This window comes from Mauremys reevesii, linkage group 24, assembly GCF_016161935.1.
Source record: "Mauremys reevesii isolate NIE-2019 linkage group 24, ASM1616193v1, whole genome shotgun sequence".
In the NCBI taxonomy this organism is placed as follows: domain Eukaryota; kingdom Metazoa; phylum Chordata; order Testudines; family Geoemydidae; genus Mauremys; species Mauremys reevesii.
This window is the reverse complement of record NC_052646.1, coordinates 19807497-19872086: the sequence shown is the minus strand read 5'-3', so window position 1 is coordinate 19872086 and position 64590 is coordinate 19807497. Positions and strand designations below refer to the sequence as shown.

Below are 64590 nucleotides of genomic sequence, written 5' to 3'. Positions count from 1 at the left end.
CCAACTCTAAGCCAAACAAGGAAGAAATGGGAAGGGTCAAAAGAAGAAGTAACACGACCCTCTGGGCACAGGGACACCATGACCCGCTGTCTCTGGCACATCAGATAAATTCACCCTCTGTTCTTCACTTGTCCCTGTTGTGCTCCTGTCAGAGCTCGCCAGGTAAGCAGGGGCAGGCCGAGTCCGTATGTGTACGGAACCTCCCCCCCAAATCAACACCAAACCGTGCACAGCAACAAACCAGATTCTCAGCTTGTGCAAAACTCCACAGCTCCTTTGACTCCGGTGGCACTACATGGATTTACACCAGCTGAGAACTTGGCCAGAGTCCGTAATACCCCCGGGATGATCTGTTAGCTCAGTGTTAATTTTACTGGCACCAGTTTCTGCAGCTGTCGTTGGCGTGAGTTCGGGGGACCAGACAGCAAGTGTGAAAAATCGGGACGGGGGTGGAGGAGTAATAGGCGCCTATATAAGAAAAAGCCCCAAATCTCGGGACTGTCCCTATAAAATAGGGACATCTGGTCACCCTAGCATGAGTGCACCAAACTGCCTGTCCAGTTGTTGTTTATGTAAAACTATATGTGACACGCTCCATTCTCTTCCAACATTAATCGATGTAACAAGGAGAGAGAGAGGAGAGTTTCCTACTCAAGCAGCTGGAGACTGGCCTGTTTCATCAAGAGAGCTCAGAAGAACTGAAGCATTTGAGGCTCAAGGTGAGAGATTCGGTGTTTCACAGCTTGTTGAGCCATAGGTGCAACCACAAGGGGATGGAAGGGTGCAGGGGCAACATGTCCCCCCACATTTCAGGAAAGGCTTTTGTCTCACCCCAACCTTTTTCAGGGTCTGTTTCTCCCCTAGGCCCCGCTCCAAAGCCCACTGAAGTCTACGGGATGCTTTCTGTAAAGTGCCAACTCTTAGGTGCTTGCGGACTGGAGAGGGTTCTGACGCCCTCTGGCTGCCGAGGGTTCTCGTGAATGGAGGCTTTTTTGCTGTAAATTTAAATCGCTCCTGCTAAGGAAAAGCTTTGAGGAGAGCTCTGCTGGGCGAAGAGCTTCGATTGCATCCAGGATTTCCCATTGCTTTCTCTCAGTTCTGGGTATTTCATTGATTTGTTTAGCTCATTTTTGGCAGCTAGTGCCGATAAGTTTTGATAGGTGTGAATGTTATTAAACAGTCTCTCAGTGCTAGGGGCCACACCATGGCAGGTGGGACGTGCAATGTGCTCCTTCACCTGCATTTACCATTGGAAAATGTGAAAATGCAAATTTACAGGTGGAGTCAGGCACACGCTGGGGAGATACACTGGAGCACACACACTCTGTTAGCACCGGAAGCTGCCCCTCACTACCGTTGTGCACCGTGCAATGCACGCTGGGAGCCCTGTAACTCAGAGGCAATGGAGCCTCTGTCTGCAATTCGTGATGCGGGAACATGCTGTGGTTGTTAACAAAGTTACCTATATCCCTGGCCATGCAGGTGAAATCGCCTCCCCGGGGGACTAGGAACAGGAGTGCCAGGCTCACCTGACTCTTGTGAAAGGCTGTAAGGACAGACTGGGCCTTACTGACAATCTCTCGGTAGAAAGGCAGTTTGTCCAAACCCTCTGATTCAGCGTCTCAGGGCAATGCTACCTCCCTGTTCACTGCACGCAGTTTGCTTTGCTCTGGTGTATCACTGGGGGCTGGGATATTCAAAGGCTCGTAGGGGACGATTATATTGTAATTTGTATTTGTTTTACTATTAATCAGCCCTACATAAGTCATCCTCATAGGCTTAGGTATAAATTTGGTCATTCTTCCTCCAGATAAGCACATTTCCTGATGCCTTCCCCTTCACATAACACAAGAACCAGGGGTCACTCCATGAAATTAATAGACGGCAGGTTTGAAACAAACCTAAGGAAGTACTTCTTCACACAACACACTGTCAGCCTGTGCATCATGTTACCAGGGGATGTTGCAAAGGAAAACACTATAACTGGGTTCAAAAAAGAATGAGATAAGTTCCTATGGGTTAGGCCCCTCAATGGCTATTAGCCAAGATGGTCAGGGACACAATCCTAAGCTCTTGGTGTGGCTAAGACGCTGACTTCCAGAAGCTGAGAGTGGACACTGGGATGGATCACGCCAATTGCCTTGGTCTGGTCATTTCCTTTAAAGCATCTGGCCCTGGCCACTGTCGGAAGACAGGGCTGGATGGACCTTTGATCTGACCCAGTCTGGCTACTGTTATGTACCTATGTGGGCCTGTCCGACCCAGGGTGGTGTATCACTACAGCAAATAGTCCCCCCCGCAGTTGCTCTCCCTCTTTGAGACTGCGCAGCACAAGGTAGATCTCATACACGTCACAGGCACAAGCCCACAATGCCGGCCTGTGGAGCCACACCCAGGACCTATCTAGGACTTTGTAACTCACTGCTCCTTCTACCTCATGACTGTGAAACTGAGGTGTGGGCATTTCTATACTCCCTGTCCCTGCTCCAGCCCCTTTAAAGTGGGGGAAAGGACCCCAGAGTGGCATAAAGGGTTGCTAAAGGCCCCAGATCGGCTGGGGGAAGATTTGCCTGGCACAGGACCTCCAGAAGACAGCTGCTGTCCGTTGCAGGACCCATCACAAGCTCTGGTGTAGGGCCGTGGTGGATGTGGGCTTAGGGGAGGAAGAGACGTGGCTACAGCGTAAAACACTGTCGAGATGCCAGGCAGCTCTGGGGCCAACAGGCAGCAAGGCACCAAATGCCATAACTCTGACAAGCCCCCAGGACTTTTCTATGTGACCACTGGGGCCACAGCGTGTCCTAGAACGGGGGAGGTGCAACGGTGGGTTAACACTACCGGTGCTCCGGGGCTGGGAGCTCTGTGCTGCACCAAGCAGGGGGCACTTGGTCGAGCGTGAGGCCTGTTAAAGGAACTGGGCAGTTTTAGAAATGTGGAATTGGTGAATCCTGAATGGAATAAAAAGGCAAAAAAACCCAAACAATCCGTTTGCCAATTCCAGCGTTCTTGCTGGCACTCTCACCCTCCAATTATTGACCTGAACTCTCAGCCTCAGCTTCATCTCAGCGAATTTATGGTCTAGGATTGTCTCGAGTTTTTAATAGCCCTCTCTAGCCTGTGACTCAGGGCAGGGTGGGGACATCCCTTTCATGCTGACTGGCTGAGGTTCACATGAGAGGAGCCCCACGTGAAATTAGAGCTTTATCGGCTTGATATTGGCCTTGGGCAACTGTGCCTCATGCTGAGGGTCTGTGTTGTATTTCCATCCTTTCATCTTCCTTGTCACTCACCTCTGGGTCTTTTCCTGTTTCTCTACATCCTTTCTATACATTGGTGACCAAAACTGGACACCGAAGCAGTGCCAAGTAGAGTGGAGCACTGCTATCAGCTCCTGTGACTTGCATGCAACGCCTGTTAATGCAACCTACAACTGAATTTCCTTCTTTTGCAACAGCCCCCAGCAAGCACAGCCTTGGAGCGGGAAGGACTGGCTGCCTGGTAGTTAGAAAGGGATACCTTGGACACAGCAGTGCTGGGAAGGGCAGGAGAAGCTGGGGAGCTCCAGCCTGGTGAACTCCCAGGCCAAGGGCCTGAGACAGGAGGTACTAGTGCTGCAGAGGTACAGCCAGGGCAGGAATAGGCAGCAGGTCCAGCCCCCTTGCCGATGATGAGTGGCCACTTCAGACCGCAGTTTGCCCCTGAGGGACGGGGCTAGATGCAGACTGGCAGCGGGTCACTGAGGTGAGGTGGGATTAGGGGATTGGGGTTCCCCAGGTAGGGGAGGACCCCTGAGTGTGGGGGCACTGCATGGGGCAGGACCCAAGAGGAGGGGCACCGTGAGCCGGGAGGGACACAGGGCCTGCAGTGGTGTGGTGGAGCCCCAATCCTGCTCATTGTGTATTTAAACCCAAATGCGTGTATTGGAGAAGCAGAGATATCTGGCCACAGGCTGGGTCTGTGTTTAAGTCTCTAACTCCCAGCTTTCCTGTAAAGGAGGCACTTCCAACACGGAGACATTAAGTTCAAATTCAATGCGAGTTTATTCAGTTATAAAACTACGTCTGTAAGATTAATAATTCTGAAGCCCGAAGCAATTAACACAAGGATTACTGAGCCAGGCGAGATGTGAACATGCTCGGTACTGAATGTGGCACACAGAGAGACACATAGCACTTTAGGACCCATGTGTTATAGAGTCTGGTCGCTCATGTGAGTCAGTCAAGCAGGAGATCATCTGATACAAACAGCAATAGAGTTTGTGATATAGTAAAGCCAAAGGGTCAGATTCAGAGACACGTGCAGCCCCCATTGGAAAAAGGTGTAAAATCAGCACCAAGAACTCAAATCGCAGCTCTGCAGAGAAATGGTCTTTTCTGCTGAGATATTTTCACCATAAAGTCTCTGAAATGAGGTTTGGGTGCTGCTAAACCATCTCAGTTTACAATGAAGTGATGATTAGAGGGTTAACTCTGTGCCCAGGCTGCAGAAATGTAGGGATATTTAGACCCAGTTATTCCAATCATCCAGGAGTTTCTTATAAAGTCCATTCCTGGTGGTCTCAGAGTGCAAAGATGACATGCTGGATACAAGGGTTGGCAGGAGGGCAGAGCCATGTTTGTAATTCAAAAATATATATTGTGTGTTTTTGTTTTGACCTTCACTCAACCAGATTCCATTTTAATTCGTTTTGCCTTAGTCCCTAAATGCCACAACGTGGAGCCCGCTGAGCCTGGCATTTAATGGCAAGAGAAACATGCCAATGAAGAGAAGCAGCAAGCATCTATTGCTAGCGGTGCTGGTCTCACGTAACAGGTTTGCGCCATGGAATCTGCTGCACTAGACGCTTTGCACTGGTGAGAGATAAATGCAAAAGGTAAATACTTCCTTCACTATCCCTGGGAGGGGTCAACCATTGGTTAGGGAACTTGCTCTCCGTTTCAGGTGGTTCTATCACTTTACTAATATAACTTTGACCCAATGAAAAAAGAATTCCAGCCAGAACCCCAGAAGCTGGGATTGGGCGACAGGGCTGGATCACTTGGGGATGGATTTACCTGTTCTGTTCATTCCCTCTGGGGCACCTGGCACTGGCCACTGTTGGAAGACAGGATACAGGGTAGATGGACCTTTGGTCTGAGCCAGTATGGCCATTCTTATGTTCAATCCCCAGGGGATCTGATCTGGCCTCTCTTTCTGTCTCCCTCTCTTGTTCACTGTTTTTTGTTTTGTTTTTGTTTATATTGCGGGTTTTTTTATCCACTCTCAGAGATTTTTGATACAGTTGAAAAGGATTTTAAGCCTTTACTCTGTGAGGTAGAGGTGGATCTTTTGTTGCTGTACTCTTGTACTCTTTACCTTTTGCTTAAGACAGAACTTTGGCCAGAACATTTTGGGCATCTTTGGTAGCATCATTCAGAAAGCGTTTCAGCATGTAGTACGTGGTCCCAAAGGAAACTCCTCCAGATAACAAAGGACCAATAATTGGTACAAAATCTAAAACCTCTTCAACTATCATCACTGCAGCACATGCAGACCTGGCCAGTAGACTCACCACCCACTCTTTTGTTATTGAGTCGGCCATTGGGACTGCTTTAATTACAGACTTCAGTTCTGCAACGGGCTTGCCAAACCGCTTAGCGAGTCTAGCAAGGGAATTATCATCCAAGCCAAAGGCAATGAGGTAAAGTTTCATGTTTGCCGCCAAGATGGCTACATCACAAACAAATGAGAGACCTGGAACAGGAATGGCGGCAATAGCACCTGACACAAGGGCCAGTTTCCAGATATGTTTCTTCAGTTCAGCCTTTTTCTTTTCCAGGATTTTTGCTGAGATGTTGGGCAGGGACAGGATGAAAGCGTGTCTCTTGTGAGCATCCAGCTCATTCTCCAGTGTCTCCTGCAAGAGCGGGAAATCATATTCGTCAAATTTCCAGTTGGAGATGAGGAAAACCCTTGGGGAGGCCTCCCCTGCTTCCTTCAGGTTCTTGATGCAGTTCTCCCGGATCTCCTGCAGGATCCGATTCTCATCATAGGTGCTGGGCCGGCGGGTCTGAGCCTCATGCAAGTCTGCATCCACTTTGGAGCGCACGTAGTAAAACCTCTTTCTCATCTTGTGAATCTCCCGAGCAAGGCTGGTGTGGAGGAAAGTGAAGCGCTTTGAGGCGATGATAATGAAGAAGTCATAGCGGCTGAAGTTTACCTGTTTGAGGTATGTGTTTGGTTGAAAACTTGTTGTCCCGATTCCTGGCAGATCCCATAGTGTTACATTGGGGAGTACAGGGTGTGAATAAGCCTCTGGATCCTTTGTTGTTTCAACCACCCCAGTTTTAGCAGCACCTTTATCTTCATCTCCCAGTCCCCGAATGGCATTGACGAAGGATGATTTTCCAGAGCCTGACTCCCCTGTGATGGCGATGTCAAGTGGGGTTTTTTCTAATGACTCCAGCTCCCCCTACAGTTTTGCTGCTGCTCCCAGGAGGTTTCCTGATTGAAAAGCAGCCTTCATCTCTTCCAATTCCTCTTGGGAGAGTTTTTCAGCCATGGCAGCTCCTGGCAATGGTGCAGTTCGTCTTACTGGAAAATCTTAGAAAAGGAATAGAAAGACTCTAACAATTTATTATAATCTGGCAAATTCAAAAGAACCCCTTCACATGGGAGCCCGTGGATGAAAAACATTCACATTAAACTGAGATTGGCAAAATTATAAATTTTAATTAAAGGCAGATCCATTTTGCTATATATTCACTGCCTTAAAAAAGTATCTTAATGTAGAGTTAAGATTGCCCAGTTCTGCTTCATCGTGGAGACTGGCCAAATGTGTCTCTCTGAACCCTGGGAAATCCAGAGTTATGGTAATGCTCCCATCCCGCACACCTCCAGCCAACCCTAGGTCTCTGCTAAAAAAGATTTTTGGAAACTGTGATGGATCTCTAAGAAGGGACGTAGCGGGGTGGTTACTGGCTTCAGCCCGGGGAAAAGGCTGCCCTGGGAAGCCAATTGCTAGGCTGATAGGGGAAGCAGCCTCAGCTGGGGCCATGCCCCAATCAGGCCACAGCTGGCCCTATAAAGGGACTGCTAGGCAGGCACTAGATTAGAGAGTCTCATTCTAGCTATAGAGGGAGGAGGGCCTGACTTCTGGGGAACTGAGCGAGGTTCCTGAGTGGAGCAGGGATGCGGAATAGGGCAAGGGAGCTGGGGAGCTCCCACCTGGAAAAGCCCCAGGCTGTGGCTTTGCCAAAGGCGAAGCAGTTGCTAGGGTTGCAAAGGAGCAGCTCAAGGGTAGGCAAAGGCAGCAGGTTTAAGCCCCCCTTGCCAATGATGAATGGCTTGTACACTGCAGTGAGTGGGGGCTAGCTGGAGACTGGGCAGGAGCCGTCGACGGAGGCGAGGCGGAGATAGAGGGTTGGGAGTCCCCTGGGTGGGGAGACCCAGATCTGTGGAGGTACTGCCAGGGGGAAGCACCCAAGGGAAAGGAGAACCAGTGTCTGGGAGGGACATGGACACCGACAGCTCCAAAGGGCCGAGTGGATTGGGCCCAATCTCTTTTTGCCTAGACCCAAAACCAGATGCTCAACATAATGCTGAATCAGAGGAGGATGCTTAGTCTATAGCCCTGTACTATCTCAAGTTGAGGGAGAAATTCAGTATTAAGCCTGTGTGAGTTCATAACCATAAAACCGTGATGCATGCAATTGTGCGAGTGGCTGTGCACAGAATCATGAAGAATTGCCTGAGAGAGAAACAAAATGAGGATTGTCCTGGGTGCACCATAGATGCTCCCGGTCAGAGTCATCACAACTGCATGTACTGGTCTTTAGATGATGTGAACTGTAAAATTAAAGAAATTAGCGGTAGTTTGTATCTGGAGAGTGTGTTAAATATCATCATCATGCTGGGATACACGCTGCAGTGGGTCTGTTTAACCCAGGAACATTTATCTCTAGGGGCAGAATTGGTGGCCGCGTTGTAAAATAAAATGTCAGTTGAAAATAACTGTGTGAAGCATGTTTTTACGAAGTTCAAGGGCTGTGTGGTTTGTCAAAGGGAAGTAGGTTGCCCCCGTAGTAGACGCACAATTAGGTTACAGTTTGTCAACAACAAGAAGAGGTACATGAGCGGCCTGTTCCTCTAACAAAGGCCCCCTCACCCCACCCAGCCCTGGCGCTTGTGCACGAGGGATATAGGCTGTTGGGGCATCTGGACCATTGCAAAGCAGCCCCAGAACCCCTCTTAAATCAAACCGTCTTCTGCTTCAGCTGGACCTTTTCATTTCCCCACCCACCAGGCTCTCTGCATTCGGACTTAATCATGACCCCTCTGATTTCAACAGTGTCTCAGGTCTCTCGTCTGCCGGTTCATGTGATCTAATGCTGTAGAGCATCTAGGGTTATACTTTGCATGAAAGTGTTTTATAAAAACAAAACAAAAAAAAATTCTCTAGGGGCTTAGACAAGATCAACACAATTGTAGTTGTCGCTTTGCAGGCCCTGCTTCAAAGTATCTTTAAGTTTGTTTTTGTTCATATTTCATAATACCTCATAACATGGGAAAGTGCTTCTGAGTGACAAACGCTTGCCCGTGCTAAAGCATAACAACTAATGGCTGCCTACAAAACTGTTTCACTAAAAGAGTGATCAACATTCCCCCTAAAACTCAGGGCAGCTTTCTTACCCCCAGGCCTTGAGCTCTGTGGCTTTTAAAAAAAATAGTTTGTCCTCGGTTTAGATTTTAAAAAAAACATTTAAAAAGAAGAAAGTGGGGGGAGGGGGGAGTAGGAAGATGTGAGGTGGGGGGGCAGACTCCTTATCTCTGGCAATAAACAGCTAACTTCTTCTAAATAAACTATTTTTCTTGTGCTTTTTGCATAAATCCAAACTGTTAAAAGCAATCTTGTTTGGGGTTTGTTTTTTGTTTTTTTTGCTAATTTTGGTTTTTTTATTAAAACACGTCTGTAAACTCCCCTCAATTGCCAGTTTTCATATTCTTACCCAGTTGGTGTTTTGGCACTTTAAAAACACTTTTTTTAAAAGGACAAGCTAGTATCTTTAGTGAACTAAAAAGGCTTAACTTCTACAGAATATCCCTAAGAGGGGCCTGGTTTTGTTACAGCTCAGGCAATACTGATTTTTCATGTTAAACTTTAAAAAAAAGCAACAAACATAATGCTTCAAATAGGCCTCACTGCATACAGAATAGCCTTTAAAAAGGTCATGTTATATTACAGCTCAGTCAAAGCTGTATTTTCATGTTAAATATTACAAAACCTTTATTTTCATGTTAAATGTTTAAAAAAAACCCTTTATATAATGAAACACTGCATGTTTAGCAAGTGTTAAAAGTCTGGGGGAAAAGTCAAGGGGTGGGGTGCTCTTTAGCTAGGCTGTCTCTGAGCTTCACGCAGTCACAAAGCCGTGGGTCTTTTCTTTTACAATCAGTAAAGGGAATAAAATACTTGTTAGAACTTTTACAAAGTTGCTTTTGTTAAAAAAGTAGGGGAAGAAGTAGCCTTCTTATCTCTGATCCACTGACTCACGTCGTGTTTTTGCTAACAGTGGCTTTGCTGCAGCTTCAAATTGTCCTCACTCCAAAATGACCAATGTTAGTCTAAAACATAGGGGGATAACTTTTAAAAACGGTTTGTTAATAAGGGCTTATGATTTTAACCTTTATTAAAGCACCTATGCAGAAGTGTTACATGGTGGGGGCAAATGCTTGGGGTGTCTGTTGTTTTTAAATAAGAATAAGGCAGTTAAAGGGGGGGGTCATGAGGGGAGGGGAGGGAGACGGCTCTTGTTTAAAAATCTTGGGCCTATAGGATTGGTTCAGGAAAATTTATTCTATGATGCAGCTGTGGAACAGCATCTGATTGGTCTGATCCAAAGGTGGAGATAAATAACCTGAGGGGTTGTGAGTGTTGGAAGCTTCCTCGTTCCCCAGGAACAGCCACAGGGGTAAGATCTCTCTCTCTCTCTGATTCAGCCATGGCCTTTTCTTGCCTTGTTCTCACTTCTAACCTACCTTTATATGTTTCTCTTTTATTTCACTCTTTAAATGTTCTTTTCTTAACCTACCCTTATATTTAATATTCTAAATGCTTCTTTATTAACCAACCTCTATATTTTTACAATGTGCTCACTAAACAGTCTCTGCTTTCCAAAATTCTCTTTTTTGGCATTTGTTCTTTTTTAACCTCCCCTTATATTTAATGCACCTTTTAAATTTATCTCAGTTTTTTTATTCTTTAATAACATGCCAAACGAGGCCTTTAAAATTATCTCCTCTTACTAAATGTAACCAAAAATCCTTCTTTTCATCAGTAGCTTCCCTCTATTCTTCCAAACTAACCCTTTAAAAACAAAACTCTTTATTTTTCCTTAGGTTCTCTCAATCAGTTTTCAACCTTTTTCTCTAACCAATTGACCAAATGTATCAGAGCACCAGCAGGCGACATTCCCTCTATTCAAACATAAAAAATAGTCAATTTTTTTTTTCAAAATGGCCAATGGTGGCAAACCTCGACATCGGCTGAAATGGGAATGGAGAGCGGGACATAAGTCCTAAAGGGAGCATGGAAACTTGTCCAAAAAGACATGGTGACGAATACTATCTAGGTATATACTACTCCCCTGCTTTGTGTTGGTGTTGGACTAGATACCTCCTGAGGTCCCTTCCAACCCTGAGATTCTATGATTCTATGAATGAGTTTGCAAGGTACAGGCAATGGAGAATATTTCATCACTCAAACAGCCCTGACTGATTTGCAGGGAGCATCATGAACGTCTCAGGAAACAATCTGCATCCTGTGCTCCTGGAAACTGAAAGCAACAGGCTGAGCTGCTCCTTTCTCAGAAATGGGAGGAAGCCGGGAAGCGGGGCTGGCTCTGAGCCACCAACCTGCAAACAACATTCCTACAGCCCTTAACTCTTGTGTAAGGGGACTGTTATCCCCTTACTAACACTCAGTGGGGTGTTTTGGTTGCTAGCTCCCAGTACCAAAAGGGGAGGGGTCGAGGGGAAATCAGGAGCCTGAGACTGACAGTCCCCAGGGGGAACGGGGAAAGGCCAAAGCTCCAGGTCAGCCTGACGGACAGGGCAGGCAGGCTAATGAGGGAGTCAGGAGGCCAGGGGGATCCCATCCCCCATGTGAGCTGGAATTGCCTGGGTCAGACAGAGTGGGGCAGAGCTAAGGAGAGAGCAGAGGCCCAAGCTGAGCTGGGGAGCAGAGCCGAGCCAGATCCAGAGGGGGCAGAAAAACAGCCCAGGAAGCAGGTCAGAGTTGGAAGCAGAGCCAGAGACACGGCCCAGGGGGAGCAGATCCTGTGCTGGGAGCAGAGCTGCAGCCACAGAGCCAGAGACACGGCCCAGGGAGAGCAGCTCCTGTGCTGGGAGCAGAGCTGCAGCCACAGAGCCAGAGACACGGCCCAGGGAGAGCAGCTCCTGTGCTGGGAGCAGAGCTGCAGCCACAGAGCCAGAGACATGGCCCAGGGAGAGCAAATCCTGTGCTAGGAGCAGAGCTGCAGCCACAGAGCCAGAGACACGGCCCAGGGAGAGCAGCTCCTGTGCTGGGAGCAGAGCTGCAGCCACAGAGCCAAAGACACGGCCCAGAGGAGCAGATCCTGTGCTGGGAGCAGAGCTGCAGCCAGGGAGCCAGGTGCGGTGAGCAACCGAGGCCAGCCAAGGGGGGACCCTGGGCAAAGGGCCCAGCGTAGAAAGACACCCACAGCCAAGGGCCACTGCAGGCCAGGCTGGGAGCGGGATCTTAACCCGACGGGGGGCTGATGCTGGGAAGAAGGGTCCCACCACCCAAAGCCCAGAGGTGTGTGGTCACCACCATTGCAAGTGTCCCACCCGCAGCCCAGCCAGGGCCTGAGACGGAGGCCTGGGACCTACAAGGAAGAGACTGTGAACTGCCCTGACGTTCCAGAGACACTGTTTGTGATGGTCCCTGCCCCAGAGCGGGGTGATGTGTTTCCTTTAACCTTCCCCATGTTTCCTTATTCCTTCTTTAAATTAATTGTTGATTAAATAACATTCACCAGCCTGTCACACACGGGGAAAATAACAGAAACTGGACAGGGTTCATCTAGGATCCGTTCCCAGAATGGGAGGGGTGCATCCTGTTCCAGTCCAGGAGTCAAGAAACCTCTCGCTGCTCAGCCCTGACCCCGCGCCTCACCAGAACAGGAAACTACTTAATCAGTAGAGAACAGTCCCTTCTCCTTGTTTCGCCCCCTGAAGCAAATTCCAATGTTAGTCTAAAACATAGGGGGATAACTTTTAAAAACCGTTTGTTAATAAGGGCTTATGATTTTAACCTTTATTAAAGTACCTATGCAGAAGTGTTACATGGTGGGGGCAAATGCTTGGGCGGGGGGTCTGTTGTTTTTAGATAAGAATAAGGCAGTTAAAGGGGGGGTCATGAGGGGAGGGGAGGGAGATGGCTCTTGTTTAAAAATCTTGGGCCTATAGGAAAATGTATTCTATGATGCAGCTGTGGAACAGCATCTGATTGGTCCGATCCAAAAGCGGAGATAAATAACCTGAGGGGTTGTGAGTGTTGGAAGCTTCCTCCTTCCCCAGGAACAGCCACAGGGGTAAGATCTCTCTCTCTCTCTGATTCAGCCGTGACCTTTTCTTGCCTTGTTTTCACTTCTAACCTACCTTTATATGTTTCTCTTTTATTTCAATCTTTTAAAATGTTCATTTCTTAACCTACCCTTATATTTAATATTCTAAATGCTTCTTTACTAACCAACCTCTATATTTTTACAATGTGCTCACTAAACAGTCTCTGCTTTACAAAATTCTCTTTTTTGGCATTTGTTCTTTTTTAACCTCCCCTTATATTTAATGCATCTTTTAAATTTATCTCAGTTTTTTTATTCTTTAATAACATGCCAAATGAGGCCTTTAAAATCATCTCCTCTTACTAAATGTAACCAAAAATCCTTCTTTTCTTCAGTAGTTTCCCTCTATTCTTCCAAACTAACCGTTTAAAAACAAAGCTCTTTATTTTTCCTAAAGTTCTCTCAATCTGTTTTCAACCTTTTTCTCTAAACAATTGACCAAATGTATCAGAGCACCAGCAGGCGACATTCCCTCTATTCAAACATAAAAAATAGTCAATTTTTTTTTCAAAATGGCCAATGGTGCCAAACCTCGACACCGGCTGAAATGGGAATGGAGAGCAGGACATAAGTCCTAAAGGGAGCATGGAAACTTGTCCAAAAAGACAGGGTGACGAATACTATCTAGGTATATACTACTCCCCTGCTGTGCGAATGAGTTTGCAAGGTACAGGCAATGGAGAATATTACATCACTCAAACAGCCCTGGCTGATTTGCAGGGAGCTTCATGAACGTCTCAGGAACCGATCTGCATCCTGTGCTCCTGGAAACCGAAAGCAACAGGGTGAGCTGCTCCTTTCTCAGAAATGGGAGGAAGCCGGGAAGTGGGGCTGGCTCTGAGCCACCAACCTGCAAACAACATTCCTACAGCCCTTAACTCTTGTGTAAGGGGACTGTTATCCCCTTACTAACACTCAGTGGGGAGTTTTGGTTGCTAGCTCCCAGTACCACAAGGGGAGGGGTCGAGGGGAAATCAGGAGCCTGAGACTGACAGTCCCCACGGGCGACAGGGAGAGACCAACGCTCCAGGTCAGCTTGAATGACAGGACGGGCAGGCTAATGAGGGAGGCCAGGGGGGTCCCATCCCCCATGTGAGCTGGAATTGCCTGGGTCAGACAGAGTTGGGTCGAGCTAAGGAGAGAGCAGGGGCCCAAGCTGAGCTGGGGAGCAGAGCCGGGCCAGATCCAGAGGGGGCAGAAAAACAGCCCAGGAAGCAGGTCAGAGTTGGGAGCAGAGCCAGAGCCAGCCCAGGGAGAGCAGCTCCTGTGCTGGGAGCAGAGCTACAGCCAGGGAGCCAGGTGCGGTGAGCAACCGGGGCCAGCCCAGGGGGGACCCTGGGCAAAGGGCCCAGCGCAGAAAGACACCCCCCGCCAAGGGCCCTTGCAGGCCAGGCTGGGAGGGGGATCTTAACCCGATGGGGGGCTGACGCTGGGAAGAAGGGTCCCACCACCCAAAGCCCAGAGGTGTGTGCCCATCCCCATTGCAAGTGTCCCACCTGCAGCGTCTCTGCAGCCCAGCCAGGGCCTGAGACGGAGGCCTGAACCTACAAGGAAGAGACTGTGAACTGCCCTGATGTTCCAGAGACACTGTTTGTGATGGTCCCTGCCACAGAGCGGGTGATGTGTTTCCTTTAACCTTCCCCATGTTTCCTTATTCCTTTTTTAAATTAATTGTTGATTAAATAACATTCACCAGCCGGTCACACATGGGGAAAATAACAGAAACTGGACAGGGTTCATCTAGGCTCTGTTCCCAGAATGGGAGGGGTGCATCCTGTTCCAGTCCAGGAGTCAAGAATCTTCTTGCTGCTTAGCCCTGACCCGCGCCTCACCAGAACAAGAAACTACTTAATCAGTAGAGAACAGTCCCTTCTCCTTGTTTCGCCCCCTGAAGCAAATTCCTGGGGATTTTCCCCCTAACGGCTGATTTTGTTCCAGCAGCAAAGAGCGGTTCCCTGACCCCACCCACCAGGGGCTCCAGGACCAGGAAGGACAGTGGATCAGCACAGGCTGCGTAAGGTACGTCCCCAGATCGGCTGCCCCACGATGCTGCCACAGGACAGGGGAACTTGCTGTTGGGGGTTGGACACATTTGACCCACTAACCCCTTCCTTTAGCTTTAGGCACAGGCAGCTTCGGGGGCCCCCTGGGGACCAGCCACCCCCACACATGGGGGCTTCTGTTGGTGCTTCCCCTGCCTGGAGGAGCAAGGGGGCAGTGGGGGAGGGGAGACGGCCCATTGTCTGATTATATGGGGAGGCTTTTCTGGGAAACCCTTGTGTTGAATTGTCTGAGCGACCCAACGCACGGGCGTGGCCAGCAGAGGGATATAACTGAGGGAGATGGGGGGGGGGGTTCCCTACTCTCGCTGACTTCATTTTACATTTTTTCACCTGGGACAAGGTGACAAAGGAAGAAAATGATGCTAAATGCCAGGGGGCCGATGGTGGGAAGAGGGGTCCTGTCCCCTAGCTCCTGAGGGCGCGTGAAGCCGCCAGAGGAGGGTCAAACCACAGTGACACTGCAGCTCGCGCAGGGCATGGGAGACAGGCCTGGGATATGTGAGGAGCAGATGGTGAACTGATCTCATGTGCCAGAGACAGCGGGTTGTGGTGTCCCCGTGCCCAAAGGGGGGGTGTTACTTGTTCCTTTAACCCTTTCCATTTCGTCCATATTTTGCTTACAGCTGGTGTTCAATAAGTTGTATTTGAGTTGAACGTAACACAGGGATCAAGGGGTCAGGGAGGTGTCCAGTGTGCAGGGAGCACCCCAAGGTGGGGACACCCTAGCTCCTGGCCTATTTAACCATGGCAAGACTGGGGGTTCAGCCCCCCCTCCACCCAGGGATCCCAGGCCCAGCCTTGTTGGGGTTTTGAGGACTCTACTGCACAGGAGGGAGGAAGGGGAGCCCTTGAGGGCAGGTGAAGGGAGCGAGCACTCAGATCCTGTCACTGTCCTATTCCACCAGGGCAGTGCAGAAGCCAGGAGAGTTCCCCGCAGTAGCAGGGCCACCCCCACTTATGAGAGACACAGTGGGTGAGCTAATATCTTGTATTGGATCAACTTGCATGGGGGAGGGAGACCAGCTTTCGAGCTGCTGTCAGATGGCTGCCGGCCAAACAGCTCCACGTGCCAGGCCCTCACCTGTGTTTCCGTGCAAAAGTTAAGGGCTGGAGGAATTTTGTTTGTAGTTCATAGATTCAAGGACTGGAAGGGACCTCGAGAGGTCATCGAGTCCAGTCCCCTGCCCTCATGGCAGGACCAAATACTGTCTAGACCATCCCAGATAGACATTTATCTAACCTGCTCTTAAATAGCTCCAGAGATGGAGATTCCACAACCTCCCTAGGCAATTTATTCCAGTGTTTAACCACCCTGACAGTTAGGAACTTTTTCCTAATGTCCAACCTAAACCTCCCTTGCTGCAGTTTAAGCCCATTGCTTCTTGTTCTATCCTTAGAGGTTAAGGTGAACAAGTTTTCTCCCTCCTCCTTATGACACCCTTTTAGATACCTGAAAACTGCTCTCATGTCCCCTCTCAGTCTTCTCTTTTCCAAACTAAACAAACCCAATTCTTTCAGCCTCCTTCATAGGTCATGTTCTCAAGACCTGCAATCATTCTTGTTGCTCTTCTCTGGACCCTCTCCAATTTCTCCACATCTTTCTTGAAATGCAGTGCCCAGAACTGGACACAATACTCCAGTTGAGGCCTAACCAGTGCAGAGTAGAGCGGAAAAATGACTTCTCGTGTCTTGCTCACAACACACCTGTTAATGCATCCCAGAATCACATTTGCTTTTTCTGCAACGGCATCACACTGTTGACTCATATTTAGCTTGTGGTCCACTATAACCCCTAGATCCCTTTCTGCCATACTCCTTCCTAGACAGTCTCTTCCCATTCTGTATGTGTGAAACTGATTGTTCCTTCCTAAGTGGAGCACTTTGCATTTGTCTTTGTTAAACTTCATCCTGTTTACCTCAGACCATTTCTCCAATTTGGCCAGATCATTTTGAATTATGACCCTGTCCTCCAAAGCAGTTGCAGTCCCTCCCAGTTTGGTATCATCTGCAAACTTAATAAGCGTCCTTTCTATGCCAATATCCAAGTCGTTGATGAAGATATTGAACAGAGCCGGCCCCACTTCCCAGATTCCTCCCATTTCTGGGAGAGGGGCCGCTCAGCCTGTTGCTTTCAGTCCCCAGGAGGACAGGATCCAGATCAGCTCCTGAGACTGTCACAAAGCTCCTTGTAAATTAGATGAGGCTGTTTGAGCGATGAAAGATTCTCCATTGCCTGCATGTGGCAAACTCATCACACCAGTGCAAAGCGGGTGTGCAGCTCGATTGATCCAGAATAGCAGCTCTAGACCCATTTTGCAGTGGTGTAAATGATGACCCTACATGGTGGAGAATCAGCCCAGTGCCTGATCTCAGCATATCTCCCAAGGTGGGAGACAGATGGAAGGGGAACAATTTCACAAGTTTCTATTTGTGCACCAGGCAGGGGCATGGGTGGCAAGTTTGTAAAAATTTTGGTGGTGCCCAGAACTCCGCCCCCACCTGTCTAAGGCTCTCGGAGGGGGCTCGGCGGGGGAGGTCTGGGGTGCAGATCCTGGGCTGGGGATTAGGGTGCTGGGTACAGGCTCTGAGCTGGGGCAGGGGGTGGGTGTGCAGGAGGGGGTGAAGGGTGCAGGCTTTGGGACGGAGTTTGGGGTTAGGAAGGGGTGTGTGGGACGGGGGAGGGAGTTTGGGGATAGGAGGGAGTGCAGGGTGAGGGCTGTGGGGCTGAGGATGAGGGGTTCATGATGCTGGCGGGGGCTCAGGGCTAGGGAAGTGGGTTGGGCTGTGGGGGGAGGGCTGTGGGGCTGGTGATGAGGGGTTCATGATGTGGGGGGGCTCAGGGCTGGGGTTGAGGATTAGGATGTGGGGATGAGGGCTCTGGGGCTAGTGATGAAGGGTTCATGTTGCAGGAGGGGGCTCTGGCTGGGGCGGAGGCTTAGGGTGCGGGGGGATGAGGGCTCTGGCTGAGGCTGAGGATCAGGGTGCGGGGATGAGGGCTCTGGGCTGGGGCTGCGGATTAGGGGGCGGGGGGAGGAGGGCTCCGGCTGGGGCTGAGGATCAGGGTGCGGGGATGAGGGCTCTGGCTGAGGCTGAGGATCAGGGTGCAGGGGGATGAGGGCTCAGGGCTGGGGATGAGGATCAGGGTGCGGGGGGATGAGGATCTGTCTGGGGATGAGGATTAGGGTGCGGGGGGGTGAGGGCTCTGGCTGGGGCTGAGGATTAGGGTGCGGGGGGCTGAGGGCTCAGGCCTGGGGCAGAGGATCAGGGTGCGGGGGGATGAGGGCTCAGGCCTGGGGCAGAGGATCAGGGTGCGGGGGGATGAGGGCTCTGGCTGAGGCTGAGGATTAGGGTGCGGGGGGATGAGCGCTCTGGCTGCGGCATAGGATTAGGGTGCAGGGGATGAGGGCTCCGGCTGGGGCTGAGGATCAGGGTGCGGGGGGATGAGGGCTCTGGCTGGGGCTGAGGATTAGGGTGCGGGGGGATGAGGGCTCTGGCTGGGGCTGAGGGTTTGGGGCGTTGGGGAGGCTCAGGGTAAGGGCAGCCTGCCTGGACATTAGTGGGGGGCAGGCACTAGGACCCTGCGGCAGCAGACAGCAGTTCTGCCGGGAGCCCTCCGGCAGCACAGAGCAGGCAGGGGAGAGGCGCGGCTGCTTTCTGCCAGGCAGGGACGGGGCGCGGTGGGGCGGGGGACACGCGGGGGCTGAGACCTGCTCCAGGCAGGGTCGCGGAGGCGGGGGGAGGTCCGCGGGGGGCGGGGCCCGATCCAGGCAGGGCCGGAGGAGACACCCAGCTCCAGATATTGCTGGAGTTGGTAAAAAGTGGAACGGACATAGCCCCATGGTGCCCCCCTTCCGGTGCACGGGCTGTGACCCAGAGACAGGAACAGAACCCAGGGGACCGAACTCCCCGCCCTCCCTGCTGTAACCCACCAGACCCTACACCATTCCCAGGCCTCAGAAACGAATGTAGAGCCCTGATTGAACCCAGAATACCACCCCCGAAAGGAGAGTCTCATTTCTATTTGCATTGTTTCCCAGCAGCAGGAGTGAGAATGAGAGGGGGGTTTTGTCAGCCGGGGCTGCTGGTGTTATTAATCCGACCGGACCGGAGAGCTCTCTCCCGTCAGCTTAGAGCATCTGCATCAGCACAACTGCACCTCCATCAGCGCTGTAGTGTAGCCAGAGCCGGAGAGTGCTGATTGCCAGAAGCTGGGAATGGGCGCCAGGGGATGGGTCGCATGCTGATTCCCTGTTCTGTTCATTCCCTCTTGGGCACCTGGCGCCGGCCACTGTGGAAGACAGGAGACTGGGGTAGAAGGACATTTGTTCTGACCCAGTCTGGCCGTTCTTATGTTAATTGAGAATTCATTCCAGGCGCCCCCACTTGAGAGCTGACCTCGACACAGGATTCAGCTTATGGGGAAAAGAGAGGGGCCAGAAGCCTCTCCCATGCTATTCCCCAAGTCCAGACCCACAGAACCAAGGAATTTAAGTTGAGACTCGAAATCACAGGGTCAGACCAGGTTCAGTTTCCTGGGCAGTGGAGAGATCGCCTGTTATTTCAGAAACTTAAAAGTGCCACATTTCCCCCCCGCCAGGGATTGTCCCTGCAGACGAGCTCTCCCTGACAACGTGCTGGTGCCCTCAGGTCAGCTCTGACTCCGAGGGGACTCTGTCCCACCCTTGTTCTGTGCAGCACAGCGCCCCCCAGGATCAGCACTGACTCGGTGGGGCGATAACACCCGATTGAGCCCCTCCCCCTGCTCCCTGCTGCACAGCACTGGGCTGGGCACTGGGGTCAGCACTGAGGGGCACACGGCCTCTCCTGCCACCCAGAACACGCCCTGCGGCAGAGCCCCTCTAATGTCACACTGGGGCGCTGCAAGTCAGGGTATGTGGAAACGAACCCTTCCCTGCTGGCCACTCTCAGACGTTATCCGTAGATTATTTGACTTCTTGCAATATGTAACCAAAGATCCTTTTCTTACAACTCGGTGGGTTTACGTGCCCACTAATAGGAGATATCTCTATCTGTTTACTGTGTGCAGGTTAATAAATTGTCTCTGGGCACAAAATACTGATCATGGCTGGAATTGGTGTTTCTTTCCCCAGGAAAATGGCAGGTACAAGAAGTTTCTGGGCAGATTTATTTTTAGACTGGGGCAGTAACCTTAGTGGTCTGTCCCATGAGGAATGTGAAGAATTCCAGGCTGCTGTCTGTGCAGGAAACCTCGCTGAAGCCATCACAGTGGTGAAGAAATCTGACGCGTTGTTAAAAAATACCAAGCTCGATGTTGCCATCACCGGAGAACAGGGCTCTGGCAAGTCATCTTTCATCAACGCCATCCGAAGCCTAGCTGACGATGATGAAGGTGCAGCTGAGACCGAGGTGACAGAATCAGCAAAGGAGCCAACTCCTTATCCGCATCCCAAGCACCCAAATGTCATGATGTGGGACCTGCCTGGGATCGGGACGCCAAATTATCCAGCAAACGCATATGTGGAGAAGGTGGATTTTGCTCGCTATGATTTCTTCATCATTATCACAGCAGGGCGGTTCCGAGAGTCGGATGCCAACCTGGCCCAGGAGATACAGAGGATGGGGAAGAAGTTTTACTTTGTCCGCTCCAAGGTGGACGTGGACTTGGGCAGTGAAAGAAAAGGAAAAACGAAGGTCAAGGAGGAGACGGTCCTGCAGACAATCAGAAACGATTGCATCAGTAACCTGCAAAAAGCAGGCATCCTTTCCCCACAGGTTTTTCTGGTGTCGAGATGGGACTTTGAGGAGTACGATGCTCCCCGACTTCAGGAGACCTTTTCAAATGAACTCGACACTCACAGGAGACATGCCATCTTTCATGGCCTGCTCAGCACCTCTGAACAACCCTTAAACTGGAAGAAAGAGGCCGTGGAGCAGCAGATCTGGAAGCAAGCCTTTAACTCGGGCGCTATCGCTACCATTCCTCTCCCGTTTCTCTCTGTTTGGTGGGATGTTGGCATCTTGGTGGATAACGTGACCAAGTTCTGTGAGAGCTTTGGCCTAGACGACTATTCCCTCAGAGCCCTTGAAAAGCCCATGGGCAAGTCTGGTGAGCTGAAGACTGTGATACAATTCCCGCTGGCCAAAGATAGATCAAGAGATGAGGCTTTCAAGCTTCTGAAAGAGGCTACAGGGCAGGTTATGATGATAGCGAAGTATTTCATCAGCATGATCCCAGGGATTGGTACTGTGATAGCAGCAGTGACGTCTTACAGAGTCACGGGCAGATTGCTGCGTACGTTTGTGGCTCAAGTTGCAGAAGATGCTCAAAGAGTCCTGAAAAGGGCTTTGGAGGGAGCTGAGAAAAGAGATTAACAACAGCCACAAAAGAGGAAGGTACCTGATATCTCATGGCAGCTGGAGATCAGAGCCAGCCGAGAGGGAATGCAAATACAGTGCAAAAAAGAAACTGTCAGAAAAGATCTCCAGACTTTGGTGTATTTTAAAAACAAATATTCTTTTCTAAAGTAGGGAAATGGGTAAAATTGAGGTAAAGGTCTCTGATCCCACAATTTCTGTTAAACGCCCCGAAGGGAAAATTGAGGGAGACTCTCAGAACAAATACCGTGTAACAAAACTTTGCTCTATGTTATTTGGTAATAATACCTGACACAGGTTTTAAGACATACTCCAGTTTTCATTATTTAAGCTGCTGGGGCCATACCCTCATATGGCGGGAAGTTAGTGTAACTTTCATAGGGTCATAGATTCCAAGCGCAAAAGGGACCATTGTGATGACCAAGTCTGATCTCCTGCACAACACAGGCCAGAGAACTCCTCTATGATCATTCCTAGAGCAGATCTCTTAGAGAAACCGCCAGTCTTGATTTAAAAATTTCCAGGGCTGAAGAATCCACCACAACCCTTGATTACTTATTCCAATGGTTAATCACCCTCACTGTTAGGATATAGATATTCAGGCCTGTCTGCAAAGGCCTATACTTTAAGAATTTAGGTGTATTCTTATCACTTAGCTAGTTATAGAGGTATAAAAGAAAGAATTAAAAATTACTGTCTGTGTAATGGCCTTCTCTTACTGTGACAGTCTGAGGCCTGCTTCTTTAGCAGCCATAAACTGGGAAATGTATGGTCACGTCCTCACATTCCAAACTAGTCATATTAAAATAAGGCCATTTGGGGCTGTAAGGAAGGTGATTCGATCTATCACCTCCAGAGAAAGGGAAGAGCCTAGAAATTTAGTTTGATAGTTTTCTGTCTGGTAAGAACTCACTTATCAATAGACACAGCTGGAGAACCCTTATGTCTGTATGGATGTAGTTGTGAAATCCTCACTTCTGCAGTGTTTTATATGTTTATTTGCATGGTCTCTGTCTGGTTCTGTAATGGTTTCTCTCTGCTGTATAATTAATTTTTCTGGGTGTAAACTAATTAAGGTGGTGGGATATAATTGGTTAGCTAATCATGTTACAATACATTAGAATTGGTTAGGTAAATTTTAGTAAAATGATTGGTTAAGGTCTAGCTGAGAATATTACTATATAAATTAGGGGCAAACAGAAAGTTAAGATGGGATTCAAAAATAAGGAAAAAAAACTTGGATTTAAGCTTGCTGGACAGGGGCGGCTCTAGGAATTTCGCCGCCCCAAGCACGGCGGCACGCCGCGGGGGGTGCTCTGGCGGTCGTTGGTCCCGCGGCTCCGGTGGACCTCCTGCAGACGGGCCTGCAGAGGGTCCTCTGGTTCCGCGGCTCCGGTGGAGCATCCGCAGGCGTGCCTGCGGGAGGTCCACCGGAGCCGCGGGACCAGCGGACCCTCCGCAGGCACGCCTGTGGGAGGTCCACCGGAGCCGCCTACCGCCCTCCTGGCAACAGGCAGAGCGCCCCCCGCAGCATGCTGCCCCAAGCACGCGCATGGCACGCTGGGGTCTGGAGCCGGCCCTATTGCTGGAAGTTCACCCCAATAAACTTCTCATTGTTTGCACCTTTGGACTTCAGGTATTGTTGCTCTCTGTTCATGTGAGAAGGACCAGGGAAGGGTAAGAGTGAAGGAATAAGCTCTCTAACACTCACCGTTAAAATATTTTGTCTATTTCCAGCTGGATTGAAGTCAAGATCTGGCCTTTTACTATTTGCAGCGCACTGAGTCACTTTCTTTCTTAGGCTCTCATGCACTAGCACAAGGCGGTGATGTTTGGATGCCAGCAAAGTAGGGAAATCTTGAAATCCAAACCAAACTCTTTGCCCGGAATAACGTGCTTCTCTCAATCGTATGAACCCATTTCTGTAGGGATTTGAAATTTTTGTAAAATGAACTACATCTAAATTTCAGGCCTGAAGTGGCTGAAAATCCATCGATGTTTAAGGCCAGAAGGGACCATTAGGATCACCTAGTCACACCACCTGCATCACAAAGTGTCCCTTTGTGGAACGTTTAACCTTTCCTGTGACTACAGAGAACAGTGCAGAACTAAATTTGGCCCTGGCTTAACAGAGAAGTCAAAGGGATTTCCAGAGTGTAAGTGAGCACAAACCAGAATCTGGACCTAAGCCACTAGGCTGCCAATATAATAGTCCAGGAAAGCTATCAGAACAGAGCGACCCCAAAGGCAGCTCCTGTGATTTGAGTTGTAGTTAGTGGCTTGTTTTCTCACGTTGAGTTTCGGTTTTTCTAGGTGTCCAGGAATCACTATCATAGCTCAGACTAACCTGGGGTGCGTGGATTGTAATCGCATTGTGTTGGGCTCAGATGATGATTGGCCCATGTTACCACCATGACACGACTGACGTGCACCGTATTTCATAGTCCGTAACCAGTGTCTGTCCTGGGGCTGCTCTGCGCTGGGACGTTACACAGCGTGTAACCAAACACTCAGGCCGATTCCCATTGACATTAAGGGCATTTTACACTGATCTGGCAGTGGGAAGAGGCCAGAGCCTTAGAGTAAATGAGTATCAGGCCTGGAAGCATTTAGCAGGGTGTTAGCTGGATGTGGGTAACCAACATGCTATTAGGGGTAATTGTGTCGAGTTAGCATGATATTAAAGACGTGTTGTGTGAACACACAGCCGGTTCCATCATGCTTGCAAATAGCTCACATTGGCTAACGGTTTTTCTGGATCTCTCTGAAGTTGCCTGCCTAGAATTACCTGGACTATCTGGTGAGTCAGTGACTACAAAAGAGCTGAACTTGACAATTCTACTTGCTTGCACGTCAAAAGATTTTGAAAATTGTGGCTGTCTGATTTTACAGCAATCGCTGCTTTTGCAAATGTGATATAAAATGGGTTGGAAATGCTACTTCCACCTTCTGCGTAATTAGCAGGGATAATACCTGCTGTTTGTGTTACGACAATAAAGCTTCTCCATGCTTACGCCTCTCTACCTTGCATGTGGTGTGAATCTTCTTGCTGAATTGTTTTTCCAACCTTTATCCACCATTTTGGTTATTCCACCCTTTTAAATTTTCAACATTGGTGAGGCCTCATCTGGAGTTCTGTGTCCAGTTTTGGGCCTCACACTACAAGAAGGATGTGGAAAAATCCAGCGGAGGGCAACAAAAATGAGTAGGGGGCTGGAGCACAAGACTTATGAGGAGAGGCTGAGGGAACTGGGATTGTTTAGTCTGCAGAAGAGAAGAGTGAGGGGGGATTTGATAGCTGCTTTCAACTACCTGAAGGGGGTTCCAAAGACGATGGAGCTCAGCTGTTCTCAGTGGTGCCTGATGACAGAACAAGGAGTAATGGTCTCAAGTTGCAGAGGGGGAGGTTTAGGTTGGATATTAGGAAAAACCTTTTTCACTATGAGGGTGGTGAAGCACTGGAATGGGTTACCTAGGGAGGTGGTGGGATCTCCATCCTTAGAGGTTTTTAAGGGCTTGACAAAGCCCTGGCCAGGATGATTTAGTTGGTGTTGGTCCTGCTTTGAGGTCTCTTCCAAGCCTCATATTCTCTGATTCTCTGATTCTCTTCGTTTCAGCCCCTGAAGCAAAGTCCAGGAGAGTTTTCACCTAACAGCTGATTTTGTTCCAGCAGCAAAGATTGGTTCCCCTGACTCACCAGTCACTCCAGCACCAGAAAGGACGGTGCATCAGCACAGGCTGCGTAAGGCACGTCCCCAGATCGGCTGCCCCATGGTGCTGCCACAGGACAGGGGAACTTGCTATTGGACAAGTTTGAACAGCTAATGGTTTCCTTTAGCTTTATGCATAGGCAGCTTTCCTGATACCAAAATAAAGGGGAAAGGCTGAAGAGGAGTCAGGATCCTGAGACTGACAGTCCCCGGGGCCAGTGAGGAGAAGGCAACACCCCAGGTCAGTGCGCTAGATAGGGCTGAAGGCCAATGAGGGAGCCAGGAGCCCACGGTCCAATGCTCCGTGTGAGCTGGGGCTACCTGAGCCAGGGCAGAGCTAAGGGGAGAGCAGCAGACTGAGCTGGGCTGGGGGCGGAGCAGCAGCACTGAGCCAGAAGATCAGGAGTTGGGGAGCTGGGGCAGTGCAGACCAGCCGTGTGGAGGGGTCCAAGCTGCAGCTGAGAGCAGAATGTTCCCCACAATAGCAGGACCATTCTCTGCTTACACAACGTTCATGGAAGTGATGAGGCGGCTGAGCAAATATATTTATTGGCAAACAACTTCTGTTGGGGAAAAAGACAAGCTGCTTTCGAGCTGCTGTCGGGTGGCTGCCGGCTAAACAGCTCCACATGCCGTGTCCTCGCCTGTGTTTCCTTGCAAGAGTTAAGGGCTGGAGGAATTTTCTTTGCAGTTTGGTGGCTCAGAGCCAGCCCCACTTCCCGGCTTCCTCCCATTTCGGAGAAAGGGGAAGCTCAGCCTGTTGCTTTCGGTTTCCAGGAGCACAGGATCCAAACCAGCTCCTGAGACTGTCACGAAGCTGTTTGAGCGACGCGAGATTCTCCATTGCCTGCACCTTGCAAACTCATTCACACCAGTGCAAGGCAGGTGTGCAGCTCTATTGATCCAGCATAGCAGCACTCTGGTCCCATTTTGCACTGGTGTAAATGACAACACAACATGGTGGTGGAGAATTAGCCCAGTGCCTGATCTCAGCATATCTCCCAAAGTGGGGAGACAGCTCGGAAGGGGAACAATTTCCCATGTGTCTCTTGGTGCACCGGGCAGGGGTTGGGGGCAGGGAGTTCGGGGTTCCAGGTATATGTTCTCCTTAGCAGAGGGTTCAGGAAGGGGTTACTAGGCTGCCCTGGGGAGAAGAGAAGAGGACCTGCAATGGCTGAGGAAGGAATGATTCACTCTACAGCTATGCAGAGATAATGGGTTAATCTAGGCTCTGTTCCCAGAATGGGAGGGACGAATCCTGACCCGAGCCTCACTAAAACTGAAAACTCTTTAATCATTGGAGAAAAGCCAGTCCCTTCTCTTCATTTCAGCCCCTAAAGAAAAGTCCTGGAGAGTTCCCCCCTCTCCCCGTAGCTGATTTTGTTCCAGCAGCAGAAATTGGTTCCCCGACTCACCAGGGGCTCCAGGACCAGGAAGGACAGTGCATCAGCACAGGCTGCATAAGGTACGTCCCCAGATCGGCTGCCCCACGATAGCTTTAGGCACAGGCAGCTTTGGGGCCCCCCGCTGCATTCCCGGGGGGACCAGCCACCGCCCCACATGGGTGGCTTTGTTTGTGCTTCCCCTGCCTGGGGAGTAAGGGGCGGTGGGGGAGGGGTTGTGGCCCATTGTCTGATTTTATGGTGTGACAGAGTGGGGAGCATTGACCTGGCAATGTTGTGTGGGAGTTTTACTGGGACTGTCTGCATTGGTGCTGGATGGTGGTGGGACATCAGGGTGTGACTTCACTTGCAGGATGATACGTGAGCACATAACCTGAGCCCAGAAGGGGGTTGGGGCCAGGTGACACCTTCTGCCCGGGAAACTGGACCAAGGCTGGAGGAGGAGCCAGGGGGTGTGGCTGGGTGAGAGGGCTGGAGGGGGTTTCAGTTTGGAGCTGGCTGGGGAAATGGAGGGAAGTCCAGCACTGGGGGCTGGGCTCCCTGCCCCCCCAAGATGGACCGAACTAAGGGGTCCTGGTTTCTGAACCTACAAGCTCTGTTTTGGGGCTGTGTTCCTGTCGTCTAATAAACCTTCTGTTTTACTGGCTGGCTGAGAGTCTTGGTGAAGCGGAGGAAGTGGGGGGTGCAGGGCCCTGACTCCCCCACACTCCATGACATATATAGATAGGCTTTTGGGGGGGAACCCTTTTGTTGAATTGTCTGAGTGAGCCAACACATGGGTGTGGCCGGCAGAGGGATACAATTGATGGGAAGTGGGGATTTGTCTCCTGTCTCTGATTTTTTATTTTATTTTATTATTTTTTTACATTTTGTCACCTGGGAAAATGTGACAAAAATAAGAAAATGATGCTTAAATTTATGCTACAGACAAGGTTGGTGAGGTAACATCTTTCACTGGACCAACTTCTGCTGGTAAAAGAAACAAACTTTTAAGCTCCTCAGAGCTCTTTCTTCAAGTCTGGGAAAGATGCTCCGTGCCACAGCTAAATGCAAGGTGGAGCACATATTGGTTGCAAGAGACCATTCCAGGTGAAGTGGCCATTTAACACATCTTTAGGCATAGGACAAAAAAGGAGGGTTAATGGGTTCCGGATTAGAACATAAGACCAGCCAGACTGGGCCAGACCAATGGCCCATCTAGCCCAGTATCCTGTCTTCTGAGCATGTTTGGTGCCAGATGTTTCAGGGGAAATGAATAAAACAGGGCAATTATCAAGTGACCCATCCCCTGTCGTCCAGTCCGAGCTTCTGGCAGTCAGAGCTCCTACCCTCATGATTCACTATCACTCCAAGCCATCCCTTGTCTCCCATTCTTCTGCCCCCGACCTCCCAAGCCCACACAAGGGAGCCCCCACCCCCATCCTCTGCTTGCATCTGTGTGGTAAATGAATATTACACTTGTTGTGAAAAGAGGGAAAGACAGGACCAAGTATGCAACCTTCCCCCACTTGACCCCTGACTATCACCCATTGAGCGCCACAGTGCTTGGCATGTGTGTTGGTCCCATTTTCAGCAGCAACGGGGATTGAACTGCCCAGTGGGTTACACATACAATTAGCAAATATTTTAAAGGCACTTGATTGTCTGATTGCCTTTGATTATTGATAGTAATTGAAATCATGATGTTCCAGATATAAAAATCAAAGGATAGATCATATTTCTGTTCACCGTTATTTTATTAAAGGATTTGGCGACTTTTTCTAAAATGTCCAATGGAGAATTGAGGGACTCACAAGTTTCATGGCTGGCTTGGAAGGGAATGAGGACTCCAGTAGGGTGCGCTACTGCCCAAAGAAGTCTTCTCGTTGGCTCAGAAAAGGGGGTGGAGCTACAGCAGGACTTCCTGTTTTGTCAAATAGGCCTGAAATTGGCCAGTGAAGCTCCACAAGAGGGCAGTACTGGTGAGGGTCAAGGGTGTTGCAATGATCCAGGGGTAACTTGCACCAAGTTCTATCCATAACATACACCTGAGCTCTCCCTATCAGAAATGTACATCTGTCCTTCCCTGGTGCACACATCACCCTCCTGAATGTAGCACATTCTAGAGGTGAAGAGATCAGAGATGCACTTTGCAAATTCTGTGCCACTGGAGGAGAATCTAGTCCTGGTTCTGTAGGTTACAAAAATGAGCTGATGATTTTATGTTCCCTGTAAAAAAAAAACCAAAACCAAAACAAAACAAACCACTAGATCTGGTGGAAAATTTCCCAGTAGAACAGTTTTCCATTGGATAATGCTGATTGGACAAAATCAAAACTTTGTGGAGCTATATCAACTTAGTTGAAATGTCCAACAAAAAAGGATCAAAACATTTTGTTTTGATAAGGTCAAAGCCCTTCATTTCAACGTTATTTAAATTTGTATACATTATATTAAGTATTTTAAAGTTATGAGTGTAACCACCGCCCTTCAAAGGTAATCGTAAGAGATAATTAAGCACATGTTGCCTCCCAGAACAAAGGGCTGAGTCAGCTCAGGAATTTATGAACTGGGTGGAGGGCTCAGTATTGTTTTGGCTAAGGGCTGGTCTACACTACAAAGTTAGGTCGACCTAGCTATGATGCTCAAGGGTGTGAAAAATTCACTGCCCTGAGAGATATACTTAAACAAACCTATGCCCAGGTGTAGACTCTGCTAAGTCAATGGACAAATTCTTCCATTAACTGAGCACCCCGCTTTCAGAAAGGTGGATTTACTACAGTGATTGAAGGACCCCTTCTGTAGCCGAAGCTGTGCCACTGTAGCATTTCTATTGTAGGCGTACTCTGAGAGCATGTACGCATGTGAGGGAGAGCAGCATGAGACACAGAGAGATAGCCAGAGCCTGGAAGTGTCATGGGGTCAAGCCTAGAGAAAGTTTTTTGAACCAAGAGTGCTGGATGAAAGGAATTTGCACTTGTGAGCAAGGATGCTATCAATTTCTCCTCCTAGTGGAAACAACACCCAGGGCCTTAAACTTTAACTAGATAGGTCAAAAGGGGTATCTAAAATTATTAATTAATAAGTATATAGTATATTATATTTATATTACAATTAATAGTGGAAATTAAGCACTTTATCAAAATAAGGTCATTTCAATAAAGCCCTGTGGATATTTTCACAACTAATTGTTCTGGAATTTTTGTTACATGGGAAATTTCAAATTTTGAACTTTTTGTTCTGATCTGGGACAAATAGAAATTTTGAAATATCAGAATTTCCTGCCAAATGGAAATTCTGAGTTTTAACCAACTCTAGCGAATGCTGAATGAAATTTTCTTTTTTCCTCTTCCTTCTCTGGGCCAGATGACATCTTTCAAATCTTTCATGGAGTCCATGGAGTCTCTCTCTGCACTCATGAAGGATGTGGATATAGAGTTAGACCCAAAGGCATTGTTCAATGCAGTTATACAAGTATATGAGAAATTCATGGATCTCTTCAAAGATGGAAGCCCTGAGGTAGCCGCTTTGAAAGCTCAGAGGCACTGGAGTCATTCGAAAATACGGTGCTCAACATTGCTGTTACAGGAGAGACGGGTGCTGGGAAATCATCCTTCATCAATGCCATCCGGGGACTGGAGACTGAGGACAAAAGAGCTGCCCCAACGGGTGTGACAGAAATGACAACAGAGCCAACTGCTTATCCGCATCCTACCTACCCTAACGTGACACTGTGGGATTTACCGGGGATCGGGGCAATGAATTTTCGGCCACAAAGGTACCTCCATCAGGTGAAATTCAGTCGCTATGACTTCTTTATTATCGTCGCTTCAGAGCGGTTCCGTTCCAGCCACGCCGACCTGGCCCGGGAGATCCAAAGAATGGAGAAGAAGTTCTATTTTGTGCGCTGCAAAGTGGATGATGATTTGGCCAATGAAAGAAGGGCTCATCCCAAAATGTACAGTCAGGACAGTGTCTTGCAGAGGATCAGGGAGAATGCTGAGAAACATCTGAGACACCAAAGGGTGTCCAACCCACAGGTCTTTCTTCTCTCCAACTGGGAGTTTGACCAGTATGATTTTCACCGACTGGAGGATACGCTGGAGAAGGACCTCCCCAGTCTACAGAGACTTGTGTTTCTGCTCAGTCTGCCCAACCTCTCCCCTGAAATCATAGAGAAGAAGAAAGCCGCTCTGAAGCAGCATTTATGGAAAATTTCCCTGGTGTCAGCTTGTATCAATGCTGTTCCCATTGAGAGAGTCTCTCTTGCGTGTGACATTGGAATCCTGCTGGTCTCCATGATCACCTTCTACAAGCGATTTGGCCTTGATGATGACTCCCTGGCTAAGCTGACCAGGCAGGCTGCAAATCCCGTCACAGAGCTCAAGGCTGTTATCCTATCACCACAGGTGGAAGAACTCACCAGGGACTTTTTAATGAAGAAATGTGTCAATGTTGGGTGCGGCATTACCAGGTCAGTTGAATGTCGCTTTAAGCTGGTACCAGTGATTAGCACCCCCCCAGGTTGAACAGGAAGCATGAGTGTTGTAGTCAAAGAAATCACACACATTGTATGTGCCTCGTATCCAATACTTTTTCCATTGTGGTATCAGGTTTGAGATGCTGCCTTCTCTCCAGTGGATGGGGGCCTTTGGCATCTGATCTCTTTGCTTGGGCAGTGCTGAACTTTTGATGCTGTTACATTTAATTTTTCTCTTCTGCCTCCAAAGCTTTGGTCAGGACCCTTTGGGCATCTTCAGCAACATCATTTAGAAAGCGCTTCAGCGTGGCACATGTGATTGGAAAAGGTAATGCTGAAAGGATACCGGACAGAAATATCTCATGGACGACACGCTCAGTTAACGTCATGTAATGATCTTCAGCCTTGCCCAGAAGATGCACAATAAAATGGTTTGATATTTCTTCTTCTAGCGGAGACTTTATCACGGCCTTCAAGTCTGCGATGGGTTTCCCAACCATCTTGGAAAGGTTAACCAGGGAGTCATCATCCAAGCCAAAGGTCTTGCGGTAACTTGCCATGCAGCGCCTCAATAGAGAAACATCACAAGCAAAAGAGAGACCTGGAACAGGAAGTAAAGAAGTGATGCAGGACACCAGAGCGTGCTTCCAGATCTGATCCTCCAGGGCTTCCTTCTTCCTTTCCAGGATGGGTCTGGAAATACTGGTCAGGGAAAGAAGGAAAACATGCCTCTTGTGAGAATCAAGATCATCTGCCAGAGTTTCCTGCAGTCGGGGAGAATCGTACTTGCCAAACTCCCATTTGGAGACAAGGAAAACCTGCGGTGAGGTCACCCCTGCTCCTTGCAACTTTGTCATGCAATCGTTTCTGATTTTCTTCAGGGTGGTCTCCTCACTCAGGTTTTTCTTTCTTTTTTCATTTTGCAAGTCTACATCCACCTTGCAACGCACAAAGTAAAATTTCTTCCCCATCCTTTGGATCTCCTGGGCCAGGTCAGCATGGGTGGATTTGAACCGCTCAGAAGCGATGATAATAAAGAAATCATAGTAGGCAAAATTGACTTGCTGGAGGTAGCTGTCAGGCCGGAAACTCGGTGTCCCAATTCCCGGCAGGTCCCACATGGTAACATTTCGGTCTTTGGGATGAGGATAAGGAGTTGGTTCCATTGTTGTTTCTATCACATCAACGTTGGCTGCATCTTCATTCTCATCATCCAGACCCAGCATGGCGTTGATGAAGGACGATTTCCCAGATCCTGACTCTCCTGTGATGGCGATGTTGAGTTTCATGTTTTTCAACTGCTCTAGGGATTCCTGCGCTTTAGAAACCATTTCTGAAAGATTCCCTCTTTCAACTGCAGCCTTTAGCTCTTCAATATCCTCTTCGGGCATATTGGAGAGATTAAAATCTGTATCCTGAAATCTACTATCCAAAGCACCTCTTGGTAACGCCATCTTTCTGGGGAAAAAAAGAGAAGGATACCAGTCAGTGCAGATAGAAAAGGGGAAGGTAAGCTGGGGAAGACAGAAATTGGCATTACAAAGAACTTCATGAGTCCAGATTGTTCCTGCCTCTTCATAAGGCTACTATAATGCCAATAGAGAGAAAATGTATCAAGAGTAATGTTTGATTATCATTGTCACACTGTCTGAAGTGACTCACCACTGAGAGTGCCAATCTCAGGCCAGACTGTCAGAGAACAGGGCAGATACACCCAAACTGGTCCTATATTCTATCATTAGATTTCACCAAGCCAGTAATAAATGTGAACTCCTGGATCACTATATCAGTTGGACCATGGAGACACAGACAGTCCCCTGAGACTCCCCAGCCAATTTTACCACCCAGTCAAACTAGACTTTTTGGTAATGGTCCTTTAACTCAAATATCACATCACATTAGGTTACTACCAACCCCAAAGGGTCAGTCACTTACCCCAGGTACATGGATACTCTCAATCTCACACCAAAGACAACATTGGCAGCCAATTTCTCTAGTAAACTAAAAGTTTATTAGCTAAGAAAAGACATGAACATTATTGAGAGGTTAAAGCAGATAGATTACATTAACAGATGAGTCTAAGATTGTAAATCCAAAATGACAGCAGAGATGTAGTAATCTACTAGTTTTGCATAAATCTCTCTGGATTATCCAAAATGATTTTGGGGATCTCTATCTTGCATCTGGAGTGTTCCCTTGTGAGTGTCCAAACAGTCCAGAGATGCAGGATCATTCCCTCAAACCAATATTTATAGATCCTGCTCCCAGAAGAAAATTTGAACAATGTCTTCACCCACGTGAGTTTTGATGCGTAGCAGCTGCAGATTGAGTTGTGGATTTCCATTGTTGAACACACTGGCCCTTGCTTTGAAGTTAACATTCTACTTCCTTTGCACACGCAAGTAATTCAGTTAGAGTGAGATACATCATACAATTGCCTGCCATTACAGTATAGTAGGGACAGAGAAGTGAAAACAATGCAAGTATCGTTCATTAGTATTCATGAAGTTCTAATATCTGACTATACACACACTTTGATCTGGGGTTATTTAATTACAGGGTCGTACATAGTGTAATGTGATAGCAATCAATAGGTTTCTAGATAAGTTTGAAGACAATGCCATTAACATTCCCTTTGAACTAAACTAACACAAGTGAATTGTTAACATACTTAAACATTTCACACTTTGTTGATATTCACACACAACTGAATTGGTCTATTGTTCTATTGTCGGTGTTACAATCAGCACTCAGGATAGGGGAGCAGGGGAGGAAAAGAAGTGAGAAGAAGTCATGCCTCAGAACTCTGTGGTGAAGAAAGTAGCTTGTGAAGAAATAAAGGTTTTTGTGGGTATTTTTTACTATTTTGATATTATACATCATTTCTGAAGCAAGAAAATGAATATCTCATCAGCTGATTCTCTAAGAGCTTGGAAAAGATTTTTCTGTGCGTGTTTTTCACAGGCTGGTTTGAGTTATCCCAATTTTAATCACCAACATTTCCCCCCTTTCATATTAGAGGCCAGATTTTCACAAAGTACCACTATGGAACAGTTTGCAGTTAGAGGTGGTGAGAAAATTTCCAGCAAAGCATTTCTTTTTCACAGAAAAATGTTGATTTAAAAAAAATTGTTGGGAAAAATCTCAATGAAATGTTTCACTATTAAATTTTGCATCTCCGCCTCTGAGCGGTCATGGCTGAGAGCTGTAGTTCAGTTTCTTCATTCTCCCCATTTTCCCTTATTGGCTAAGCTCCCCAGCCAGACTACCTTTCCCATGATGCACCACAGTCATGGGACTCCCATGATGCACTATGCAGCTCAGGAGGATGCAGATTACTGTTGAATTTCTCCAAAATGTTTTGACATTTCCTAGATGAATGTTTCCATTCTGCAAAGCTCTCCAGTATTTCAACCCTTCATCCTGATTCAGCACGACAGCAAAGGCTGAAATATTGGAATTTCCCATGAGACAATTTCCATTTTTGACCAGTTCCACTCTTAACAGGGCCTCTCCACTGTTCTCAGTGGGATCTGAATCTTTTGAAAAACTGGCCCTTAAGGCATAAATATTCTAGTGGGCCTCTGATCTTGACTGCCTTGTTTTTAGTGCCTGTTTTTCAGAAGTGATGAATGACTCATAGCCTCTGAAAATCAAGTTCCTTGAAGAACTCTCAAGCTAAGTACCCAAAAATTAAGGCATTCAAGGTCAGGCAGTGTCCATGTCTTAAAATGAAGGCCTAAATGCCATATTTTGAACTCAGTTACTCGAGTGAAAACCGGGAACTACCGCACCCAGTGACTCCAAATTCACACTGACATCTCTGAGGAGGGAGGACACTCATTCTAGTCCAGAAGCTCCGATGTGCCACACAAATTTGGTGGCCTCACAATTGCATTGTTGAAAATTATTAACATCGTAAATAAAGAGTCAAGAAAGTGTCTAGAAAGATCTGTTTGTATTGACAAAAAGAATCTCTCCGAATTTTAAATTTCCTGCATGAATTTTGTTTCCTTTATTGTGGGTCTTTAATGGATTGATCCTCAGCCCTGTGAGGCAAGGAAGATTTAATGAAGGGTTTTTTTTAATGTAATTATCATCATCTTTATTACGGAAGCTCATAGAGGCCCCAACCAAGATCATGGGCCCCCGTGTGTGGGGTACTGTACAAAATTAGCAAGAGACAGTCTCTGTCTCTAACAGTTTACAGGCTAAATAAACAACATGAAGGAAGGATTCTTCTCCACATTTTGCAATGGGTAAACTGAGGCACAAAGAAATTAAGTGACCTGCCCAAGGTCACATTTAGGCTATGTCTACACTTACATTGCTACCGTAGCACAGCTGTCGAGACAAGAATCCTTCCGTCAACCTAATGCTGTCTATACCAGGACTTCTGTCAGCTTAACTACATTACTCCGGGGTCTGCATTTTTCACACCGCCGAGCGATGTAGCTGGATCAACCTAACTTTCAGTGTAGACCTGGCCTGAGACTCTGTAGCACAGAAAGAATTAGCACTCAAATCTCCTGATTGCCAGTCCAGCATCTTAACAACAAGCCCATCCGTCTCCCATGGAATCAGTGATAGACGTCTGGTAGCAAGATGTTTCTGACTTTTCTTGGGTCATGTCTCCATAAGAGTGATGGCAGAGTTAGTCATGTCCTCTTGCTCAAGCAGTTCAGCAACTCACATGTAGCCTTAACTGAGCTCCCAGCTGGGAGAATGAGGAGAACAGGCCAACCAATACCATAAGAGGCCAAACCATTCCACAGATTTCTACCAGGGTCTGCTTCGTTTGGGCTCTCTTTCCGTTAAGTCTCACATGTTGTCAGAGCTAGCAGTTTCACTTCAATTTTGTTGACTTTCCAGTATACAACAATAATTTTGGATCAAATATGAAGCCCAACATAGCCCTCCAGAAAGCAGAGTCAGGATTTTCCTCTTTGTTAGCCATATAAAACACACAAAAAAGCAAAATCCCACCTTCTGTCTCTTTATCTATACAATAGACACCCTCAGGTTATCTGCCTTCCCTACAGTGACAGGTCTGTGGATTATGTTGGGGTTATCTTGAAGCTGTCCCTTCTTATTCCAGGGCTTTCTTGCGAATTCTCTTTGCATCTTCGGCAACTTTATCCAGGAAGCTTGACAGTATGGAATATGTGGTAATGAAAGACAACCCGTGTGCCCGCCTACTGGCCGCCGAGCAAGCAGCTGCCGAAATGCCGCCAAGAAGCAACAACGTCAAGAAGCACTACCGCCGAAATGCCACCGATTTCTGGTGGCATTCCAGCAGCGACGCCTCTTGGTGATGCTGGTTCTTGGCGGCATTTCAGCGGCTGCTTGTCCGGCGGCCACGGTCCTCGGTCCGGCACCTGCCCCATGGGAAAGGTTGGGGACCGCTGCTTTAGATCTTTTTCTGAGCCATCAGCAAACTGAGCAATCAATTATCTGCACAATGCCAGTCAGCATGAGAGACCGGGGCGGGTGGGAAGGTGCGCCCCTGCTCCCTAACCATTGTCAGGCTGTTTGTGGGCACGATGGCAAAGGAGAGTGTGAAGAAGGATTGAAAGGGGATAATTTGCAGGTGTGCACAAAAGCCAGTTTCTCTGGACACATTGTAAATAAACAACAGCAGCAGTTTCCTAGTTCAGAAATCGGCCAGCCTGTCTTATGTTACATGTATGTTATGTAATTGTGTCTATACCATTTTTTGATGGATTCCAGTAATTTCCAGCATCTGGCCGGTTATGTCTGGCTGGATGCTGACATCTCAAGCACTTTCTCTTTTGGCATAATACACAAAGCTGATAATCTGCACCACCAAACTGTTTCTGTTTTGCTGTTGATGACAAGCCAGTTTAAAGCTCTGCCTCCACAGGCAGTGATCTGTAACATTACAGACATTCAGCAGGTCTCATGTTCCGAGCGTTAACGGCTAACGCCCCACTGCCAGCCGAGGGCCACAACTTAAATGTGTGAGGGCTGCATGTTTGACTATTCCTGTGTTAAAGTATAATTAAATCAACATTGATTTTTAAACATTTCCTCAAATATCCAGGCTTTTGATACCATCTCACATGACCTTCTCAGAAGCAAACTAGGGAAATACAGCCCAGAGGAACCTATTATAAGGTGGATGTACAACTGGTTGGAATACCAATACTCAGAGATTAGTTATCAATTGTTCACTGTCAAGCTGGAAGATCAAATCAAGTGGGGTGCCATAGGGATCTGTTTTGGATCTGGGACTATTCAATATCTTCATCAATGATTTAGATAATGGCATAGAGACCATACTTATAAATTTTGTGAACAATATCAAGCTGGGAGGGGTTGCAAGGGCTTTGGAGGATAGGATTAAAATTCAAAATGATCTGGGCAAACTGGAGAAATGGTCGGAAATAAACAGGATGGAATTCAATAAGGACAAATGCAAAGTACCACCCTTAGTTCTGGTCTACCCTGGGGGTGGGGGATTTACCTAAGATTCGCAACTTCAGCTACGAGACTAGCGTAGCTGAAGTTGACGTATTTAGACTCCACTTGCACCTCTCACGGTGGTGAAGTACCGGAGTCGATGGGAGAGCACTTGGGGATAGATTTATCGCATCTAGACTAGACATGATCAATCGATCCCCAATAGATTGATCACTACCCGCCAATCCGGCGGGTAGTAGAGACGTACCCTAGCAAAGAATAATCAATTGCGCACATGCAAATGGCTGCCTTGGAAGAAGCACTGCAGAAGAGGGTCTGGGGTTATAGCAGATCACAAACTAAATATGGGTCAACAATGTCATACTCTTGCAAAACAAAAAGGGAACATGATTCTGAGATGCATTAGCAGGAGTGTTTTCCACTCTACTCAGCACAGATAAGGCTCCAGCTGGAGGACGGTATCCAGTTCTTGGCACCACACTTTGGGAAAGATGTAGACAAATTGGAGAAAATCTAGAGGAGAGCAACACAAAATATTAATGGCCTATGAGGAAAGACTGAAAAAACTGGGTTTGTTTAGTCTGGAGAAGAGAAGATTGAGGGGGGACCTGATAAGTCTTCAAATACATAAAAGGCTGTTATAAATCGCAGGGTGATAAATTAATCTACTGAGCCACCGAGGACAGGACAAGAAGCAATGGCTTAAATTGGAGCAAGGGACATTTAGACATTAGGAAAAACTTCCTAACTGTTAGGTTAAACACTGGAACAAATTCCTTAGGGAGGCTGTGGAATCTCAGTCATTGGAGCAGGTTAGACAAACACCTGTTATGGATGGTTGAGATCATGGGTTCTCAAAATGGGAGGGTTGTGACCCGTTGGGGGGGGTTGCAGGATTATAATGTGGGAGGGTCACAAGCTGCCCAGCTCTGAAGGCAGCACTGCCGCCAGCAGCAGCACAGAAGTAAGGGTGGCAATGGAGCGCTGTGTCTGCTGTTAAAAGGGACGCTGACAATGCTTCTTCGCAACCCCAGTATTAAACAGTAACTATTGGGGGGGAAAAACAATAATTCTATAAAAATGTGTTTTAGTCTTAACTTAAAAGTGGTGAGGAAAGGGAAATTCATTTTAAAGAATAGGTTTATAAATTTAGCATTTAAAATAATGTTAAATATAAAAATGTGTTTTTAATTTACAAGGAGCTGGCTTTGTGAAAGGGAGTCTAGCTAATCCTTAATCCTGCCTCAGCGCGGCGGTCAGGACTAGAGGACCAAGCGACGTCCATTCCAGTCCTACTTCGACGATTCTATGAAGCTACAAATAATTACGCTTGAGGTTTCTCAGGGTTACCACCATTCTGCCTGTGGGGCCAAAGGCTTTTGAATGATACCCAGCCCGATCCATTCCTTGCTGCAGTTGCCCATGGCTTTCATAGCATTGATCCAGCTTTCACCCTGAATATTAATGACAGCATTCCGTCCCCAGTAGCACAATGGGTGCCAGACACTGGTGGGCTGTGTACAAAGGGGAGTGGAGTTTAGTGGTTAGAGTGGGGAGGATGGGAGCTCTCCATCAAACCCCAGCGCTCGCTTTCAGGCTCAATGGAGAGAGCAGTTAAGCCTCTTTGCTGTAGAAGAGACAGCTGCAAACAATGGAGGCCTCTGACCACGGCAGTAGGTCATGTGGACTGTGGGGTGTGAACACAGAGGCTAGGAGATCGGTAGCCACCTTAACAGCCTCCCTGAAACTGGCAGTACCCCCTGGGACTGGTTGAGCAAGGGTGGTGCCAGAAACTGAAAAGAATGTCGTTGTTTGCGCTGAGTTCCAGTTTTGAATTCCAGCACCCATCTGCACACACCTCAGGTGGAGCCGGGCTGAAGGAAGGACAGAGTTGCTGGAGCAGGGGGCTCAGCTGTCGCTGTGAGGTGAGGAGAGGGGTGGACGTACCCTGAGAGATCCAGCGCTGAGCTCGGTAGCCTGCGGCAGCAGCCGTGCACAGAGCCTTCTAGCCCTGGGGATTGTCCGTGGTCTGGTGTCGTGGGGACCGTGGTCTCCAGGGCTCACTGAGGGGTAAGTGACAGCAACAGCTCAACTCCCCAGGGCAGGGCTAAAAGGGTGGGAACATTGTGCACATCTGGGGTGAGTTGAATGGAATAGGCTGATATTAAAGGGTTGTTATGAAGGGGATCGGGATCAATTGTTCCCCATGGCCACTGAAGGCAGGACAAGATGCAACGGGCTTAATCTGCAGGAAAGGAGATATAAGGTTTATATTAGGAATAACTTTGTAACTAACTATGGACAGTTCAGCTCTGGAATCTGTTTCTAAAGGGGGTTGTAGGATCCCCATCACTGGAGGTTTTTAAGACCAGGTTGGACAAACTCTTCTCAGGGCTGGTCTAGATTTGCTTGGTCCTGACTCAGCGAGGTCCCTTCCAGACGGACGTTGCTGTGATTCTGTGCCGGTCTCAGCCTATGCTCTGGTCAAAGGATCACGTCCATTCGTCGGATCAAGGCCCCTTTGCCAGTTTTAGCGCAGCCTCTTATACCAAGCAAAAAGCCCTCTTGGAGACCCAGTCTGAACCAGTCTATGCAAGTCTTCCTGAGGGTGGTACATCTCTGGAGCTGTTTACCTGTCCCTTCCTGGCTGGTTCCTCTGCACACAACTTTTACAAGGGTGATACAGGATCTCAGAGATTCAGATAACAATCATAAACTTAAGCCATATTCCCGCTTTGGAGATTCCCTTGGTGTCCTACTCCCATTGAAGAACCCTACAAGGCTAGTAGTGCCCATCCTGGGTTACCCTTATGTATGGAAACAGCCCCCCTCTTCCTATCCCACTGAGCACAGAGCAGGGAAATCTGCTTTAATCTCACTGCTCCACTGCAGAGGTGGCTGCATCTCAGTGCTGGACAAACAATCCCTGCACAGTGTTCCTGGTGGCTGTTAGCTGGGAGACGTGATTTCCCTTTGCAGAATCTGTGCTGGATAGACCCTGTACGGCATGATCTCCCAAGAGCTTTATTATTCTATATTCTATTGTTGTCTCGATCCATTTCCCTGTTTTCTCTCACTTTTTACTTTTCACCCTTTTTTCCAGTTGTAAAAAGCAAAAGAAAGGAAGAGGGAGGTGTATTTACCCCACGGTCTGTCAGTTTTCCTTCCTTTTTCACCCCCTTTTCCAGTGCGAAAAGACCAGCTCTACCTAACTACCCAACTGGTGTCATGGTGGGTATCTGCTATAGACCACCAGACCAGGAGGATGAGGTAGACGAGGGTTTTTTCAGACAACTAACAGACGTTTCCAGATCACAGGCCCTGGTTCTAATGGGGGACTTCAGTCACCCTGACATCTGCTGGGAGAGAAATACAGCAGTGCACAGACAATCCAGGAAAGTTTTGGAGTGTTGGGGACAACTTCCTGGTGCAAGTGCTGGAGGAACCAACTAGGGGTCATGCATTTCTTGACCTGCTGCTCACAAACAGGGAAGAATTGGTAGGGGAAGTAGAAGTGGGTGGCAACCTAGGCAGTGGTGACCATGAGATGGTTGAGTTCACAATCCTGAGAAAAGGAAGAAAGGAGAGTAGCAAAATAGGGATGCTGGACTTCAGAAAAGCAGACTTTGACTCCCTCAGTGAACTGATGGGCAGGATCCCCTGGGAGGCTAATATGAGGAGGAAAGGAGTCCAGGAGAGCTGGCTGTATTTTAAAGAAGCCTTATTGAGGGCACAGGAACAAACCATCCCAATGTGCAGTAAATATGGCAGGCGACCAGCTTGGCTTAACAGTGAAGTCTTTGGAGAGCTTAAACACAAAAAGGAAGCTTACAAGAAGTGGAAATTTGGACAGATGACTAGGGAGGAGTAAAAAAAATATTACTCGAGCATTCAGGGGTGTAATCAGGACAGCCAAAGTACAACGGGAGTTGCAGCTAGCAAGGGATGTGAAGGGTAGCAAGAAGGATTTCTATAGGTATGTTAGCAATAAGAAGGTGCTCAGGGAAAGTGTGGGCCTCTTACTGAATAGGGGAGGCAACCTAGTGACAGAGGATATGGAAAAAGCTGAAGTACTCAATGCTTTTTTTGCCTCAGTCTTCACAGACAAGGTCAGCTCCCAGGCTGCTGCACTGGGCTGCACAGTATGGGGAGAAGCTGGACATGCACAGGTCCATGGGTCCAGCTCTAATGTATCCAAGGGGGCTGAGGGAGTTGGCTGATGTCATCGCAGAGCCATTGACCGTTATCTTTGAAAACTCGTGGAGGTCCCAGGTGATTGGAAAAAGGCAAATATAATGTTCATCTTTAAAAAAGGGAAGAAGGAGGATCCGGGGAACTACAGGCCAGTCAGCCTCACCTCAGTCCCTGAAAAATCATGGAGCAGGTCCTCAAGGAATCAATTCTGAGGCCCTTAGAGGAAAGGAAGGTGATCAGGAACAGTCAACATGGATTCACTAAGGGCAAGTCATGCCTGACCAACCTGATTGCCTTCTATGATGAGATAACTGGCTCTGTGGAGGAGGGGAAAGTGGTGGACGTGATATATCTTGATTTTAGCAAAGCTTCTGATATGGTCTCCGACAGTATTCAGCCAGCAAGTTAAAGAAGTATGGGCTGGATGAATGGACTATGAGATGGATAGAAAGCTGGCAAGATTGTCAGGCTCAATGGGTTGTGATCAATGGTTCAATGTCTAGTTGGCAGCCAGTATCAAGCTGAGTGCCCCAAGGGTCGGTCCTGGGGCCGGTTTTGTTCAACATCTTCATTAATGATCTGGATGCTGCGATGAATTGCACCCTCAGCAAGTTCACAGATAACACAAAGCTGGGGGGAGAAGCAGGTACGCTGGAGGGTAGGGAGAGGGTCCAGAGTGACCTAGACAAACTGTAGGATTAGGCCAAAAGAAATCTGATGAGGTTCAACAAGGACAAGTGCAGAGTCCTGCACTTAGGATGGAAGAATCCCATGCACTGCTACAGGCTGGGGATCGACTGGCTAAGCCGCAGTCCAGAAAGTTCCTAAATCTCTGCAGATTATTTTAGTTATTTCAATCTGTCACCAAAGCTCCTTTCCTTGCAGGTTTGTGAGTGATGAGTTATACGTCTAGGATATTTAGATACTGGTCTCCAGGTTACAATGTGCTGGTGGAGCCTGTGGGGGAAACAAGACTAACCATGATCATTTCTTTTCCCAGGGAGATGGCTGATCTCAAACCTACTGCCAGTGACCAATATACAGAACATAGAAACACTCTTCCTGGTATGTCTGTGGAACAAACTAAACAGATTGAGGCTGCTATCAAAGCAGGAAACTTCTTAGAAGCTGCTTCTATGGTGCAGACATTCAAGAATTTGTCAGGCATTGATTTCAATATCGCCGTCACGGGGGAGTCGGGATCTGGAAAATCATCTTTGGTCAATGCCATCCGGGGCCTGAAAGATGAAGACGAAGGTGCTGCTGAGACCCGTGTAGCAGAAATGAACAAAGAACCAGTACCATATTGTCATCCTACCTGTCCCATAATGATTGTCTGGGACCTGCCCTCGATTGGAACCCCAGGTTTTCGGCCAGACACTTATCTGAAACAAGTGAACTTCAGCCGTTACGATGTCTTCATCATCATCGCTTCAGAGAGGAGCAGATTCTGCCACACCAAGCTGGCCCGGGAGATCCAGAAGATGGGAAAGAAGTTTTTATTTGTACGCTCCAAAGTGGACTTGGACCTGTATAATGAGGAAAGCAAAGAGAGCTTCAGTGAAGAGAGAACCCTGGAGAAAATCAGACAGGACTGTGTCAACAACCTGTCCAGAGTAGGGGTGAGCTCCCCGCAGGTTTTCCTTGTCTCGAGTAGGGAATTTCAGAAATACGATTCTCCACAGCTGCAGAAGACTTTGCTAAAGGAATTCTACAACCACAAGATGGAGAAATACGATTCTCCAAAGCTGCAGAAGACTTTGCTAAAGGAATTCTACAACCACAAGAAGGAGATGTTCAGAGCCACTGAAGCCCCCAGGGACAGTGGGTAAGAAACTCCCCTTTGGTCTGTTTCTTGTTCAGATCTTTAGCGGGTGTGATACATTTATTCACTGTTTTATAATAATATCAAGTGGGAAAAAACAGCAGAAATAAACACCTTGACCCCTATCGTCTGAGGGACCAAATCCTGGAACCCAAAGGCAGACAGAATTCTCGTTGGCTGTGAAAGCAGCAGGACTGAGCCCCATACTCCTTACACAGGCCATCTAATAACCCTTCTGAAATAACTCCCTGTTTTCATTCACAGCCCGACTCCTTATCCAAGGCAGGATTTGGTTTCTAGACAGAGAACATTCACTCGATAGTGTTGCCCCTTTGTGACCCAAGTGGATAGTCAGAGTACAAGTTCCCGAGATGTCCCACTTGGGCACAGAAAATGAGGTATTTTCTGGTATATTCTTTGAAGCAATCTTGTTTATTTACCAGGAATGACCAACGTCCTGCTTCTCCAAATGCAGGAGAAACCAGAAACAAAAGAACGGTTTCTTAGCTTACAGCTCCAATTCTCTTTAGCTGACAGTAGATGCAAAAACTCTCTCTCTTTCTCTCGAGCTTCTTCCAGGGTCATACACCCACCTCACAGATCGCTGCTCAGCTTTCCTGCTTTTTGCCTCTGGCTCTGAGTCTGTCTCTGTTCTTCTTTGCAGCCCAGCTTGTCTTTTTCACACACCCACACTCAGGTGGTCACAACACCCAGTGGAATCCTCCCCCACATGGTGCTAGTTTCTAGGCCATCTCTACTAAGCCTTGTGTCAGAGGTGTCCCTTGACTATCTAACAACTATCTTAAGAGAAGGGCACGTTCACACGTCTTGTTTAAGGAGGCTTTAACTTAACCCATAACAAGATTTCACCCAGCTCCTAACACCCCACCACCATCTCTGGTTGGGCTCATCCTCCTGATGAGGCCTCAGATGGTGACACCCAACACCCTATCTCAAACAGAGAAAAAAGGAATAATTTAACAGATTACAGATCATACAAATTTAGCTATTTACATACGTGCAGGGCCCTTCTGTCAGGGCAGTTTCCCATCACCAACACACAAGAATTTTATATCTACCCAAATCTCTAAGGGGCTTTTCTCGCCCTTGATTTCCTTTCAGTCTGCTCCCAACTTAAGGGGTGTCTATTATTTCTGCAGAACTTGATGGCTCTGACAGTCCCTCCCCATTCTTTTGGAAGGGGGGGACTTATTACTGTCACAACGTAGTCAATCTCAACTTCCACAGCTACGTTCTCAGTTTTGGGAGAATCCGGTTGAGTCAATAGCTTATACTTTGAGTTTCAGACTCCCAGTTCTCCCCCTAGGGTCTCTGAACCCTGATTGTCTGGCCTCCTTGGGGCCACACCATGCTTGCAGGCTCCTTGCTATGCCCCTGAATCGCTCTCTCTCTTGTCTGCACTCCAGCTAGTCTTTTTCACACACACAAACAATACCCAGTGGAACATTACACAACGTTTTCAGAAAGCTGCTGAGGGGAGGATTTGGGCTGTGCCCGGGATCAATGGCCCCACCGTGTCATCTTGAGCTCTCCCAGTTACTGTGACATCAGGCAGCCTGCAAACATGCTGGCTTGCAACTGAGCTGCAGTCCTGCTCCATCCCCTGAGATCACACCCCTCAGGTAATTTACTTTGTCACAGGAAAAATTGCATCTTGCTGATTTCACCTTTAAGTTGGTGTGGCGTAGCCTCTCCAGCACAGCTTCCAGCTTCTGCAAGAGCTTCACAAACAGCTCCCCAATGACAATGGTGCCAGGCACGATGTGCTCCACGGGTCTGCTGGCACAACATCCGTCAGCCTTTGGAACATTCCGGTGGTACTACAGAACCCAAAAGGCATGACATGAAATTTGAAAAGGCCCCATTTGCTGGCTCATACAATTAAAAAGTCTGTAGAGCAGTTTTTAAACTAAGGGCTGGGGAAAAGTCGACAGGTGCGGAGGAGCATGTGGTTTGGACAGAGACATTCCTAAGTGTCGGATCTATTAATGGAGATTCTCTATGTTCTAGTAAGGGGGAGAGGATGGACAATGATAAAATATAGGTAGGATCTGATAAGAAACAGTCAAATGAAAAGGAGTCACATTTTATTACATCATGTAATGGTAGACAGTTAAAAAGTGACACTTTTTAAAGTGCTTATTCACCAGTGCTAGGAGTCTACGTAATAAGATGGGTGAACTAGAGGGCCTCGTAGTAAATGAGAATATTGATATAATAGGTGTGACGGGGCAAAGCCAGATGGCTATAGTAAAGTTGTGGGAGACAGATATATTAGCCCCAGGCTCAACAAATCCCCATTACCAGGATAAGCAAATGGCAGCTGCTCCAGGTCAATTAAGAACCCTGGGGCCAATGAAGATCTTTCCAGAAGGCAGGGAAGGCAGCTAGGTTGATTGGGACACCTGAAGCCAATCAGGGGATGGCTGGAAGTAGTTAAAAGCCTCCCAGTTAGTCAGGTGGGTCCGCCTGTCAGGAGCTGTAGGAGGAAGCCGCGCTGTTGGAGAAACTGAGCAGTACAAACCATCTCAGGCACAAGGAAGGAGGCCCTGAGGTAAAGGTGGAACTAGATATTGAGGAAGTGGGGGCTGCTGTGGGGAAGTGGTCCAGGGAATTGTACGTGTCCTGTTTCCAAAAAGTCAGCTACCATAGCTGCTACGATTAGGGTCTCTGGGCTGGAGCCCAGAGTAGATGGCGGGCCTGGACTCCCTCCTCCCCTCCCTGATTAATCACTGAGACTCGGAGACAACAGATACTGGGCAAGGGAGGGTAGCTTATCCTCACCTCCCTTGCTGGCTGATGATGAAAATGGCTCAGTAGGCTTGCCTCTAGAGATAGAAGGGCTCTGTGGCTCCGAGGCTAGCGAAATCCACCAGGAAGCACAGGACCCACTGAGACAAGGTCAGAGCTTTGTCACATAGGCATCTCAGAAACTTGGTGGAATGAGGATAATCAATGGGACACAGGCTGGTAAGCCTGACTTCAGCACCCGGCAAACTGGTTGAAACGATAGTAAAGAACAGAATTATCAGACCCATAAATGAACACAATCTGTTGGGGAAGAGTCAACATGTTTTTTGTAAAGGGAAATCATGCCTCACCAATCTAAGAGAATTCACTAAGGGGATCAACAAGCATGTGGACAAGGGAGATCCCGTGGATATAGTGCACTTTGATTTTCAGAAAGCCTTTGACAAGGTCCCTCACCAAAGGCTATTAAGCCAAGTAAGCTGTCTTGGGATAAGAGGGAAGGTCCTCTCATGGATAATTAATTGCCTAAAAGACAGGAAACAAAGGATAGGTATAAATGGTCAGTTTTCAGAAGGGGGAGAGGTAAATAGTGGTGTCCCCCAGGGGTCTGTTCTTGGACCAGTCCTATTCAACACATTCATAAATGATCTGGATAAGGGGGCAACCAGAGAGGTGGTGAAGTTTGCAGATGATACAAAACTACTCTAGATAGTTAAGTCCCAGGCAGACTGCGAAGAGCTACAGAAGAGTCTCACAAAACCAGGTGACTGGGCAACAAAATGGCAGATGAATGGCATCGGGACCGGCCCTGCCTGCCAGGGGAGAGCCCACACCCCACCCCTGCAGCACAGCGCCCCCTAGTGCCAGGCTGGGGAATTGGGGCCAGCCCTGCCTGCCTGGGGAGAGCCCACACCCTGCTCCCTCCAGCACAGCGCCCCCTAGTGGCACATGTACGCAGAAATGAAGCTTTCTCCTTTAAACTCTAGATTATTTAATTTAATTTATTTATTTATTGCAAGCTGTGAGCAATAGCTCCTTCCCTGCCAGCTCAGTGACTCTGTTCCATGGATACAAGGACATCTCTTTTTCCTGGGTCTCTCTCATTTAATCAGTTCCTTGCTACCGCAAGGGCCCTGGGCATAGGTGCAGCTCGGTGCCTCTTGCTCCTGTCCTGTGGCAGGAGATAATTTGGTCTCCTGAGGGCAGTAATGCTTTGGTCTCACTTTGGTAGCTAGGTTTAGTGTGCAAGTGCTGGGGGCTGTGAGTGGCCTGTGACATACAGGGGGTCAGACTAGGTGATCTGGAGGGTCTCTTCTGGCCTTCAACTCTGTTTCTATGACTCTGACTGTTGGGAGGGAAAACCCCTAACCCTGACTGGAATTTGTGTTTCTTTTCCCAGGATAACGGAAGAGTCGAAAGTTCACTGGGGTGAATTATTTTCAAAATGGAGCAGTAAACTGCCCGGTCTGTCAGAGGAGGAAACTGAAAAATTCCAGACGGCTGTCAAAGCTGGGAACCTCTCAGAAGCCATGTCTGTGGTGAACATGTCTGAGGTCATGTTAAGAAATACCAAGCTCAACATCGCCATCACAGGGAACTCGGGCTCCGGGAAGTCGTCTTTCATCAATGCCATAAGAAGCTTGAATGATGATGACAGAGGCGCAGCTGAGACTGGGGTGACAGAAACAACAAAGGATCCAACTCCTTACCCCCATCCCATTCACCCAAATGTGATTGTGTGGGACCTTCCTGGGATCGGAACAACGAAATATCCGGCAAAAACATACCTGACCGATGTGAAGGCTTGTCGTTATGATTTCTTCATCATCATCGCAGCTGTGCGCTTCACAGAAGCTGACACCAAACTTGCCAAAGAAATCAACAGCATGGGGAAGAAGTTCTATTTTGTCCGCACCAAGGTGGATGTGGACTTAGCTAATGAACAGAAAAAAAAATATTTCAAAGAGGAGAAAACTCTAGCGACAATCAGAAATGACTGCATGGAGCAGCTACAAGAAGCAGGGATCAGCTCCCCACAGGTTTTCCTGGTGTCAAGATGGGACTTTCACAAGTATGATTCTCCCCAACTGCAGGAGACTTTCGCGAATGACCTCAACATTCACAAGAGACACGTTCTCATCTGTGCCCTGCCCAGCACCTCTGAAGAAATCTTGAAAGAGAAACAGAAGGCCCTGCAGGAACAGATCTGGAAACAAGCCCTGAAGTCGTGTGCTATCGCTGCTGTTCCTCTCCCATTTCTCTCAGTTAAGTGCGATGTCAACATCTTGGTGGAGAACATGAGGGAGTATTGCAAGTCCTTTGGCCTGGATGATGGTTCCATCAAATCACTTGCTAAACAAGTTCGGATGTCTGTTGCTGAGCTGAAGTCTGTGATAAAGTCCCCTCTGGCCAAAGATATAACAAAAGAAGAGGCTTTGAAGCGGCTCAAAGAGGCTACAGGGGAACCTATAATGACAGTTAAATATTTTATCAGCATGATACCACTGATTGGCACTGGGATAGCTGCAAAGAAATCTTACAGTGCCACCTATGAAGTGCTACATACGTTTCTGGATGAAGTTACAGAAGATGCTCAACGAGTCCTGAAAAAGGCTTTGGAGGGAGCAGAGAATAACCTATAAGAGTGTCCCAGCCACAGCCCCGGTCTCCTTTCTGCAGTTTGATTGTCCCAAATGTAAACAAACCAAGAGACAAAACCATTTTTCAGCTCAGCCTTCCACTGCCGACTTTCACGGCCTCCCCTCCCAGGGGTCTCTGGCAATCCTGCTGCTCCTGCTACCTGGCTCTCTCTCAGCCAGCCCCTCCTCAGTGGGTCTCCCTAGGGTCAGTCTGCACTGCACACTAAGCGTGGACTCCGACTCGGGTTTGATCCTCAGCCCCACTTCCTTCCACAGCCAAATCAGTCAGACTTGGGTCAGTGAGCATGCAGGAGCAGGTTGTAGGACTCTGCTGGGAGGGTGGGTCAGAGCCTGAGTCCCCCAAGCCCTGTCATTCTGCAATGTGGATGCAGCTCAAGTGGCAGACCCAAATCAGAAGCTCTGTGTGCTGCAGTGTGGACGTGCTGGTAGAGCCCCGAGATCTGGGTCCAGCACTTGTAAACCCAGGTTTCCAATGAAATGCGGACGCTCACGTGGAGGCTTGGAAACACGGAGTCCACAAGCTCAGGTCCCACAGACCCAGGCCTACAATGTAGTGTAGATGTTCTTTCTTGGACGTGTATCGCCCCAGGTGACAAACAACAAAAGAGCAACAGGTCTGATATTGCCCCTAGGTCTAGTGGAGACTTGATCTGAGTAGAGAGGAGGTGGCATTTCCTTGCTTATCTCATGTAATGTGACAGGCAAGAGAAAGACTGACTAGGATTTGAGAAGGGAAGGGAACCACTAGTTTTTTTCTTTTAAATGAAGATGATTTTTAACCAGGCTGGAACTAGACAAAACAGGTAAAATTCCCAGTTTCTGCCATGTCTGTTAATCATCCCACAGGATGGAAAAGCTTAAGGGGAAACTGTCCGATGAAACACCGTATTAAACACACGCTCCTCACCCGTGTCACAAATAGCACCAGGCAGAGATGTGAATTCTCAGCACCACTACGGCCTGGCCTACACTTAACAAATAGATCAATCTAGACCAACCTAGATCAAAAATGTCACACCCAGACCCTGAGCACCATAGATAGGTCACCTAACCCTGGTGTAGATGCGGCTAGATCGATGGAAGAATTCTTCTGTCCACCTAGCGCCTGTCTCGCGGAAAGGAGGATTAACGACATCAATGGCAAAACCCCTTTCGTTGAGGTAGGAAGTGTCTATACTATGTTGCTACAGATGCAGTACGGGACCACCCAGAGTGCAGACATTGCCTACGGGTCTGTCTGCATTACGGAGACTGTCTATCAGCGTAGCTACATCGCCATAGCTATGTTGGCATAGAAACGTAGTTGCAGCCCATGCACACAGAAAGGGTTTTTCCATCGCTGTAGGAACCCCACTTCCCTGAGGGATGGTTTCTTCTGTCAACATAGCTGCGTCTCCACTGGGGTTATGTCGGCATAGCCACGTTGGTCAGGGAGGTGCCAGATCTGGGACGAGTCTGCCAGTTTCTCACTCTGGGGCTCCTAAACCACTCCTGGGGCCAGACCTCTTGTCTGGGATCCTTCCCTGGGAGGTGGGCGCTGCTGGCCGCCTGCCGTAGAGCCAGTGCTGGGACCTCCTGAGCTTAGAGTTACTGTATTTCAGGTTCCTAAAAGGAGAACGCTGCCAGAGGGATGGGGGAGCTAGGGGGGGAGGGAGAAGGGGAGGGGAAAGGAGGGTACAGTTCGGGGAGCTGGAGGGGTACGTGCGACATAGGTACTCCCTGGAGATGTGGGGCAATGACACTCTCTGTCAGGGCGGTACGGCAGCTGTCAGTCAGCGCCTCCCTGCGGGGTCCCCTCCCCAGGGCTGGGAGCCAGGGCCTGGGTGAGCCGGACCCAGCCACTCTGGCTTGCAGGGGAATGGGCCGATCAGATGTGGAGGCAGCGAGGGAGCAACCGGGGCTGTTGCTTAATGGCAGCTTGTCTGCTCTGCAAAAACCTAGGACATTTCCTGTTATTTTTTAAGTTGCTCCCCTCCCGCCTCCGGGCAGAGAAAGGGGCTCAGAACCCCACGTTGTTTGTCGGCAACCTCACAATTCCAACACGACTGTGGAAACTCTGATCTTGTATTTTAACCTCTTGGGGAATATGTGGCAGGGAAGCAAAACACACAGGCTTTGGCAAAGGACATTCTTAACCACAGACACCAACCAACAACCATGTGCTCTGGTTGCAAAACTCCATCCTGCAGCCCCACAGGGATCCATACGACCCCATTGTTCCATAGGAGTTGGCCAGCCATTCATTACAAAGCCAGTAGACCCTGCCTGTCATCTCTCTGTTCTAGTGCTCTGCGGGGTGTTACGCTCCCCTCCCAGCAGGGGAGATGTCTCAGTATTGCCTCACAACAGGCTGGGCATAAACTAGATTAAATTGGATTCCAACCCAGGTGAACAGAATCCAACAGTGAACAGAATCCAACCTGGAAGCCTGCAAACAAAATGGTTGATGTATCACGACACAGACATACAAAATGGTGGACACGAGTTGGTTCAGACCTTCCACAGTCTGTCACATCCACATTCTGAGCAGCCTGGAAGCTGTAGCCTGCTCAGTGACCCAGATGTCAGCTCTTGCTGCTTTAACGCAGGTCCCAGACCCCGAGTCAGAGTCCGCCTACACTTGGAGTTAGGGGTGCGATCCCCAGCTTGCAGAGACATCCTCACGCTTGCGCTCATGACACCAGCATGCTGAAACAGTAGAGTAGAGAAGCCAGCTTGGGCAACAGTAGCATAGGCCAGCCATCTTGAGCACAAAGCCAGCTGGACCCCCAGCTCCGAGGGTAGATGTAGCCTGAAATGGACTCTCTGAGAAACCCCTAGGACCAAATCCCCACCTGGTGTGAATGGACGTAGCTCTGTTGATTCAATCCCATTTACATAGCTGAGGATCCGCTTTTCTGTCTACAGCCATTTACCCAGCCTCTCCCCAGGGGTTGGCTAAAGTTTCTGTTCTCTGGCTGCGGTGCTGAAACCAGAGGCTGTTATTAACCCTGTAACGAAGTTGTACCCTGAGCAGGGTTTGGAAGCGTCCGGCTGCTAAACCTGTATCAGAGGCTTAATAGTTACGGAGAATCTCACCTCTGCAATTGACAACCCTGAGCTGCGGTTTCAGCCACTGCTGATATGTTTAATCCCTGATTTGCTTGATTGATGCTGAGTTTAGATTTGCCTGGGGGCCTGGGAACCACCGACCCTGACTGACCCGAGGTGCTGGGTTTGTAATCACAGGGTGTTTCAGGCTCTCATGAGAATTAGTTTGTCTGATGCTACGAATCAACCTGTCGCTGTTGATTTGCTCAACGTTCCATACTCGGTAACCAATGTGGGTTCAATCTCACCGCTCCATGTACTCGCTGCTTGTGAACTGATCGTCATTCCAAACCTCGGAGAAGTGCATTTATCCTTCAATAAACTGCTGTAGAGTTTGATCTGACACTTTGTGCATCTGAGCTTTATTGTTCTTAGGAAAACAGGGATTAAGGGGCATAAACTGGACCCGTGCTTGGACTCCAGCCCTGCAGGTTGGCTATTTGGATTTGATATTTATATCTCGGGAAGGGGGTCAGATGATTGGTTGGGTATCAAGAACAGCCAGAGGCGTCATAATGAATCATAATAAAAAACATCGGTGTGGCTATTAAACCTCCAGCTTCGGGGTTTAAGCTCATCTCTAACTCTTAGAGACAAAGGCAGGGCACGGGGGGAGATTATTCCACATCTGATGCTGTGGGGTTCTCACCCTTCCTCTGGATCATCTGGTCCTGTCCATGGTCAGAGCCAGGAGACTGCACTCGATGGACCTCGGGTCTGATCCAGTCTGGCACTTCCTACGTTCTGGTTCTGAATTTGGATCTATCCCTGTATTTTATTCATTTATTTGATTCAAAATGACACAAGAAACCGCCTCTCCCTGCCTCGGAGCTACCAGGTGGAACATCATATATACACAGTCACAGAATCAGGGCATTCACTGCACCCTAGCGGAGGGAAGGGCTGGGAAAGACGGGGACCAAGGACACATGGAGAATGAAGAGATGGAGTTACTGTTACTCTCAGCAGGAGCCCAGATACCACAGTGATGGGCACTGATGTAAGAACCTAGATACATCGATGGGCGTGTATGGGGATAGAGCGAGAGAGGGTGTGTAGATAGACAGACCAGCTCTGAAGAAGAGCTCTGGGGAACTCGAAAGCATGTACCTTCCATCAACAGAAGCTGGTCCAATAAAACCTATTCCCTCACCCACCTTGTCTCTCTAATATCCTGGGACCAACACGGCTACAACAATGCTGCAAACAAGACAAATAACGTATGGGGATAGATAGCCAAAACACTGTCATCATAGAATCATAGAATCTCAGAGTTAGAAGGGACCTCAGGAGGTATCTAGTCCAACCCCCTGTTCAAAGCAGAACCAGTCCCAACTAAATCATCCCAGCCAGGGCTTTGTCAAGCCGGGCCTTAAAAACCTCTGAGAAAGGAGATTCCACCACCTCCCTAGGTAACCCATTCTAGTGCTTCACCACCCTCCTAGGGAAATAGTGTTTCCTAATATCCAACCTAGACCTCCCCCACTGCAACTTGAGACCATTGCTCCTTGTTCTGTCATCTGGTACCACTGAGAACAGTCTAGATCCATCCTCTTTGGAACCCCCCTTCAGGTAGTTGAAGGCTGCTATCAAATCCCCCCTCACTCTTCTCTTCTGCAGACTAAACAATCCCAGTTCCCTCGGCCTCTCCTCATAAGTCATGTGCCCCAGACCCCTAATAGTTTTAATTGCCCTCTGCTGGACTCGCTCCAATTTCTCCACATCCCTTCTGTAGTACTCTAAGAACACACTCCCCCACCCATCCCAAGTTCCTTGGAATCAGCATCCAGTCGCAGGATGCCAAGAGAATTCAGACCAGATAGGTGCACAGTCCACGCAGCAGCAATAATGAGTGATTACCCATGTCCAAAGTGTAGCCTGATCTATCAATCATATATTAATTCTATTGATTAATTAAAATGCCCTGTTATCACTCTGGGGGTTGGTAGGTTCTTGTCCCAAGATCAGGCCCCGTATTGCTAAATTACTGTTCAGTTGGGAACCCCGATGGGTATGGTTGCAACACTCACACTGTAGGTAACTTTCTGTGTTTACAATAGTTTATTAACACATTTAGCAAAGTCCCACACTCTCCAGCCCAGGAAGGGGGACAGCGGTAATACAGAATGTCCATCTGAACCACCACATACTCACACCACCCCTTGCAGAACAACCGGAAATATTAGTCATTATCTTCCTCCTCACCGTCACCTTCCTCCTCATCACCCGGGGCCGTGATCCGGGCACCCCCCAAACGCTGCCTCTCGCTCGCCTCCTGCCCACAGGCTGGGGTGCGACTTGTATAATGTTACGCTGACGCCACTGTGCCTAATGCCTATTCAGTAGGGGCTTCTCCCCTTTTCCTTATCTGTAACTCCTCACCCTGCCGATGTCGGGGTCCCTTCTCCTGTAGGTTAGCATATGAGTCATCTCAATTTATTATCAGACACGTCTGTGAGGGGATCCCCCCAGGAGTGAAGCCTGGGACTCTGGCACCGCTCTGCCCCCTGAACTCTCCCCAGCCTGGGGTGTCTCTTGCAATGCCTTGCTAGTGACCAGCAGCAGGAGACACTCCTCTTCTCCCATTATTCCTTCCCCAGTTTCCTCCTCTGGGCCTCGCTCTATAACACCAAAGTCCATCTAGCCTCGTGTGGGAACGTCTACACTGATCTTTTTAGCCCCACAGCCCAAGCCTCTGGAGACCGAGTCAACTGACACTCGGCGCTGAGGGACTTTCATTGCTCCGTAGACATACCCTGTAAGGCCTGCTCTGCTCTGACATGTTACATCGGCAGAGCCGGGGTCCAGGAAGTGAACAACCTCACCCCGGCCAGCGTAGCTCAGCTGACAAAACCCCAGCGCAGACACAGCCGTGCTGACGGATGAGGGCTCCTGCGGACACAGCTCACGTCCTTCGGGGAGGCGCTAGCATAGGTCTGCGGCGCAGATAGCGCTGTGGTAAATGTGTCATTTTATGCGGCACGTTGTGGCCCAAAGACTTGTGTTTTCTTGTTCAGCAGCGCACGCTCCAGCTGCCCACGAGCAGCTGCACTGACTGGGGCAGGGATTCCTTGAAGCAATTGGCCCCGGCTCTCACGGCATCGATCCAGCTTTCACCCTGAGTATCGATGACAGTGTTGCTTCTGCAGAAGAGCAGCAGGTGCCAGACACCGGCGGGGTTGTGTACAAAGAGGAGTGGGGTTTAGTGGTTAGAGCAGGGAGGAGGGGAACCAGGGCTCCCTATCAAAGCCCAGAACTTGCTTTCAGTCTCGATGAAGACAGCAATTAAGCCTCTTTGCTGTAGAAGAGACAGCTGCAAACAATGAAGGCCTCTGACCACGTGGAGCAGGTCGAGTGTCATAGAATCATAGAATCATAAAATATCAGAGTTGGAAGGGACCTCAGGAGGTATCTAGCCCAACCCCCTGCTCAAAGCAGGACCAACCCCCAACTAAATCATCCCAGCCAGGGCTTTGTCAAGCCTGACCTTAAAAACCTCTAAGGATGGAGATCCCACCACCTCCCTAGGGAACCCATTCCAGTGCTTCACCACCCTCCTAGTGAAATAATGTTTCCTAATAGCCAACCTAGACCTCCCCTACTGCAACTTGAGACCATTGCTCCTTGTTCTGTGCGTCAGGTCAGAGCTGAACCATGTGGACTGTGGAGTGAGAACACAGGGGCTAGGAGATCAGTAGCCACTATGGGCAGGTCTACACTAAGAGCGGGGGTCGAACTAGGGTACGCAAGTTCAGCTACGTGAATAGCGTAGCTGAATTCAAAGTACCCTAGTTCGAACTACTCACCCGTCCAGACGCCGCGGAATCGAAGTCCGCGGCTCCAAGGTCAACTCCGCCACCGCCGTTTGCAGTGGTGGAGTACCGGAGTCGACCGCAGCGCTTCCGGAGTTCGAACTATCACATCCAGATTAGACGCGATAGTTCGAACTCCGAGAAGTCGAACTCACCGCGTCGACCCGGCTGGTAAGTGTAGACTAGCCCTATGAGAGGGTCAGGCCAGATGGCTACAGGAGAGTGATAGAAGGTAGAAACATTAGCCCCAGATTAAGCAGGTCCCTTTTCCCTGAATAAGATAATGGGCTTTTCCGAAACAATCAGGAAGTTGCTGGAACCAATTAGGACAGGCTGGCTAATCAGGGCATCTGGTTTAAAAAGGACCTCACTGCAGTTAGTGAGGTGCGTGCGAGGAGCTGGGCGTGAGAGGCACGCAAGGAGCTGAGAGTGGGAAGACGCAATGCTGGAGGACTGAGGAGTACAAGGGTTATCAGGCACCAGGAGGAAGGTCCTGAGATGAGGATAAAGAAGGAGTTGGGAGGAGGCCATGGGGAAGTAGCCCAGGGAGTTGTCGCTGTCACGCAGCTGTTACACGAAACACTGTAGACAGCTGCGATCCACAGGGCCCTGGGCTGGAACCCGGAGTAGAGGGAGGGCTCACGTTCCCCCCATCATCACAACTCCCTATTTGAGACAAGAGGAGGTGACCTGGCCTGCGAGTCCCATCAGAGGGGAAGGTCCCTGGCCTGCCCCCCGACCCGCTAGGTGGGTCAGCAGAGACTGCGGGGATTGTTCTCCCTTTCCCCATGCTGGCCAGGGATGAGGTTAGCTGAGTGATCAGCAGGTTTGGGTCGCTAACAAAGGTGGCCAAACTGAGGGCTGCTGTGAATTTCTGAGGCGAGCAAATCCGCCAGTAAGTGCAGAACCCACCAAGGCAGAGGAGGAACTTTGTCACACCACCTTAAGAGCCTCCCTGAAACTGGCAGTACCCCCTGGGACTGGTTGAGCAAGGGTGGTGCCAGAAACTGAAAAGAATGTCATTGTTTGCACTGAGTTCCAGTTTTGAATTCCAGCACCCATCTGCACACACCTCAGGTGGAGCCGGGCTGAAGGAAGGACGGAGTCGCTGGAGCAGGGGGCTGAGCTGTCGCTGTGAGGTGAGGAGAGGGGTGGACGTACCTTGAGAGATCCAGCGCTGAGCTCGGTAGCCTGCGGCAGCAGCCGTGCACAGAGCCTTCTTGCCGTGGGGATTGTCCGTGGTCTGGTGTCGTGGGGACCGTGGTCTCCAGGGCTCACTGAGGGGTAAGTGACAGCAACAGCTCAACTCCCCAGGGCAGGGCTAAAAGGGGAACATTGTGCACATCTGGGGTGAGTTGAGTGGAATAGGCTGATATTAAAGGGCTGTTATGAAGAGGGCCAGGATCAATTGTTCCCCATGGCCACTGAAGGCAGGACAAGACACAATGGGCTTAATCTGCAGGAAAGGAGATATAAGGTTCATATTAGGAATAACTTTCTCACTCACTGACTATGGACAGTTAAGCTCCAGAATCTGCTTCCAGGGGCGGTTGAGGGATCCCCGTCACTGGAGGTTTGTAAGAGCAGGCTGGAGAAGCCCCTCTCAGGGCTGGTGTAGATATCAGTGGAGGCTGCACTGGATGACCTCGCAAGGTCCCTTCCAGCCGGACATTGCAGTGATTCTGTGCCGGTCTCAGCAGGGTGCCTGTGCCCCGCATGGAGCTGCCTGTCCCAGTGCCCAGCCCAGCCCCAGTCCATCGTGGCCAGTCCTGTCCAGCAGCAGCTCGGCAAGCCTGTCCCAGCAGAGACCTGGTTCATCCTGGCTGTTACCGAGAACACACATGAAATAAACGATACAAGGTCTAAATGCATCAGGAGTTTCCACTTTCCACCTGGGGGGTCTGGTACATCAAAGTCCTTCCAGCCTGCAGCAGAATTTGTTCTGCCTTGGTCAAAAGATCACGTCCATTTGTTGGATCAAACCCTCTCCGCTCCCCATCAGTTTAAACTCAGTCTTTTATACCAAGCAAAAAGTCCTCTTGGGCCTCTGAGATCCAGCCTGAACCAGTTTATGCAATTCTTCCTAGGGGTGGTACGTCTCTGGAGCTGTTTACCTGTCCCTTCCTGGCTGGTTCCAATGCGGATAACGTATAGAAGGGCGATACAATAGGATCACATAGATTCAGATAATGATCATGAACTTAAGCCATATTCCCGCTTTGGAGATTCCCTTGGTGTCGTACGTCCCTTTGAGACCCTAGAAAGATAGTAGTGGCCACCCTGGGTTACCCTCACGTAACAGCCCCCCTCTTCCTATCCCACTGAGCACAGAGCAGGGAAATCTGCTTTAATCTCACTGCCCCACTGCAGAAGTGGTTGCATCTCCATGCTGGGCAAACAACCCCTGTATGGTGTTCCTGGTGGCTGTTAGCTGGGAGACGTGATTTCCCTTTGCAGAATCCGTGCTGGATAGACCCTGTACGGCATGATCTCCCAAGAGCGTTATTATTCTATTTTCTATTATTGTCTCAACCCATTTCCCAGTTCTCTCACTTTTTACTTTTTCCCCTTTTTTCCAGTAGTAAAAAGCAAAAGAAAGGGAGAGGAGGCATATTTCCCCCATGGTCAGGGGCAGTTCCAGGCACCAGCACGCCAAGCGCGTGCCTGGGGCGGCAAGCCGTGGGGGGTGCTCTGCCGGTCGCCACGAGGGCGGCAGGCAGGTTGCCTTTGGCAGCTTGCCTGCGGAGGGTCCGCTGGTCCCGCGGCTTTGGCGGACCTCACGCAGGCATGCCGCTGAATCCGCGGGACCAGTGACCTCCCTCAGGCAAGCCGCAGAAGGCAGCCTGCCTGCCGTGCTTGGGGCGGCAAAATACCTAGAGCCGCCCCTGCCCATGGTCTGTCACTTGTCCCTCCTTTTTCACCCCCTTATCCCAACTTGCTGGTCACTCCAGAAAGTCCCTAAAGCTCTGCAGATTAGTTTAGTTATTTCAAGATGCCACCAAAGCTCCTTTTCTAGCAGCTTTGCAGGTGTGTTTATGATGAGTGATACATCTGGGATATTTATATACCGGTCTCCAGGTTACAATGTGCTGGTGGAGCCTGTGGGGGAAACAAGACTGTAGATGGGCCAGACTCACCCCTGCGGCGCCTCCTGCTGGTCATCCAGGGAATTAGCTCATTCCAGCATCCGGAGCACCCTCTGCAGGCCGGCGATCCGCCTTCCAGCTACTGGCCCCCGTGTCCCTCCCAGGACCCCAGTGCCCTTTAACTGGGTCTCCCCCTCCCAGGGGAACCCCCACCCCACTATCCCCACTTTGCCTCAGTATTGGCTACTGCCCAGTCTCCATCTAGCCCCCGTTCCCTGGGGCAGGCTGCAGTATCAGCCACTCATCACAGGCAAAGGGGTTTGGACCTGCTGCCTTGGCCTACCCCTGGGCTGCCCTCTGCAACCCCCAGTACCTGTTAGCCCAATGCTAGGCCGCAGCCTGGGGCTTTCCAGGCTGGAGCTCCCCAGCTCCTCTGCCTTTCCCCAGCCCTGCTTCACTCAGGTACCCTGTGTCCAGCTCCCTGCAGCCAGGCCCTTCACCTTCTACAGCTGGAGAGACTGTCTGGGCTTCTGGCTCACTGCCTCTTATAGGGGCCAGCTGGGCCTGATTGGGACCTGGCTACAGCTGAGCCTACGTTCCACAATCAGCCCAGGCTTCTTGCCCCAGTCCAAGCCCTCTCCTGAGCTGTTTTAAGCCCCGAAGGGCAGGAGCAGGGTACCACCCTACTACAAAGACTAATCGTGAACATTTCTTTTCCAAGGGAGATGGCTGATCTCAAACGTACCTGTGATGACCTATATGCAGAATATAGAAATATTCTTCCCGGTATGTCTGTGGAACAAACTAAACAGATCGAGGCTGCTATCAAAGCAGGAAACTTCTTAGAAGCAGCTTCTGTGGTGTACACGTTTAAGAATTTGTCAGGCGTTGAGTTCAATATCGCCGTCACGGGGGAGTCAGGATCTGGAAAATCATCTTTGGTCAATGCCATCCAGGGCCTGGGATTTGAAGGCGAAGGCGCTGCTGGGACCGGTGTGGTGGAAATGACCAAAGAACCAGTACCATATTGTCATCCTATGTGTCCTATGGTCACCTTCTGGGACCTGCCGGCAATTGGAACCCCAAATTATCGGCCAGACGCTTATCTGAAACAAGTGAAGTTCAGCCACTATGATGTTTTCATCATCATCGCTTCAGAGAGGAGCAGATTCTGCCACACCAAGCTGGCCCGGGAGATCCAGAAGATGGGAAAGAAGTTTTTCTTTGTACGCTCCAAAGTGGACTTGGACCTGTATGATGAGGAAAGCAAAGAGAGCTTCAGTGAAGAGAAAACCCTGGAGAAAATCAGAAACGACTGCGTCAACAACCTGTCCAGAATAGGGATGAGCTCCCCGCAGGTTTTCCTTGTCTCAAGTAGGGAATTTCAGAAATACGATTCTCCACAGCTGCAGAAGACTTTGCTAAAGGAACTCTACCACCACAAGCCCGAGACGTTCAGGAACACTGAAGACCCCAGAGACAGTGGGTAAGAAACCTCCCTTTGGTCTGTTTCTTGGTCAGATCTTTAGCAGGTGTGATATGTTTATTCATTGTTTGAAAATAATATCAATTGTGGGGGAAAAATCAAAAATAAAGACCATGTCCCATGTCGTCTGAGGGGACAAATTCTGGAACCCAAAGGCAGGTAAGATTCCCGTTGGCTGTGAAAGCAGCAGGGCTGGGTCCCATACTCTTTACACAGGCCATCTAATAAACCCTTGTGAAATAACTCCCGGTTTTCATTCACAGCCCAGACTCCTTATCCACGGCAGGTTTCTAGACAGAGAACGTACAATTGTTATCGCCGTTCCTTTGTGTCCCTGGGTCCCAAGTGGATAGTCAGAGTTCAAGGCCCCAGGATGTCCTAGTTGGGCACAGAAAATGAGGACGGGGTCTGGTATTTTCTTTGACGCAATCTTGTGTATTTACAAGGAATGTCCAAAGTCCTGCTTCTCCAAATGCAGGAGAAACCAGACACAAAATAATACTTTCTTTGCTTACAGCCCCAATCCTCTTTAGCCGACACCAGAGGCAAAGACTCTCTCTCAAGCTTCTTCCAGGGCCATACACCCTTCTCACAGATCGCTGCTCGGCCTTCCTGCTTTTTGCCTCTGGCTCTGAGTCTGTCTCTGTTCTGGTTTGCAGCCCAGCTTGTCTTTTTCACACACCCACACTCAGGTGGTCACAATACCTGGTGGAACCCTCCTGCCACATGGTGCTAGTGTCTAGGTGAACCCTACTAAGCCTTGGGTCAGAGGTGACCCTTGACTATCTAACAACTATCTTAAGAGAAGGGAATGTTCACACATCATGTTTAAAAGGGTTTTAACTAAACCCATAAATAGGTTTCACCCAGCTCATAACATCCCACCACCAATTCAGGTTTGGCTCATCCTCCTGGTAAGGCCTCGAATAGTGACACCCAACACCCTATCCCAGACAGAGAGGAAAGGAATAATTTAACAGATTACAGAGCATACAAACCCAGCTATTTACACACGTGCAGGGCCCTTCTGTCAGGACAGTTTCCCATCACCAACACACAAGAATTGTATTTCTACCCAGGTCTCTTTGGGGCTTATTTCTCCCTCGATTCCCTTTCAGTCTCCTCCTAAGCAGTGTCGATTATTTCTGCAGAACTTGATGGCTCTGACCGTCCCCATACATTCTGTTGGAAGGGGAAACTCATTACTGTCACAACTTTCTCAGCCTCAACTTCCACTGCTACATTCTCAGTTTTAGGGGCAGCCAGTTGAGTTGCTTATTCTTCGGGGTTCAGACCCCGTGTTCTCCCCCTAGGATCTCTGAACCCTGATTATCTGGCCTCCGCGGGGAGATTCCCTTGGTGTCCTACTACCATTGGAGACCCTAGAAGGCTAGTAGTGCCCATCCTGTGTTACCCTTATGCATATAAACAGCCCCCCTCTTCCTATTCCACTGAGCACAGAGCAGGGAAATCTGCTTTAATCTCACTGCTCCACTGCAGAGGTGGCTGCATCTCAGTGCCGGGCAAACAATCCCTGCACAGTGTTCCTGGTGGCTGTTAGCTGGGAGACGTGATTTCCCTTTGCAGAATCCGTGATGGATAGACCCTGTACGGCATGATCTCCCAAGAGTTTTATTGTTCTATTTTCTATTGTTGTCTCAACCCATTTCCCAGTTTTCTCTCACTTTTCCCCCTTTTTTCCAGTAGTAAAAAGCAAAAGAAAAGGGAGAGGAGGTGTATTTCCCCCACGATCTGTCAGTTTTCCCTCCTTTTTCACCCCCTTTTTCAGGGGAAAACACCAGCTCTATGTAACTTCCTTACCCCAGCTTGCTGGTTAGTTCAGAAAGTTCCTGGTGGAGACTGTGGGGGAAACAAGACTAACCGCGACCATTTCTTTTCCCAGGGAGATGGCTCATCTCAAACGTACCAGTGGTGACCTATATGCAGAATACAGAAATATTCTTCCTGGTATGTCAATGGAGCAAATTAAACAGATCGATGCTGCTATCAAAGCAGGAAACTTCTTAGAAGCAACTTCTGTGGTGCAGACATTTAAGAATTTGTCAGGTGTTGAGTTCAATATCGCCGTCACAGGGGAGTCGAGATCTGGCAAATCATCTTTGATCAATGCCATCCGGGTCCTGGAAGATGAAGACGAAGGCGCTGCTGAGACTGGTGTGGTGGAAATGACCAAAGAACCAGTACCTTATTGTCATCCTATGTGTCCCATGGTTACCTTCTGGGACCTGCCGGCAATTGGAACTCCCCATTTTCGGCCAGACGCTTATCTGAAAGAAGTGAAGTTCAGCCGCTATGATGTCTTCATCATCATCGCTTCAGAGAGGAGCAGATTCTGCCACACCAAGCTGGCCCGGGAGATCCAGAAGATGGGAAAGAAGTTTTTATTTGTACGCACCAAAGTGGACTTGGACCTGCATAATGAGGAAAGCAAAGAGAGCTTCAATGAAAAGAGAACCCTGAAGAAAATCAGAAATGACTGCGTCAACAACCTGTCCAGAATAGGGATGAGCTCCCCGCAGGTTTTCCTTCTCTCGAGTAGGGAATTTCAGAAATACGATTCTCCACAGCTGCAGAAGACTTTGCTAAAGGAACTCTACCACCACAAGATGGAGATGATCAGAGCCACTGAAGCCGCCAGGGATAGTGGGTAAGAAACCCCCCTTTGGTCTGTTTCTTGGTCAGATCTTTAGCAGGTGTGATATGTTTATTCATTGTTTGAAAATAATATCAATTCAGAGGGAAATCAAAAATAAGACCCCGTCCTATATCATCTGAGGGGCCAAATTCTGGAACCCAAAGGCAGGTAAGATTCCCGTTGGCTGTGAAAGCAGCAGGGCTGGGTCCCATACTCCTTACACAGGCCATCTAATAAACCCTTGTGAAATAACTCCCGGTTTTCATTCACAGCCCAGACTCCTTATCCATGGCAGGTTTCTAGACAGAGAACGTACAATTGTTATTGCTGTTCCTTTGTGTCCCTGGGTCCCAAGTGGATAGTCAGAGTTCAAGGCCCCAGGATGTCCTAGTTGGGCACAGAAAATGAGGACGGGGTCTGGTATTTTCTTTGATGCAATCTTGTGTATTTACAAAGAATGCCCAAAGTCCTGCTTCTCCAAATGCAGGAGAAACCAGAAACAAAAGACTAGTTTCTTAGCTTACATCCCCAATCCTCTTTAGCCGACACCAGAGGCAAAGACCCTCTCTCGATCTTCTTCCAGGGTCATACATAGATTCACCAAGGGCAAGTCATGCCTGACCAACCCGATTGCCTTCTATGCTGAGATAACCGGCTCTGTGGATATGGGGAAAGCAGTGGACGTGATATATCTTGACTTTAGCAAAGCTTTTGATATGGTCTCCCACAATATTCTTGCCAGCAAATTAAAGAAGTATGGTTTGGGTGAATGGACTGTAAGGTGGTGTGACAAAGTTCCTCCTCTGCCTTGGTGGGTCCTGCGCTTATTGGTGGATTTGATCACCTCAGAGATTCATGGCAGCCCTCAGTTTGGCCACTTTTGCTAGCGGCTCAAACCTGCTGTTCACTCAGCTAACCTCATCACTGTCCGGCATGGGGAAAGAGAGGGAAACAGTCCCCACAGTCTCTGCTGTCCCACCTAGCAAGTCAGGGGACAGGCTGGGAATTTTCCCCTCTGGTGGGACCCACAGTCCAGGTCAACTCTTCTTTTATCCAATAGGGAGGAGGGGGGTCGGGGGAACTGGAGCCCACCCTCTACTCCGGGTTCCAGCCCAGGGCCCTGTGGATCGCAGCTGTCTATAGTGCCTCCTGTAACAGCTGCATGACAGCTACAACTCCCTGGGCTACTTCCCCATGGCCTCCTCCAAACACCTTCTTTATCCTCACCTCAGGACCTTCCTCCTGATGCCAGATAGCGTTTGTACTCCTCAGACCTCCAGCAGCACGCCCTCTCACTCTCAGCTCCTTGCACGCCCCTTATGGACTGTAGTGAGGTCCTTTGTAAACCAGATGCCCTGATTAGCCTGTCTGTCTTAATTGGTTCTAGCTGCTTCTTAATTGGCTCCAGGTGTCCTAATTAGCCTGCCTGCCTTAATTGGTTCCAGCAAGTTCCTGATTGTTCTGGAAAAGCCCATTATCTTACTCAGGGAAAAGGGGCCTGCTTAATCTGAGGCTAATATTTCTGCCTTCTATCACTCCCCTGTAGCCATTTGGCCCGACCCTGTCACAGTGGATAGAAAGCTGGCTAGAATGTCGGACTCAACAGGAAGTGATCAATGTCTCGATGTCTAGTTGGCAGCCGGTATCAAGCGGAGTGCCCCAGAGTTGGTCCTGGGCCGGTTTTGTTCAACATCTTTATTAGTGATCTGGATAATGGGATGGATTGCACCCTCAGCAAGTTCACAGACGACACTAAGATGGGGGGAGAGGTAGATATGCTGGAGGGCAGGGATAGGGTCCAGAGTGACCTAGACAAATTGGAGGATTGGGCCAAAAGAAATCTGATGAGGTTCAACAAGGACAAGTGCAGAGTCCTGCACTTAGGACGGAAGAATCCCATGCACTGCTACAGGCTGGGGACCGACTGGCTAAGCAGCAGTTCTGCAG

The 64590-nt window shown here is 48.9% G+C and overlaps 3 protein-coding genes and 2 pseudogenes across 6 annotated transcripts; 3 read left to right on the top strand and 2 right to left on the bottom strand.

Annotated features, from left to right (window-relative positions):
* Positions 1-5130: 5130 nt before the first annotated feature.
* LOC120390322 lies at positions 5131-6595 on the bottom strand (annotated as a pseudogene).
* Positions 6596-9931: 3336 nt separating this feature from the next.
* LOC120390173 (interferon-inducible GTPase 5-like) lies at positions 9932-24859 on the top strand. 4 transcript variants are annotated; one of them, XM_039512560.1, is made up of 3 exons: positions 9932-9950; positions 14568-14645; positions 19801-21545. In XM_039512560.1, exon 3 carries the CDS (start codon positions 19805-19807, stop codon positions 21041-21043), a length of 1239 nt encoding a protein of 412 aa, XP_039368494.1. In that variant the 5' UTR covers positions 9932-9950; positions 14568-14645; positions 19801-19804; the 3' UTR covers positions 21044-21545. The 4 variants fall into 4 exon arrangements, 3 of the variants coding, with proteins under 3 accessions (XP_039368494.1, XP_039368495.1, XP_039368496.1); XM_039512561.1 differs by lacking the exon at positions 9932-9950 and adding an exon at positions 11621-11650; XM_039512562.1 differs by lacking the exon at positions 9932-9950 and adding an exon at positions 14225-14243.
* Positions 24860-26015: 1156 nt separating this feature from the next.
* Positions 26016-31102, top strand: LOC120390175 (annotated as a pseudogene).
* LOC120390174 (interferon-inducible GTPase 5-like) lies at positions 30823-32287 on the bottom strand. Its single transcript, XM_039512563.1, has one exon. It carries the CDS (start codon positions 32070-32072, stop codon positions 30843-30845), a length of 1230 nt encoding a protein of 409 aa, XP_039368497.1. The 5' UTR covers positions 32073-32287; the 3' UTR covers positions 30823-30842.
* Positions 32288-42268: 9981 nt separating this feature from the next.
* Positions 42269-48573, top strand: LOC120390755 (interferon-inducible GTPase 5-like). Its single transcript, XM_039513608.1, has 2 exons — positions 42269-43084; positions 47253-48573. The coding sequence occupies exons 1-2, from the start codon at positions 42324-42326 to the stop codon at positions 48493-48495; spliced, it is 2004 nt and encodes a 667-aa protein (XP_039369542.1). The 5' UTR covers positions 42269-42323; the 3' UTR covers positions 48496-48573.
* Positions 48574-64590: the final 16017 nt, after the last annotated feature.

What these genes read in the sequence shown, in the direction of transcription:
- LOC120390755 (XM_039513608.1), top strand. Translation starts at nt 42,324, where the DNA reads ATGTCTGTGGAACAAACTAAACAGATTGAGGCTGCTATCAAAGCAGGA. An exon ending in GAAGCCCCCAGGGACAGTGG is followed by an intron (nt 43,085 to 47,252) that starts GTAAGAAACTCC and finishes TTCTTTTCCCAG; the next exon opens with GATAACGGAAGAGTCGAAAG.
- LOC120390173 (XM_039512560.1), top strand. Translation starts at nt 19,805, where the DNA reads ATGGCAGGTACAAGAAGTTTCTGGGCAGATTTATTTTTAGACTGGGGC.
- LOC120390174 (XM_039512563.1), bottom strand. Translation starts at nt 32,072, where the DNA reads ATGGCGTTACCAAGAGGTGCTTTGGATAGTAGATTTCAGGATACAGAT.